Source organism: Perca flavescens, chromosome 11, assembly GCF_004354835.1.
Source record: "Perca flavescens isolate YP-PL-M2 chromosome 11, PFLA_1.0, whole genome shotgun sequence".
Lineage (NCBI taxonomy): Eukaryota > Metazoa > Chordata > Actinopteri > Perciformes > Percidae > Perca > Perca flavescens.
The window spans coordinates 17,418,790-17,489,515 of NC_041341.1; the positions used below are offsets into that span (position 1 = coordinate 17,418,790).

Here is a 70,726-nt window from a genome sequence, read left to right on the forward strand (position 1 = left end):
TGTCAAGTAACGAAGTACAAATACTTCGTTACCTTACTTAAGTAGAAATTTTGGGTATCTATACTTTACTGGAGTAATTATTTTACAGCATACTTTTTACTTCTACTCCTTACATTTTCACGCAATTATCTGTACTTTCTACTCCCTACATTTTAAAAATAGCCTCGTTACTCATATTTCAGTTCGGCTTGTTTTCATTCCAGCTCGTCAGTCATCGTTCAAAAAAACACACACACAAAAACCCTATCCAAATCGCTCCATCCGGAGAGAGTGAATGTGATTGTAGTTGGCTGAGAAGTATAGCTATTCCGACACCCTATTGGTTTGTACGCGATCCATAACACCTGTACAGACCCGGTGCTAATACGCCACCGGTGCCTTGACGACCGTTATCTACCGGACCGAATAGCAACACGGATTTCGGTGCCTTAGGTGCCTGCGCGATGCTCCGAAAACGGACGTTAGAGGGAACTGAACATCGCCGCACGGGACGCTAGTCAACACTACAGTTGGAAGCAGGTTAGCCTAGCGTTAGCTAGAAGATGGAGTAAACATGATAAAATGCTGAGAGCTAAACGGTGTAAAAGTGTGTCTATGCTTCACTGGAGAGGAGTCTAACACCAGCCTGTAGCTGCCGTTGTCTGAAAAACACAGAAGAGATGTAGCCTACGTGTCACCTTTTTCAGCCCTTCTGAGTTTGCAGGTATGATTTTAATATACTGTAACATTATTATAGTCATATGATTTTGTCCCCGCGTTTTAGAGTTAAGCTGTTGTCCTTAATGGCATTTCCCCTTACATCAGGGTCTTGAACGTTTTTAAGCCAAGGACCCTTTAACTTAAAGTGAGATGTAGCAGGGACCCCTACTACATATTGTATGAAATTAAGTTGCATATTAAACTGGGCCTACAATAACTGTTAGGGTAACCTAAAGCCTTCTTACATACCTTTTTTCATAAGCTATTCAAATATTAATTGTTGGCATGATTTTATAAATCATATTTTAATGTTACATATGTGGCACAGTAAATCTAGGATTAACTGTATCTGTGGGCTGATATCTTAGTGACTACCTTACCTATAGGCCAGTAAGCCTATCATCAGTGGGAATTTATATTTGCTAATAATATGTTGGAATTATGTTAAGGCATTTTATCTTAATTTTTTTTTAAAGACTCAAAAATGTACAATAATTTGGAGGGCCCCTGCAATGACTTTGAGGACCCCTGTTGAAGATCTCTGCCTTACATTACTTTTACTTTTATACTTTAAGTAGTTTTGAAACCAGTACTTTTACACTTTTACTTAAGTAAAAAGCTTGAGTTGATACTTCAACTTCTACAAAAGTCTTTTCAAACCCTAGTATCTATACTTCTACTTGAGTAATGAATGTGAATACTTTTGACACCTCTGGAAAGGATCAATTCTGATCCTGGTTAAAAAGAAGACAAACTTGCAAAAAGAAGAGAAAGGTATAATTTGTTTTTATTATTTATAATAATGATTGATTAGCCTGTGGAGATGATTCCTCTGAACCTGCATGCACACTCCACAGCAATGCTATAGTATTATAATTGTTTTATTATAGCAACAATAAGATACTTCACGTGATAGCTTCCATGAACATGCAGCTCATTATTTGACAATTTAAACATTTGTTCCAAAAAAAAATGAGGGGCTCAATTTGTTACCATTACTATAATTACTATCATTAACAATACACGTTTATGTAAATGTTTGTTGCCATACAATTTTGTAATGTTGCTTCAATGTTGTAATTTTTGCAATTATTTCTGTGTATTGTCTTAAATATTCAGGATGTAATTCGGTATAATCAGCCTTGGGCATTCGGTAAAACCGATATAGTAAATATTTGAATTAAATAATATTGTTTAAAAGGAACTAACTTACAACCATCATTCATTACAGCAAGGTGTTCTTTCTGCTGGGCTTTTGGCCTGTCGCACCTCCAACGGTGCCTGTGGTGGACTATGCATGGCAGGGGCGTCCTCTTCCCTGAGGCAGGCCTAAACCTAACCGCATACCGCAAGGTTTTGCTGCAGGGTCTTCAGCTGGGGACCACCGCTCATTGACGTTTCGCCCCTTAGCCCAGAACATCTCCTGGTGGCGTGGCAGTGAACAGGGACGTCTTCCTGACACCCCCTGCAGCAAAACCTAATTAGATGTTACTCCCCAAGTCTTGTCTCGTCGTTTCAGCCGGAGCCATTGGCTTGCTTTCTCCGCTTCCTCCGAGAGCTCTTTGGTGGATCTGCTCAGTGTGGCTCCACGTAGTCCCAGGTCCTTGAGCAGACGTGATGTTGATCTGCCCACAAAGCCTCTGGCTCCCACCTCCACCGGGTACAGCCTCACACTCCATCCACTTTCTCTGCACTCTGCGACCAGATCTGCATACTTTGCCTTCTTTCTCTCGTAGGCTGCTTCCAGACCCTCCGGCCATGGCACTGTCAGCTCGATCAGTATTGCTGACTTCACAGCTGCAGACCACAGCACCACGTCGGGTCTTAAGGTGGTGCTGCATATCTCCTGTGGGAACTGGAGCTGCTTAACCAGATCCACTTCCATCTTCCACACTGCCCCTGATGTTAATAGCTTGGCGGGTGGTCTCTTGCTGGTATGCCTTGCAGGTTCCCCCTGCCTAAGGAAGTGGATCCTGCATCGGCTCTCTGATGGTCTCTGGATGTTTGCTTCCTGCCGTCTTTTCTCCAGCACTTCTGCCAGCTTCCTGAGCACTTAGTCGTGCCGCCATCTAAGCCGACCCTGTGTCATTGCTGTTTTACAGCATGACAGAACATGCTGGAGTGAGGCATTGATGGTTCCGCAGAGGTCACGGGATTGCTCTGTTCCAAGCCACTGATGGAGGTTTTTAGGGCTCGGGAGGGTGTCGTACGTTGCCCTAATAAGGAAACTGAGCCGAGCCTGTGGCAGTTTCCAGAACTCTGCCCAGCTGATTGCTCGGCTCGCGACACCCTCCCAAGTTGTCCACCCCCCCTGCTGCCCCTGTGCCACAGACCTCATTCTGAGCTCTTCCTGCTCAATCCTGGTGACCTCTGCGACAACAAGATCCTTCCTCTCCTTCCTGCTTGCCTTTGACCATAGGATGGGTGGATCGTTCCATCCGTGTCTGTACCATGCCCACAACTTGTTGATGTTTCAGTCTTCCCATCACTTTCTGCACCTCCTCCTTGGCCCTCCACTTCCTTCCAGTCTCAACTCTGGCGTTTGCATCAACCACAGCCCTGTCGGAGGAGTCCCTTAACTCCATCACCAGCCTTTCCTTCTCCTGCTTGTAGCCCAAGGTGATGGATTTCAGGGGTAGCTGGAGTGAATTCCATCCATACAGGCCAGCAGCTGAGAAGCACCGTGGTAGGCCGAGCCATCTGCGGATGAAGGAGTTGGCTTTTGCCATTCGGCTTACGGCTGATGAGGTGACTTCGCACAGCTTCAGAGGCCACATCACCCTTGGGTACAAGGTGAAATGATAACACCACACCTTATACTTTCCAGGTAGCTGGCTTGCGTCGATCTTGGACAGGCCTTCTGAAAGCTGTCGGAGGATGATTTTCCCCATATCCTTGTCGGAGAGACCAGATGTATAAAGTCTTCCCAGGCTTCGGATGGGCTGATCCACGATGCGGGGGATGTCTTCCCCACTGATTGTGAAGGTGTCAGTTCTCTCTCCCTTTCGCAATGAGAGGCTCCTTGACTTTTGTGACTTGAACTTCATCCTGGCCCAGGTGATAAGCTCATCCAGCCTCTTGAGCAGCCTAGATGTGCATGGGGCAGTTCGTAGCAGGCAGGTGATGTCGTCCATATAGCTCCTTAGGGGCGGGAGCCTCTGGCCTGCAGGCAGCCGGACCCCACCCACCACCTGCCTTGCCCCGATCAGGATGACCTGCATTCGGGCATTCGGTAAAACCGATATAGTAAATATTTGAATTAAATAATATTGTTTAAAAGGAACTAACTTACAATAATATAAATATATAAAGCAGATTACATTTTTTTCTACATTTCACCTTTTTTTATTTCCATGTGCAATGCTTTACTTGAATATGTTGGAGGTTTAAGTGTACAATGAAATTATTACATTTATGAGATCAGTATTGTTATTTCATATTTGTTCTGTGTTGCACACTATATACTATCTCAACATCAATGTAAAATCAGGTTTGTTCATGAATAATGAACTGCAAATTAATTTAAAAAAAATTCCAACTTACAGCAGGTGACACAAATAATTTTAAATGTACTAAACCGAATGACTTTTTTGGTGGCCAATTTCTTTCCGTATTGTAAAAAACGACAAAAGCAGTTTTAATTTATTGCATAAACCACATAATCTCATTGTTAACACTTAGAAAAACAAAATGAATCATATAATAAACCATATTCGTCAATGACTGACACACACACACACACGCACACACACTCACACACACACACACACACGCACACACGCACACACACACACACACACACACACACACACACACGCCCCCCCCACTCCCAAACCAAACACATCCAGCCTCTCACAGTCAGGAGCTAAACAGGGAGGGATCACAGGGATTCGGGACACTTCATCCGCTGTTGTCGACACGTATGTCCACCTGCGTTGACATTTTTATTTTTAACGGACAATTCGTGAACATAACAGGGGTGCTTGATACTGGGAGGACGGCATGGGAGAGCTCACGGCGTTTCTGCTGTTACTGGTGGCGACCTTGACGCTTTCATCCGAGGTGAGTAACGTTACAACGGAGAAATTAGGCTGTGTGAGTCGGTGAGCCGCTCATCTGTGGGCCTGTAGCCACAGCTGCCATCAAACCGACCACAGTGCCAACCACCGTGTCTAGCTAAATAAAGACGCAATAAAATAATGGTTAAAATGTAAGTGTAATAGTAACTTAAGGTTAGAACGTTCAACTGATGACATTAAGGCTATGTTACGTTAATAGTTAAAAACCGTTCTGCTACCATAGAAAACATTATAACTGGGCTTTGACGAGGCCCATTCTTCTTTTAAAACAACTAATTCGTTTTCCCTGACAGTTTTGAACATGTATGTGCCCATCAATATTACACGTTCATAGTGTTACGCACATTTATTGCGTAGAATTAGCCAACAAAATCACGTCAGCAGTGCTACCAAGGCCTAACGTTACCGTTAGATGTCAGTGACAGCTTGTCCCTGCCATATTAGACATGTTTTGATTAGTCTGGGGTGTTTCTTTACGCAATTCTGTATATAATAACACTTGTTAGTTGGTTAGTCGCTGTTATCTTTTTATGGATAGTTTGATAGCTAGCTACGTCAAGTCACCTAGCTAACTAGTGAAATGGATAGGGTCTAAAGAGCTAACGCTAGCTTTTTATTAGAAAATGATACGGGATTGGCATGGCAACCGCTAGCGTGGCTAACTTAACATCATATGCAGTCAGTTTAAAACCTTCCTGTCAATACACCAGCTAACGTTATAACGTTACCTGACGTTCCGTTTTGATGTGCATAGCTACTGATACCGACGGATGTTTTTTTTTTTTTAGGAATGCTAATGTGCAGTGTTATTTGGTGCTGCTGCGGCCCACTTGGTCCAGTCCAGCAGCGGTGCAGCTGCAGGATTGTGATATTGCTGAGGAAAATGAAAAAAAAAAGGATGCAGCCTTTTTAGTTTGACACAGGCAAGATGGCGCCTGCAGTTTGCTGCTGTTGCTGGTGCTGTGTAGGACCAGAGATCAATTCACAGCTTAAATTAAGATAGAAACAGGATGAAAGGGTCTACATTGCATTATGCAAATCATTCGATGAATACAGCTGCTTGTTTTATATTCTGTAACACACTTTCTTATAACACTCCCTCCCTGTTATCAACTGGGCGTTGGTTCATGCACCTACTGCTTACTGCTGCAGTTTGTATTTTTCTTTTTTTTTTTAACTGTTTTGGTTCAAGCAGAATGAGCATGATGGAGGTGCAATATGATGCAAGGCACTCAAATAAATAAATGGAATTGCACATGTAAATAAATGATGCATAACAACACATAACATGCCACTGTACTTACTATGCTGTACCGTTTAACTTATTTTATTATTTATTTTACATTTATTTTTATCTTTTATTAATACATTCTTTGTCTGTATGTTTATACTTATATTGTTTATATTCTTTTTTATCCTTCTTATGTTTAGAGAATGTGTGACATGCACCAACAACACCATGACAAATTCCTTGTACGTGTAAAAAACGTGCTTGGCAATAAAGCCCTTTCTGATTCTGATAACAACAATGGCTGATAAGGTGAGAAGAGAGTAGTTTCTAGAGAAAAGAACTCACATGAAGCTATTATTATGCAGATCTTCACAGGAAAACAAAGAATCAAGCCAAAATGAGTCATTTGAAGGCTGGCAACAGATGACTTTGTAGATAGCCAGCTTGCAGCATCAGTCTTTCTGATGTCTGCCAGAAAAATACAAGGCCTAGAAGGCTGCTGGGCATCACCACACAGCTAGCATACGTTGATGTCTTCCATGAGTTCACCTGGTAGATATACGGTAAAGCAAAAGGTTTACTGCAGTTGACAGTAGTCAACAGAGAGGAGGGGGTCATGGGGCTAGTCACAGACAGGTCCAAATGTGCTTCACAGACCAAGAGAGAGGGACAAAGAGGGGCTGAGCAAATCAATGCACTGTGTGCAACTCTATTGACAATGAAATAAGATTTTACCCATTTTAAATAGAAAAAAAAAGAAAATCAACATTTCGCGGTCAATGTTGAAATTGTGGCAAGCTGCCACAAATAAATCAATGTATGGGAAACCTTGCAAAAGAAAAGGTTGTTGGCACCTCATATTCACTCACAGCTGGATTTTAATAGCCTGTGGTTTAATATGTTTCTTTATTCATTGCTATGATAGGCAATATGGTCTTGTCCACACTCCCATTGCACTTTCTTTAATGTGGGAAATGAATAAAACCTCATAAGACAGACTAACAACGGGCACATGTTCTGCCCTGGCTCTCTGGCTTATGGGCTCATAGGGATGAAACAAAGTATCTTGCCTTGCTTAGGCTTAAACCAGTAGTACATTTATTTATTTATATAATAACTTAAATGTGCATTTATGTTATATAGTAATTTAAGAGGCCTTTATCCTTATGATTCAATAATCCCAGTACGGCATGAAGAGACAGATGTATGTGCTGGATTGTATGTGAAAGTATAATAAACTGAGGGGCTGAATATACATAACGTAAGCTGCATCAGAAGATATTAATGGTTAAGTTATACTTTACTAGTTTGGTACCACATTTTCATTGTTGTCCCTTGTCTGTCCAGGTGCCTGCTGATGACTCTGTGGGGTTGCTAACTGAGCCCCAGGTGGCCATGTTCTGCGGGAAGCTCAACATGCATATTAATGTGCAGAGTGGCAAATGGGAGTCGGACCCCTCCGGCACCAAGAGCTGCATCGGCACCAAGGAGGGCATCCTGCAGTACTGCCAAGAGGTATTTAAACATAGTGAGACTGCTATTTAGACAGAGACTGATAGGGACAGTGCGAGAGCAAGCAAGAAGACAGGAAGACTAAGCTAATGTAGTAAGAAAGAACATAAGAATCTCTCACTTTTCTCCAGGTTTACCCAGAGTTGCAAATCACAAATGTTGTGGAGGCCAACCAGCCCGTCAGCATCCAGAACTGGTGCAAGAAAGGCCGCAAGCAGTGCCGCAGTCACACTCACATTGTGGTGCCATACCGCTGCCTGGGTAACCAGTTTTAACGATATGGGTGTATGTTACTGAGCATGTTTCTGTCTAAGGTTGTGAATGGAAATACTGACTACCTGTAATGAGTAAAGGCGTTTATGTTTCAGTTGGGGAGTTTGTGAGTGACGCCCTGCTGGTTCCTGACAAATGTAAGTTCCTGCACCAGGAGCGTATGGACCAGTGTGAGAGCCACCTGCACTGGCACACTGTAGCCAAAGAGGTGAGACAATATCACAGCATTCAATGTTACTGTATGAACTTCATATTGTATGTTATGCTCCCTCTATCATTATATTTGCTAGTGGCTTTTTCTTTCTACTTCTATCTGCTCTTCTGTTGGCTGCTGCTGAATGACTCAGCACTCCCTAATTTCATCCCCCCACCGTTCTACTGTCAACTGTCTCCACCACTTTGTTCCAGTTTGTCGTCGTTCCTTTCTGAGTGTTCATTCGTGTTCAGTCATCCAAGATAATTTTTTTTAAACCTCTATTGTAAAATTAATCTGTGCATTAGAGCTGAATTATGAGTGTGGGGCTGAGTTTCCGTTGTCCGGTAATTACCGGTCATTGACCAAAAAAAAGAAAAAGATAAGGGGCAAAAATTCTAATAGTTTCAGGTCAGAATGATCGGTGGAAATAATTTCCTCTACACAATTTGAATTGTGTTTAAAATAGGCTACAGTGGTTTTCATATCTCTTTTTTCTATTACAACAATGAACAATCATGTTTTCTTTAAAAAATGACTGTAGACTTTAGCGTATGTGATAAAGGGGAAAAAAAACTACATGTTGCATTCTCACTCTGATTGAATGCAGGAATAGACTACTGTAGATTTACAAACTACAAACGGCGACAAGCAAGCGGGAAAGTCAAAGCCCAAGTCATGGCGAAACAGATAAATATTTTGAATTACTTTATAAAACCAAGCGGCGGCCGGTCTAAGGTAAATTATGCCAACAAATTGCCAGCGGGGATGAGTCAGCACCAGCTACAGCCCCTCTCATTAATGTCACAAACGCAAATCGAGATACCATCCCTATGGTGACAGCCCTCCACGGTTACGGAGGCTAGACTTTCTCAACAGCCTGCGTGGTGCTTATTAGGGATTACGGTGAAAGCTATCCAGAGTGGGTCAAACTCGCCTACGTTATTTCCGTCTCCATTGTGTCCGCAGAGAGAGGCTTCTCCCTGCAGAACAGCATCAAAACAGCGCAGCGAAGTCACCTTGGGGAAGGCAGAGGCTTATGCACATCGCGAGTTGCAGAAAGACACTTGTTTATTAACAATTATTTAGATTCAAGTCGGCACCTTTATAATTTTATGAGCCAGTTTGTTTGTACTGTAGTTTGTATTGTTTTATTTCCTCTGCCTAGCAAATGGCCAACATGCCTATTTTAATTCAGATTGGCACAATGTTATGTGCATTGATTTAATTTGTTTGGCCTCTCTGCCTGTAGCGAGTAGCCCACATTTCCTAGCGGAAACACTAGTGTGGGGCTACACTCCTTATCTCTGGTCTTAACCACCTAAGGGATTTTTTTTTTTAAGTGGAAGGCCCAAAGGTCAGAAAATCTGACTCCAATAATCTCTCTAAATTCTAATCCCCAGTGTATTCGTTGATGACCCAAAAGACCAGAAACCTCAAAGAATCACTGAGACGATAGAATAAAGTCAAGTACTTTTACTGAACAGTATTTTAAGTATTTCCAAACGCATGCAGGCCTACATGCGGGCCACACAACTGACACCTCCCCGTGCCTCCCAGTAATGTGCAAATATTCAAAAGTATCAACGCTTTTTATCCACTCCGGCTGTCCTCCTCCGTCCGGCAGGATGTGGGTGTGCGTGTATGGGGGTCTCCATGCCCCCAGTCAGGCCGATGTCTCTTTCCACTCCAGCTAGGGTTAAGACCGACCACTCCTGTCTCATTCTTCCTCTTCCCTTTTTCGTGACCTTTCCTGTGTTCCTGCTTATCTGCGTCTTTAAGCCATGAAGGCGTAAATCAGGGACATTCCTTGAACCACTTCCTCAATGATTAACACAGCTCTTTTGCAATGTGGACAAATATAACTTTAACTACTAATATTCTATAATCATGTCTACAATAATAGAAATATCTCAACAACCACAATAAGCTCTCATATCCTTATGAAATGATTGAATATTGTGTGATTTAGGGCTGGGCAATATATCAATATTATATCGATATCGTGATATGAGACTAGATATCGTCTTATTTATTTTGGATATCGTAATATCGTGATATGACATAAGTGTTGTCTTTTCCTGGTTTTAAAGGCTGCATTACAGTAAAGTGATGTCCTATTCTGAACTTACCAGACTGTTGTAACTATTCTATTATTTGCCTTTTCTCCACTGAGACATTATGTCCACATTACTGATGGTTATTTATCTAAAATATAAGTGTGAAGAGCACCAAGTGTGTCAAAGCACCAATTGTCAACCCTAGAATATCGCCGCAATATCGATATCGAGGTATATGGTCAAGAATATCGTAATATCTGATTTTCTCCCTATCGCCCAGCCCTAGTGTGATTTCATGTTGGTTGTTTATAGCGCTGTAGGAAGTCACCGTTAATGCCTGTTTTTTTATTAAATGTAGTCCTGTGGAGACCGCTCTAAGAATCTCCATGACTACGGGATGCTGCTGCCATGTGGTATTGACCGTTTCCGAGGGGTGGAGTTTGTCTGCTGTCCGGCGGAGGCGGAGCGAGAGTCAGACAGCACAGAGCTAGAAGGGGAGGAGTCAGACGTCTGGTGGGGCGGAGCTGAGACCGAATACTCTGATAACAGGTACCGTCCCTCGCGCACGTTCATCACATATTCATCGAGTCTGATGGACACACACTTGTTGATACATAGACTGAACCGACTGGTCTCTCTGCAGCATGTCGCGCCCGGCAGACACCGAGCCAGTCACCGCTGAGGATGAAGAGGCGGAGACTTTTGAAAGGGATGAAAACGGAGATGGCAATGAAGATGAAGACAACGGCGATGAGGAGGAGGAGGAGGAGGAGGAGGACGACGACGACGAGGAAGACAACGACGTGACCAATGAACGGGATAGCGATGAGCACAACGCTAATATCGCCATGACAACCACCACCACCACCACCACTGAATCAGTTGAGGAAGTCGTTCGAGGTAAGACATTGAGCAAATACAAACCTTTTGTCTACATGTATTCATTTATTGGTTGTTTTTCATTGTGTGTTGTTTTGTTGATTACGTAACAAGCTCCCAGTCTGCATTCTTTTTTATTTGATATTTAATTTGCGTTTGCCTGTGTGTACATGTCTCAGCCGTTTGTTGGGCTCGTGCTGAGTCAGGCCCATGTCATGCCATGCTGGAGCGCTGGTACTTCGTGCCTGAGAAGGGCCGCTGTGTTCCCTTCTTGTTTGGGGGCTGTGGGGGCAACAGGAATAACTTTGGCTCGGAGGAGTACTGCCTAGCTGTCTGCGGCAGCTCGTGTAAGTCCCAGGATCGGAGCCGTCTAAACCCTGAAGTGTCCACACAAGTCTGATTCCTGTCCTCAGACTGCTGCAGATTGTCTTTTTGTGTCATTAACTTCCTCTGCCTCTCCCTGTCCTGAGTGTCTGATGGCTCTTAAACACTTGGAGCACTGACAAGTGGATTAGGTTGCTCGTCTTCTAGTCTTTTGTTGAGTATTATAGGATTATTTTCTCAGCAAGATAAAACATGGTCATGAAAACCTCCGTCTCCCTGGTATAACATATTTTTTTGTGTACTTTTCACAGAAAGCAAAGAAAATATCTTTAAATTTGTTTAATGTGTCACAAATGTATAGTTTCATTGTTTGAAAGTGCTCCGTAATTTCCTAACACATCTGGGCACTATAGTTGTTAGCTTATGTTATTTTAAGAGTAAATAAAGGCATCTCTTGGGGACCACACATTTGGTTCTCTAGTTAGTATTTAGAGCCTGTCAGCCAGTACGATGAATGTAGGATTTAATTAAAAAAACCAAGTTACAGAATCCATGAAACACATCAGCCAGTGCAACAGTGTGGCTCATTGACGTCTTTTTAATAAGGAAGGCCTATGTCAGAGGAATACACAGACTACACAGACAATACTTGCTAGTCGGATGAATTAATTGTTGGCTTTGGTCTTTACATGGGATTTGTTGACAATAAGATAAATATAGAATATCACCTGCTATTTTACATGAAGAGTCAGTAGTTTAGCTGATAACGTTTGAACATGGTAGTGTCCCTTTTGGAAAGCAGCTATGACACTCTAGTAGTTATTCACTTCAAAATCATTTAATTACTTATTTCATTATTTTCTAACCAATAACACTAACTGATACGGCTTGTGGACGAGGCAGCGTAAATACTCAACCCTGAATGTCAGTGTGCGTCTGCATGCATTTCTACACACGTGTGTTTGCATGCATTGCAGTTGTAAGTTCTTGTTTCTGCTGCTGCAGCTCTGTAGTAGTCTGATCTGGCAGTTGTGGGTCTCTAACAATGTAATAAACATGTCCTAACCAGCTGACTGTTGCAGCATGTTGAACGCCTGTGCGTGCGTGTATGTGCGTGTGTGTGAGAGAATGGGGGAGGGTGTTGTTAATGGGTTGATTTGCTGTTTCCACCCATACACCAGTGGTGCAGCGCCTGCCCTCATCCTGACTCTGCACTTTTCATCTTATCTCTAGGCTCCCAGAATAAATAAATATGTACACACAACACTTGTACTGGGAAACTAATCCACCTTTGTCCCTTGATAATCTTTGTGTCTTTAATACCATTATTTGTGTTTGTATTGTAACATATCGTATGTTTTACCTGCTGTATGTTAAATTTCATGGATGTCTATGTGGCTGAAACCCTGTGTAATGTTGCCTCCGTAGACTGCATCGTGTGTTTCAGATGTGTTTAGTGTTTTATTTTCTCCATTTACCTTTTCATGCATCCTCTTTAATTGTTCTCTTATAACCCTCTGAGTGTTTTCCCCCCTGCCCTGTGTTTGATTCCTGCCTCTATGTTCTTCTCCAGTGCCCACCATGGCCCCCAGTCCTCCGGACGCCGTGGATCAGTACCTCGAATCTCCCGGGGACGACCACGAACACTCTGACTTCCAGAAGGCCAAGGAAAGCCTGGAGGCCAAACACCGGGAAAAGATGTCCCAGGTATGTTTGTGTGTCAAGTTTAACATCCAAAACATTTCTGTCTGGAAATATTGCCCTATCAAGGTGTCCAAATGTCTCACGAGACAAAGCTGGAATCTGCTGGTCTGTAATGCTTTTGTCCCTGACGTCACACCCTTTATGTCCAGGTGATGAGGGAGTGGGAAGAGGCAGAGAGGCAGACCAAGAACCTTCCTCGTGCTGACAAGAAGGCTGTCATCCAGGTAGGACACGCATCACAGCTTCTTCTGTATTTCTGTAAATTGTATACCATAGTTTTTATGTACATTTTTGAGTTCCATTATCTTGGATTTTGCCAAAATATACTTATTACTTAATCACTTTTAATTGGCTAAATTTAAAAATACAAAAAAAGAGTGATTTTTGATATATAAACACTTTTTTTCTGCCATATAGTTGACTTGAATTGAACGATGGATACAGGATAATTTTTATTTTATAGTATTTTTAATTTAATCATTTAACTTGATCACCACAAAAACAAGATTCAAATCTAAAAGGAAAAAAAAACTGCCTTTTTAATTTCTGATCACATTTTAAAAGAAAAACTGTAAAAAAAATCTACTTACCATTTATGTAAGAACAACATGTGCAACTTCATAAAGAAAGAAAAGTAAAAAGTAAAACCAAAAAACAAAATGTGCCACTTTTGTATTAAAGTATCAAAATTGTTTTAGTAGCATGATTGCTCATGGTAAATGTGTATTTCTGAAAACGTTTCTATGTGCAGCCCACAGAGTGTGGTAAAGGACTCTAATAAAACTATAACCATACCTGTTGGTATTTATAATCGATATATAGTAAAAATGGGTTATTGCTAAATGTACCATATTTGCAGCACTTCCAGGAGAAGGTGGAGGCTCTGGAGTGGGAGGCAGCAGGAGAGAGGCAGCAGCTGGTGGAAACCCACATGGCTCGGGTGGAAGCTCTGCTCAACAGCCGCAGACGCCTGGCTCTGGAAAATTACCTTAGTTCCCTACAGGCCAACCCTCCACAGGTACACACACACACACACACACACACACACACACACACACACACACACACACACACACACACACACACACACACACACACACACACACACACACACACACACACACACACACAACTTTTCAACAGAAGCAGATCTGTTACAAGAAGTCATGGGTGTGTTCACAGTCAATGGGAGAGTTTCGAGAGTAACAAGAGCTGTTTTGACTAAAAACAACACATCATGTATGTTTTCATAATCGCACTAACCCCTTACAACACTGCCCCCTCCAGGCTCGTCAGGTGTTGAGCCTGCTGAAGAAGTACGTCCGTGCAGAGCAGAAGGACAGGCAGCACACGCTGAAACATTACGAACATGTCCGCACGGTCGATCCCAAAAAGGCTGCACAGATCCGACCTCAGGTACTCCACCTCGTTTACATACAGGCAAAACCCCTTTAGCTGTACCAAACCTGTAATGTGAAAAAAAGGATTTTAAATGCTTGTTTTGTTAAATTCTCAGCATGGCCTAAAATAAAATGATAAGTTCTTGCAGGTTTTAAGAAATTATGATTTCATATTTAAACTGGAACTTCTTTACTTTCTTCTGACCTTTTTAGGTTTTGACCCACCTACGTGTGATCGACGAGAGGATGAATCAGTCTGTCGGTCTGCTCTACAAAGTGCCCAGTGTGGCAATTGAGATCCAAAACCAAGTCTGTAAGTGTCGGCTTTTGTATTTCTTACCAACAGTATGATGTTTTTTTACTGTCTGGGTATGAGGTTTCACTATTTATCAAATGCTATTTAAGATTACAGTGTCATAAAAAATACTATTTAAAAATCAATTTCTCCTTATAAGGGATCACCTTTTAAACAAAATGCACTAAAGGTTGTATTTTTGTGAAATAGTAACTAGAAATCTTCACATCATAAAGCAATTCCCTTTATTATAATTTCTATTTTCTTGAATGCAAATAACTAGATCCCATTCAGTGATAACGCATGTTTGTTTACAATCACTTCCGGGTAGAAAACCCCTGGGGTCCCGTAACTGAACGGCACTGAGCAAATGGGGACGAGGAACAACTGGATATACTCTCATCTTATTCCTTATCTGTTGAGCACGATATGATCAGCAGACTAAGCGAAAATAAATATGAAAATAAATAAACATTAAAATAATGGTTGGTAGCAGCCCTCGTCAGTATGCTGTATGTGTGTTTTATATTTGTTGTGTTCATTTTAAGAATTCTCAGATTAACCAACCTAAATATTACCACCAGCCTTAACATACAGACTTCATTAAGCAGCCCCACCTATGAGCCACACACAACCTCTAGTACTGCTGAGTGAGGATGAAAACCAGTTTAACAGCATGAAGTCCAGTGATGGATGGTATCTCTACTGTTAGTTTGTCTTCAGTAATCAGGACACTGGACACCACCATCTATCATCATGCTGTGTCTCCCTCTCTCACACTCTCTTTCTCCTTTTTCTTTCTAGCTGTGATAATGCAGAGAGTTCAGTCTGAGCTGTCTCAGCAAGTCTCTTCCCTGCAGAGCGATGGGCGGGTGAGTCGAGTAGCACCCACTCACAGATGTATGAAGTCTTTACTGTATAAACTGCACTGTCTCTCTGAATAGAATCACCTCTGCCCTATGTGGAACGAGACAGGGCGGCACACAGAGTGGCTGTGTGCACACAGAAACTTGGGTGTAGTCTTGGTACAGGAATGAAATGCAGAAAGTAACAAAAGGCAGAAAAATACTTTTTTTTAAATAGCTCAGCTGATCACAGATAGTGGCGACTGTAATCGAGTACTGTAAATGAATAGGAATGAAGAAATCAAACATGATCTCCCAGGAGGATACTGTATCTAAAAAATATTTAGACTGTTAGATCACAGTTTTAGGGATGATTAATTTTCCGCTTTGTGTATTGGGCACATTACATCAGCAACTTGAAGTCCTGCGGGGTGTCAGACATTTCACGTTTTAGCAGATAATCATCGGGAGTAGATGACATTGTCAAAGAAAGTTTTCCCCACAGTCCCACACCGTTATGTCCATTTTAATTAATGTTCCTCTGTGTTTGCAGGTGGACGGCAGGGTGAGTTACGGTAACGACGCTCTGATGCCTGATCAGGCCTACAGCTCTGCTCCTATGGACGCTGGGCTGGACGGACTGGGCATCCATCCTGAGAGCTTCAACCAGGCCAACACAGAGAACCACGGTAACACACACACACACACACACACACACACACACACAGAAAGATACTAGTTTGAAATTCATAAAATGAGAATTAAAAATGACAGGAGCTCAATGAAATCACCACTCAATTTCACTTTGCAATTTGGCATTCAAGCCCCCTTTTTATTTGAATAATTTTTCTGCAGTTGAGCCTGTTGATGCTCGTCCAATTCCAGACAGAGGACTCACCACGCGACCTGGTGAGTGTATGTTTGTGTGTATTTCTGAGTCCAGTATGGCTGCGAGGAAGTGCTTCACACATGACTGGAGGATTAATCAATATTACCTTTGATCATGTCTGCATGTAATTGTTTATTAGCATAGTCCTCGCACAAGGATAACACGTTAAAAATGTACCAAAATCTGTCAACATGAGATCTTAAAAGTTGCAAACAAACAAAAGTTGTTTACATTCAGTGTTACTCCCCAAAATGCAGTGTCTTTAAGATCTAATAACCAAGTAAATACCCTATTAATATCATGATAAGGCTGTGATTATTATTGCAGTATTACTTTTGACCATTTAATTTTGTTTAATTTATGTAGGACAAACAAATGCTATTTCACTACTCTTTATACATGTATTTTTATTAAATATCCTGTCTGTGTATTTTGTTTCAGTATCTGCCCTGAAGCCAGAGGAGATGCCCAAAGTGCGGACGGAGACTGAAGAGGGGCAAAGTGCTGGTTATGAAGTTTACCATCAAAAACTGGTATAAAAAAAGACATCATCATGTCATTTCTTTTTGGTGCAGTGGTGTCTGCACTTTGTGCACATAAATAGCTTCTTTTTTATTTTCTTTTTTATGACAGGTGTTTTTTGCTGAGGATGTGGGGTCCAATAAAGGTGCCATTATTGGACTTATGGTTGGAGGGGTTGTCATAGCAACTGTCATCGTCATTACCTTAGTGATGCTGAGGAAGAAACAATATACTTCCATTCATCACGGTGTAATCGAGGTAAAGAAACCCCCTTTTAAATAGATTAGGTTTTGTGTGAAATGCAGCCACTGTGTTAATTTGTTGTCTATTAAATCTTTTTTTTTTTGCTTCACCAACCCCCTTTATGTGTTGGTAGGTGGATGCAGCAGTGACACCAGAGGAGCGTCATCTGGCCAAGATGCAGCAGAACGGTTACGAGAATCCCACCTACAAATTTTTCGAGCAGATGCAGAACTAAAGAACTGCTCGACATTTTCTCCAGACGTACCCCGACACTCTCACTCGTAGGGTCTGTTCCATTCTGGTCCCTTGCCCTCAGCCCCTAACACCGTCACTTTCTTGCCCTGTTAAAGGCAAAGGTGTGAAGAGTACTACAAAGGCTGATTTTTTTTTTTAACTTGTTTTGAAGGTTAGGAAAAGATCAGTGAAATCTTTGTATCAGTTAATGTCTCAGTCAGGGGTTTGGGCCAAAGGAAAATGACATGGAACAAAGCCTTCTTAATCCCTCGATTGTAAAGAGCCACTTGAGCTCATATTTGCCTGCCATTGATCACACAAGGGTACCCTGTTTCACCTGCACATTTCAGCCAATTACAACAAAAACATCAGTGTTTTTACAGAAAAACCCTGTTGAGGATTTATATCAAGTCTCTGAGACCAGAAACGTGTAAATCCAAGCAGTTTAATTCCCAGTCTCTCCCTCATCGCCCCAACTGTTCCATTTTCCTCAAACTGCTCCACTCACCCCCCCTCTCCGATGACAGCTGTGCTGTGTTTGATGACATAACAGCTCTTAGAGCTGGCGATGGCAGGAGAGGCTCTCAGAGCACCTCCTCGCACAATTAAAGCCCAACTGTTTCAGGTTTGTTTTTCAAAAAAGGAGAAAAAAACTCAGAAAAATAATATGTAATCAACATATGTAAAAGTTGAAGATTATTGAACGTTTTGTTTTCTGATTTTTTTTTTTTTTTATGTGTAATATATTAAGATGGAGATTAGCTGTAAGTATATGTAGTGCATGGCAATGTTGATGACAAATACAGTATACTGTATGTTGAGGTCCTCGGGAGCGGTCCTCTTACTAGATATTTTAGCAGGATTGTACATTTCTAGTGTCTTCTTTGTGATCTTGTGATATGAAGAAGAAAAAGAAAAAAAGAGTATTCAGAACACAGTCTGCTTTGTCACACAGACTTGCTTTAACTGAATCTTGGCTCATTACGCTCATCTCCATGCTTCACTGTTGTGTTAGCTGCATGGGCAAAATGCTCTATATGTACAGTAATCTATGAAGTGTAATAGTATCCGAAAGGAAGAAAATTTTGTTACTGTTTGCGTTCTATGCACTCTGTCATATTGGAAGTCTGATTATTATCACCAAATATTATTGCTGTTAAGCCCCTAATGCCAATTCACCCTGTCGCTGCACACTGGGTTTTTGTTAAAACGAGGAGGTCAAACTTTAGAAAGGATGTTTTCTGAAAGTGTATCATTCCAGATTTATCATTCCCCTCTCTTGATTGTAAATATATATTTGGAAGATCAAAATCTGACTCTGTTGCCCAGTTTCATTATCAAGCTCCACTTCTCAGTTTTTTTCCCCCTTGTTCATGTGTTCATCCGTCATTCCTTCTTAGCTCCATTGGTCCCGTTTACCCTCTCTTTTTGGCCGTGTCAGCAATATTGTACAGCGCAGCTTTTGGGAGTATTTATTTTTTTTTTTTTAAAGACGGGACTTGTTTGGCCCACGAAGATCAAAAGTTTTCTCCTCTTCACACACATTCCTTCACAAGATCTCACATGCACATTCTATTTTTCTACATTTCCTGTCTATACATGTGCAGTGCTTCGGTTTGTCCTGTGGCGGATATTTCTTTGCCAAATCAGTTTTCAAGACTTAACGGTCCTCGTGAGGATGACCACAACTTGCATCGGCATAGACACATTTCCCTCTCCCTTAACTGAGTTATTAACGCCACCTCCAGTAAACATGAATGTGACATGCATATTGGGATTTTATACCATAGAAATACAACACATATCACCTCTCTACACATTATGGCCATGTGTGTAGTGTACAGACACACTAATTAAGCTCTTAATCAGGTCAATGTTTAAAGTTTGTATTGATGATCACTCTGGTTGGCTTTGGAGTCTTGTTATAAATAGTTAAAAATAAAAAGATGCTTTTTTCTTTCTTTCATTGATTCAGTGACCCTCTGTGTAGTTACATGAACCATTTGCTTGGAGTAAGAAAAAGCTTTCTACACTCACTATACCATGAATAAAATTTTGAATGTACATAACTTTGACTTGTTTGTAATTTTGAATCTTTTATGATTTATACAGGACTATAAATATTTACTTTTCAAAGCTTGAAGAATAAAAGACTGAATCACAAACATTAAGAAAAATGCTTGCCACTTTATTCCCTCTAGTGGACAAAAAAGGGTCCAGCGATTTAGGGAACAAACACTAAATAAAATACAAAACAGGTCCTGTATAAATGGAAAATATGAAAATACACTTGTCCTTGTGGCTATCAAAAACATTAAGTACCGGTATATACAGTGGAAATGATCCTAAACTACAGACAGGGAACTCCTTACACAAAGCTCAAAACTCAGTCTCACCTTAAAGCATTCAGTCATATGCACACAACAGCATTTCTCATTAATCACACAGACATTCACCTCCTCATCCAGAACACAATTTTCTTGGTTAGAGTTACAGAAAAGATAAACTTGCCTCAGTCTAACTTCAAACTGTAAAGACAATAACAAAGTTGTTAATTCACACTGATCAGCCTTGCATTTCTGTGCCTGATAAACACAGTTGTGTCAAAAAAGAAGAAAGTTGATTTGATTTCCAATCAGCGGTTGAGAGCAAACTTTGGCAGCTGGAGGGCGCTTTAATGCATCCTCCTTCAACTGTCTTTGTCTAGCGTGGTGGTGGCCAGCGTCACTGTAGTGATGGGCTGGCCGATGCCGTGCATCTGCATGCGAGCCAGTTTCTTCTGTTCGCACTCGGTCACCAGGTTGTTGAGCTCAGCAGCACTGTAGCCAATCAGAGTTCTCAGGTCGCACACAAACTTGTAGACAAAGCGCTTGCCCTGCACCTTGCTGATCATGTCCCCGTCGTAGTAATACCTAAATGAGAATATGAAAGTCAGAATCTTGCTGTACAAAGCCCAAATAAAATCCTACAATTTAAGAGTATATTGTCACGTGAAAAATCATGTCATGTTTCCAATACCACCACCTTAGTGCATTTTTTTTTTTTTTCAACAAGCCACCTTGACACCCACACACAGATTAAAAGGGACACTCAGATTGTATACATGAATTCACGTGTGTTAACAGTTGTCTAATGCCTTCTGTGGCCTTGAAGGAGCTTTGTGTTCATCATCATCTTTGTTTCGTTTTTTTTTACAGAAAGCCTGTGTTTACCAAGCAGAGGGGTTGGAAGAAAATATGCTATTGAGTTGCATTGTGGTAAATGTAGGATCCAGTGTTTCTGGAGCTTGACCCTTCCAGGGACTAAAAAGTCAGGATATGTCAAACTCTGCTGCACTGAGTTTGATCATTTTTCTCCCACTTTGTGGAAGTGCATTACTAAGCTACTGGAGTTCCCTTTACAAAAAAGAAACAAACCTGAGGGCTCTGCTGAGTTTCTCATAGTTCATCGTAGGCTTGTTCTTGCGCTGGCCCCATTTCTGCGCCACAAGCTCGGGCTGGTTGAGTTTGAACTCGCCCTCCTCGCCCACCCAGCAGATGCAGTCTCTTGCATCCTTGTCTGTCAGCAGCTCCAGCAGGAACTGCCACAACTGGATCTGACCGTTGTTGCCTAGAACCAGAGAAACATGGTATTCAGTGTAAAATGTTATAGTCATAAAAATGACATCCACATAAAAGAATAGATGCATTTGCATTAAAGAACACTGCACCATAACACTAGGAATGTGGGATCCAACATTTGTGGACTGTTTAATGTAGAGTAGGGCTGATACAAACATGATGAGTCAGTCAGTTATTATTTTCTCAATTAATCAATACTCTTGGTCTATCTATCTATCTATCTATCTATCTATCTATCTATCTATCTATCTATCTAAGTGATAATAAACTTATATATATACTTATATATATATATATATATATATATATATATATATATATATATATATATATATATATATATATATATATATATATATATATATATATATAAAAAATAAATAAAATCAGCAAAATATCACACTTGAGATGCTTTTGGCACACAAAATGACTTAAATTAAATGACTGTCAAAAAAAAATGTGCCATTTAATTTTCTGTTGAATTCCTAATCGATTATTGGATTGAATGGACATCTTGGAGCTCCGCCTATTTTCACATCTGTACACACCTGGCCAAGTGCATCTGAAGAAGCATGTAAGCTGCTTACATACAAACTACATTCGGAGTCCTTATGTGTGGTGAGTAGTACCTGTGCGGTTGCCAGGTGAGCTGCGCTCCTCTCCCCCTGAAATTCGGGGAGTCCTGGGGCCACGGTTCTGCTTCAACACCTTTATGGCAGTGGGTGTGCTCACTTGAGTTGGGATTATGTGCACAGCTGGAGACACAGAAGGAAAAGTTAGCGATGATCAGAACGACTGTTAGTGTTTAGAGTCCACTGTACTGTAAGTAGAGCTAGTCCATCTGCAAGAAAAGGACAATTTCTCCTTTTAAAAGTACCCTTTTTTTCAAGATCACATCGCTGCCCTGTGGGCAAGTAAAAGGGTTCACTGTGTCGTGTTTCATCAGATCAGATAACGTTAGAAACTCATGACTAGCCAAATCTAGTCCATAATTGACAGTGTCTACAAAAGCATTTTTCTTGGAGACCTTTAATTTCCACTTTGGCAGATTTTTCAATAACAAAACTCTTACGCTGATCAATGGTGACAGTAGCATCCCCTCCAGACTGGTCCTGGCTTGCCAACACATCTGAAATACATACAAGGGATTAGGACAAATTCATTAGGCCACGATTACTGTCCCAGGTACAAACAAGATGCAACTTTGGCCTTTATTTTATCTCTGTTGACACACTATCAACAGGGCTCAAAATACTAGGGCTGTGCTCGATTAAAGAAATTCTTAGTCGACTAACACTCATTCAACTGTACCGACTAATGGATTAGTTGATTTAATCGACAGATCTGTAAATCTGAGTTTCTCCGCAAAGAGTCATGCAAAAGCACCACTTTAATTCTTGTGTTTACCAGAGATGTACTCGTACTTTTCTTGGAAATAAGTCATTCAGCATGAAAAAAGCATAAAACGTGACTAATCCACTAAAGAAATCTAAGTTGACTAAGACCAAAACGACCGATTAGTCGACTAATCGACTAAGAGGGAGCAACCCTACAAAATACCACATGCTTATACACGTTAATGCACATAAAATTACCGGATCTACGTGCACTGGTGTAGCTAAAGTGGTACAGAAAATATGTTGTGCAGGGCTGCCAACTCTCACGCGTTGACCAACATTTCTCACACACTCTCACGCGATGCTGACTTGCCAATATTAGTGAAACATACTAAATTGGCCTCACAAGCACACTTAATTGCATTACTGTTGATTCATTTTACCTACATACTTTTAATAGAAAGTTATTACAGGTTTTTCAATAACTTCCAAGTTTTTGACAGCCCTAACGTGTATTGGATTCCTCACTTCCGTTTTTCTTCACGTGAACTAATTCGCTTAAGCTGAACAGCTGACGGTCTCCCTGGTGTGTCAGCACCTTTGAACCTACGACAACTCTATCTGACTTACATTTGCGTAGGAGCTCCAGGTGACTCCAGAGTATCTCTCCATTAGGCACTTTCTGAAGGAACTCTTCCTGGCTGAATGAGCAGAGATCTCGACCTGGGATGTGAATGCTGCCTATTTCCATCTCATCAATGTTAAACTCCTTCATTACCCACACAGCCCAGTGGATCACCTGGTCAGCTGACCAGAGCACAGGATCTGAGGAGAGAGAGAGAGAGAGAGAGAGAGAAACATCATACACTAACAACCACATTTATTTGTCACCACATTAAGGATTGTTTTTTCCCCCCCAGAGTAATGTATTTTATTGAAAGGTTCCTCACCATATGGTATGCCCAGGCGAACCTGCTCTTTGCGGTAGCCTTCAAGTGCTGCGGCCCAGCGCGTGACCTGCTCCGACGTCTCATCAGACAGGCCAGATCGCTCCACGGCAATGAGTTGACCCTCCTCCACCAGACCTCCCTCCTCTCCTGCTGCATCTGGATCAATCACCACCTCTACCGTTTCTACAGGCTTCACAATTTCCAAAATGTTCAACTTCTCCTCACCTGGACGAGGGAAAGAACACAAAAGGTGTGAGGTTGATGTGTGAATGTGCACATTTTAATTTAGACACAAACAGCAATATATAGCTGCAGTTCTTCTGATCTTATCAGTACCTGGCTTGGTTATTATCTGCAGGCTGAGCTGCACTGTGCCATCTGTCTTAACTCCCTGATCGAAGAGGCTGTGGTCAGGGTGAAGCTGAAAATAATAACACAGATAAGCTGAATCTGAGTTGAAGAAAGACAAATAATTTGCTGTTCAAAAGACGGCTATGAGACTGGGTTTTTTTTTTTGGGGTAACAACAACAGATCTTGATGTGCTCTATTTATGAACGTTGTTACCTGAATGTCCTGCAGGCAGATCTCATATGCATCCAGTGACATTTGGATACGAGGCTCCAAGAGCTTCTTCAAATTGCCAATGGGCTCATTGATGTCAATATCTTGTTGAATCAAATCTGATGCAGTGATGGTCTGCTCCTCAACCCTACATGTAATAGAAGACAAGGAAAAAGAACTGTAAATTTACATTTACAAGAGTATGCAATTCAAATTACCATCTGCCTGCTTACCCTTCCTCCAGGCATGTCTGTTTCTCCCGTTCATCGATCTCGATCTCTATCATCTCTTCTGGTTCACTTTTAGACATTCTGTTCTATGCAGAGAGCCAAACTGTAGGAAAGTAATGAATAGGTGTTTAACTGTAATTCATACATATTACGACATAGTAATATAACAATCCAATTGCACACTGAATATTTATTGGGTTTCAGACTGTTGGTAAGAAAAAAACATTTAACTAATCATTATTTGAAGACGTTAATTGGGCTCTGGGAAATTGTGATGGCCAATTTGAACTATTCTCAGACATTTCAGAGCCCAAGTGATTATTGAAAAATTAAAGAAAAGATTGACTGATAATGATACATTTAATATAAAATCTAATAAATCTTAGTTGATGCCCTAAATTGTAGAGCTTTTTAGTTGTAGAGGTGCTCATGTCACTGTGTCCTGCAATATCTGTCAACTAGAGGTTAAGTTAAATCATTTTATTTTATATTTACATACACACACTTTTAAAGGCCTGATGTGACGTCATCAATCGCTGTTTGTTTTATCTAACCAGCAATCAAAAACCTCAACATATTCAATACAATAATGCAAGACCAAGAAATGCAGAAAATTGTCACATTTGAAATGTTTTTTTTTCTTCTTCAAAATGCCATTAACATTTAAAAAATATACATTCAAACTTTAACCTTAACACAATAATGTCACTAAATAGCAGATACATTATCGCTCACTGCAGGAAAATAAATGCCAGTGATCTCTCATTTATTATTTTGTAATTGGAAGGTTTAGGAGCACAAACAACTAAAAAGGCATCAAAAAAGTTTAAATAGTTGATGTCTGATTAACAGAATAGTTGGGCTTCAGTGTGTAACTGGGATAAGGGTCCATTATATATATATATATATATATATATATATATATATATATATATATATATATATATATATATATATATACACACACACACACACAAAACAAACTGCAGTTCGGGGGTTTTCTACTAGAAAGGCCTCTCAGCCTCGACTCCTCATTGGCCGTCTGGAACAGTTCACTGACTGCTAACGTTAGCCAACTCGAGGGCGAGGCTTTGGCGTCTAGAGGCCAAACTGCTAGGCCATTAGATACCAAAAATAGTGTCCAAACAGAACTACACATCATAAACACATAACAAGTAATATTCATACGCTATGCGACACGTGTCAACACACTGAAGCTAGGAAACAGTGAACCAAGTTAGCTACTATTTTGCAAGCGAATGCACAGCTGGGCGAGGCAGTCCATTACACAACCGTCGGTCCCCGCGTGCTAAACAACGGTTAAAATATGCTGGAAACGCACTGCAGTTGATAACTAAAACAAATCTTTGTTAAATCACACTTTAGCTCTGCACGTAGAAAACTTTTAAAACGGAAATAGAATAAACGGAAACAAAACAGCATAGGGCAAATGGAAAGGAGCCGGAAATCCTGGCTAAGGTTTACAGCGTTACAAGACTTCCGAGAGCAGCCGCGATAAATGCGACACAAGCTGCAGAGGAAAACTAACAAACATCACCGAGCGACTGCGATGTCGACACTGAAACAACGCTCGGTTAAACACAACCTGCAACTATACAGAGAAGTATCGACTAAAAGCAGTTTGTATCGTCTCTGGGTATATACGCACTGTGTGTTTGAGGCTGGACGGTGATCGGTAGCAGCAGGCAGCCTCTCCACTCCACTGCTGTTAGCAACCCAGCTAACGCAGTATCGATATAGCTAACTGAGTTTGTCTTGAAAAAAAAGCTAATGTTTCACTTTTCCAGATAGCTAACGAGAAAGCATCGGAAGCAGCGTTAGCTTTAGGGGAAGTTGCCTAATGCTCTGCGAGCTTGAAGGTAGGCGGCCTACTGCCACTAAGCTCAGAAATCAACAACAGCTAACCTTAGTGAGCCACAAAATAGCGGGAAGTGTAAGCTCGACAAACTGACCCCTTACATGACTACGATTTAGTACAATTTCTTTATAACAAGCACGCATGTCTCCGAAATATCCATACCTCTTAAACGTCTGGCCTCGAAAGATGTTGGATTATGTTCAACTATGGTAGATTATCTGCTAAAATTCACACAGTCGGGTCGTATCATGCAAGTTTTTGGTCAACACAACTACACACCACACACTCAGGAGGGGCGGAGACTAACTGGCAAGACGGTTACCCTAAAACTTGTATGGAAAATACAAAAGATTACTTTATTTAGGTCTTTACTTTAACGTGGACTTTTTTGACGTTGGCAAAATCAAAGAATTTCTTTGGCATAATTTTGGATGCTGTTCTCAGTACAAAGTTGTGCCCAGCAGATTGGCCTACATGTTTCCCATAAGCTTTACATGTCATGGTAGTCGTTTGAAATTGATGGCACTCTTAAATTCTAAAACAAAAATATCCCCATCAGTTCCACCAATTAACATGTTTATTCTCCGTCGACTTCAGTCATTTTATTCTTAAATTCCTTTCCTGCAAGTTGTTTAGGCTAAGTGAAAAGTCGAGTCAAATATGAGGAGGATCTGTAAAACTAGATTTGAAATCAAACATTTTTAATACTTTCAGCCGCTAGGGGGCAAAGATGAGCTGTGTGTGTGCCTTTATTCATTATTAAATCAGGTTTGTACTGTTGCATTTCTGTTAATCTGCTATTATATTTGAAGGTCAACCCAATATCTGTATATACTGTATGCTGATTTTGTTGTACCGTCATGTTTCTAACTCTTGATTGAATTTTGTCAAATGAAATGCACAACAGTGTCATTTAAGAATAAATGTATCTTGATAAAAACCAAATTTTTTGTTTGTGACTTTAATAATTTGACAAAAGGCATGATTTTGTTGATGTCTGTCATAATGTTGCTCCCTGGGGATCACTAGGATGTGCCATTTAAAAATAAATATATTTAAAATGGTATGTAAAAATCCAGAACATAAGTAGTTATAGAAAGACCATTTTGATCAATGGCACCATGTGTATAATTCATGCACAAGTGCTAATGTACACTCACTTGCACTGTAGCCCCCCCTAGTACTCTGGATAAGGTTAGCTTTATTTGCATTTATGCTGTATACATTCACACTTAGTGATCCTCTCAATATAACATCCTTGTTTGGTGCCACTCCTTTAAAACCTAAAACAACGGTTATGCTATTAGAACCCTAGTTCTATAAGCACAGGTAGAACCCTCTACTGGACTCTATGGGTAATACTCCTCATTGGAAATGAGTATTACCCTGTGTCCAGTAAAAGGCGGAGCCTGTGTGAGATCGAGCTATTTATTTTTTATTTTTATTCTACACAAGCTGGTCCTTTGGCCTTCCCATCCTCTATTCTTCATTCTCTAGTAAAGTATGGCTTCACTCTCTTATTTTAGTGACACCTGAAGTTATTCGTAATAGAAATTTCAGCACACTCTTAAAGCTGACGGGAATTAAAAGAGAAAACGTTAAATAAAATTTACATTATTCAGTAATTTAAGATATTCACTTTAAGGCACATCTCATTATTCCACTTTTTGAATAAAAGTCAAACGGTCTGCATTGACTGTGTGAGTCTAACTAAAGCTCTACTATAATTTACAAACAAATGTAATATTTTAATAGAAAAGCCTGCACATTTCTTTCACTGTTCTGTCATAATCAAAACAATTGGAGACAGCATACAAGCTGATATAGGGGTCTGATAACATTTTGGAATAAATTGGAATCTGACCTAACAGGATGTGAGTGTTTCTGTGAATTCCTGTACAGACTGAAGGCTGAAATGTCTGGGAACTCTCCGACTTGGCCCCGTCCACTTTACAGGCAAATGTAACATTTTCATTTTTTTAATTTTAAATTTGATCCATGCATATGATGCACTGAAACACTTGGAACATCTAGATGACCATTAAAAAATAATAGGTTTGCAATTTAAATAAACATGTTTCAGTTGATGATGAAATCGTAAGCTTAAAGGGGGCCGTGCCTTTGCTGTGTCACCTCCTAAACTGGGGAGTGATCTGCCTCTGCTCGTTAGACAGGCTGTCTGTTTTTAAATCTCTTCTTAAAACTCACCTCTTCTCCTTGGCCTTTGACACCAGGCACTGACCTTTTGATTTTATTGTTTTATTGTATGGCTGTCTTCTCATGTTTTACGTTTCTTGATTTGTTTTATGTGTATTTCATTTTAATTTTATGCCTGTGTGAGTTACTTTATGTCTTTAATTTATTCTTTTGTACAACACTTTGGTCAACTTTAGTTGTTTTAAAGTGCTCTATAAATAAAGTTTGATTTATTGATGGATAGAACAACAAATAGGGACATTAAGATGGAACACCTTTTGAATTGCACTGACTTAAAATTAAGCACATAGCCTCACTGTTGTCTATTGACCCCTTTTATGTCCCTTAGCTGAAGTAAAACGTAGACTGATATTAACATAACCAACCGATTGCATTATTGGGGTGGAAGTCGCCTGTCTCTAGATCTATCTCTGCTCTAGAATTCAGCATCTGCCTCAGGGCTGCCTGTCTTTGGCTGTTGGCTGGCACACGGACCAACCCCTCCACATGAAGGTTTTTACTCAGGTATTCAATGAGTTGATAGATCTATGCTATTCTTTCTTCAATTAACGATGCACCGAAAAACACTCCTTTGTCTTCCCGTTTCAGGAAGTTGAAGGAGCGTAGAAAGCATGTGGCGAAGGGCAGCTTAGCCTCATTCTCCGGTGAGCTGCATGTGCAAATCTTTCCCTGGAAGGTCTATGAGTCGAGTGATATTGCTTAGTACCCAATCTGCAAAGGCCTGTTGGTGCTCATGCCTTAGCCTCTCCACAAAGAAGTCTACAGGTTTGCTTGTGTTTGGTTTTTCCTGGCTGATAAACACATTGCATTTTGTCCCACTTCTGCTCAGTTTGAGTTTGTTGTTCAGAACATCAGCAACAGATCGCAAGTAGAGCATTTAAACAGGCTAGTCTGTCATAATAACAACTGGAGACTGCGTACAAGCTGATATATAGGCTACGGAGCCCTTCTGGTGACATTGGTGGAAAAAATATTATTGCGTGGCCCCGCGTTATTAATGCGTGGCCTCGGCCACAAGATAATTAAGGCGTGGCCACATGTTATTAAGGCGTGGGAAGGAGATAAATAAGTCTTGACCATGCATTTGAAATTCATCTCCATGGAAAAACTCAATCTAATTCACTGTTTCACATACTGGACTGTGTGCACTGTACGCCGTCCCTGAATCGGACCTAACAGGATGTGGGCATTTCTGTGACTTCCTGTACAGACTAAAGGCTGAAACTGCTGGAAACTGTCTGAAGAAAAATAAAGAGCCCTATCTCTAAGCCCTGAAAAAAAATCCATATGAGTCAACGAGGAAGAGGAAGAATGACCTGGCCTGGAGGGAGCTCTGGGCCACATCTAGAACCAGGCCCAAATGAAGGGCTCGTCAGCGAGCGTCTGGTGGCCGGGTTTGCCACGGTGCCCGGCCGGGCACAGTCCACAAAAACTACGTGGTACCCCTCACTCTATCCCATGGGCCCACGTGTGGGAGGAACTGCTGGGATCAGGTGCGCTGCCCCACACGACCCTGCATAAGATGGATGGAAAGATGCACCCCACTGTGTCAGATAATTGAAATTAAACTGTATTTCCCCTTGTATTATTTATTTTTCTCTTTTTTCCCCCCTTTCTATTAATATTATAATTCTGTTCAGAATGTATTTCTAAAAGCACTTCTTTTGTAATTCATTCTTAATCCTGTTTTATAAAATGTCTATCTTTGATTACAATGCTGTTGTGCCATTTGACAAGTGCTTTGTACCTTTAATGTAATGTATGAATGTAAATGTTGCCATATATCTGTTTTGTACATTTTCAATAATAAAAAAATAATTTAAATAAATAAAGTTCCGAAAGTCCCGGTCGAGACGGAAATGACCAATATTGACAATTATCCGGTTTGGATGTCTTGCCTTCAAAATAAAGGGTAATTTTTAAGTATTGTTTTAAAGTATTGTAAAAACACAGATATTAGGCATGTGAAAAAAGTATTACACTTTACCTTCAGAGTCTGCACATTAAAGATCAACAATGAGCAGTTTTTTCTTAAACCTCCATAATTTCAACGATAGCTTGAGACACAAGACACAAGACTAGTTTCCATAGACAACAAAAACTACAAATTGTATGTTTTAGTACTGTATGCTATGTATGAGTTTACAAAGCAGGGATATATAATTATATTACATTAGAATGACCAGGTGTACCTTATTAACTGTTTAATATAATTTGTGCAGGTTTTGTGCAAAAATGTAATTTGGTCAGTAGCTACATATTTGTGGAGATTACACATTTATTCTGAAAGAGGTAAAACGGAAGACTTGTCGTTGTTGCTGCTGGTTGAGCACACAGGCGGGCCAAGATGGCGGAGTACCTGGCGTCCATTTTTGGGACAGAGAAAGATAAGTAAGTATTTAACGTTGATTAAATGTAATAATAATCAATTTTTGTGAGCCATTTCCGCTAAAGTCCGCTTTAACCAGTAACACTATATCCAGCGGGGTTTGCAGTCTATAGCTGGCAACGTTACACAGGCTTTGGCAACTAACAGCTAAGCTAGTGCTAGTAAGCTAGCTAACGTTTGTAAAATACCGCGCCGCGACTGCTAGCTAGCTCCTGCAACATCTGGATGCTGAGCAGTGCTGGGATGTTCAGAAAAATTATCCTAACGAGTTACTGTTTTCTGAATGAAATATAAGCACTTTACTAAGTGAACACTAGTAAAAGTGTTAAGTTAACTACCACATACCCTTGAGTTAGCTGACGATAGTTAGCTAACGTTACTTTATGAAACCCATAGAAGCCTTTGTTACAGTGGGAAATACACGGATAGTTACCAACTAAGCATGCTTCTCACTCTATATTTAAGCAAGTTAAATGTAACGTTACCCCAACCCTAAGCATTTAACCTCATAGTGTCCCTTATCGTTTTAGGAAGTAAATTCAAAGTAACGTGAATGAATGGGAGCAGGCGTATCTTACCGTCTCAATGCATCCCGTAACATCCTCATCTTCTTACTACTTTTATACCTTATACTGCAACTTCTTTTTATCTCATCACGCGTCTTTATTCTTTCGCTAACCGCAGATGTTGCTAGAACAGTTCATGCCATGTCCCTTTTTAAAATCTAAACTTGATAAACTAAAGACCCAGTCACTAACTTTAACAACTAATTGAAAATATCTTTACTTAAGCTGTCTTTGCCATATTATAGTAGTTTTTTTGGTATTGTTCAACGCCCTATATAAATGATGATAGTCGTGCATATTTTAAAAACACACTTTTATTTGGTTTTCTCTTTCTCCTTATCTCTGTGACACAGAAAAAACATTTTGCTCTAATTCAACCCTGCTCAAATGAAATACAATGTGATAAACACTGAATGACCTGAATGAATTGGCATCTATTTTTATAATCGCTTTATGTTTTAGTCTTTTTTTTTTCAAGCAAAACAATAGACCACCTCTGCAAGCCAGATTGCACTTTTTAAACATAGTGAAAAAGTCTACGTTTTTGCATTTACTTTATCTCCTCTTAATCATTGTTTCTTTTTCCTTAGGGTCAACTGTTCTTTTTATTTTAAAATTGGTGCCTGCCGACATGGCGACCGCTGCTCCAGATTACACAACAAGCCGACCTTCAGCCAGGTAACCTCATACTTTTTTGTTTCAAAATGTCCTAATATAGCCTAGATAAAGTTAAAAGGGAAAACAATATTTTTTCCCATGTCAAATAGTAATTATGGAACTTAGGTCTGAAACGGCAGGACATATGTTTAGTGTTTTACAAATAAACTTTACTAGTTTTAAGTTTTATCTGTGATCCACACATCCTAGTCACATGTCATAGCCTACCCAGCTTTGCATCATAATAATACCAGACAGACAACAGGGCAGGGATTAAACCCTGCATCCCGGTGATAGTTATAAAAATGAAGCACTGAAAATGTAGAGCACTTTCTGGTTATTGATATGTATTCAGTCAGCATAAGATCGCAAAGTAGATTTCCAGTATTTACTTGATAAAGTTTTGTTACATTTTTAATCTAACTTTTTTTTACTTTAATCTGAGATATTTTCTTTTAATTATTGCTATTTGACTGTTCTCCCTGCTACTGACACATTTTTTGGTCGGTACCAAAAAAGCATGAACGTTTATACGTTTATAACGTTTATGCCCTAATCAAAACAAATCATCCAAATAATTAACATTTTTCTGTTTCAGACAATTGCCCTCCTGAACATTTACCGGAACCCTCAGAATAGTGCCCAGTCTGCTGATGGTCTCACTTGTAAGTGTTTCTATACAAGATCTATATAGCATGTGCAGGGTATTCGTTAGGTGGACTGGGGAGAACAAAATGATTATTGAATTCCCCATATGTTAGTAAAAGCCCTCACTGTTAAAAGGTTGACGTGGAATTTGTTTTCAAACCAGTTCTGGAAAAGCAAGGACTTGATTTTATAAAGTATATAACGATTGTTCCAAAATAAATATTTGTGGGGGGGAAAGTTGTTTATAAATCAGTGCAGCAACACTGGCTTAAAGCAACAATTTAATGTGAGCCAGGCATACAACAAGTTGTCATATATTTGATTAGGTTTTAACAACTGTATACTACTATCTCTGTATGAATGTGATATTATTTCTATCTTTGTGAAACATGAACAAACACAAACAATGAACGCCACAGAACTTTCTTTTATTCTCCAGTTTGACAGTCAGTTATAACGGAAAAAGAACATAAATAAACTACTTTAAAGTAGATTTTCTTTAGGGCTTCATTATGTGGTATCGGATCGGTGCATAAACTCCAGTACTTCCCGATACCAGCGTTTTAGGCAGTATCGGAGCTGATACCGGTATCGGAACATCTCTAGAAATGATGAATTATATCCATGTTTTCCTGTTATAATTCTCTTTTATAACCACTAGGTGCCATCAGTGACATGGAGATGCAGGAGCACTATGATGAGTTTTTTGAGGTAAGTTCTGAAAGTTTGATGTAGTGCAGGCCTGCCTCAAACCCTGACTACACCACTTTGCAGCTGGTACATTTTCTTTTACTTCTTTTAAGGAAATAATGAAATCATCCTTTTCTCATAATCTAAAACTATATAAAGTATGTAGCTGTTGATGGCATAATGATAATTGGGCCACTTTTATAAATACTGTTCTTTTAAAACATCAGGAATAACAGGGCGGCAGTGCTATTTCACGTGAATGAACGCACCAAATTTCTCAATCTCTTCATATTTATCCTACAGGCATGGGAATGGTCTCAATCTTACTAGTATGAATGCACATCCAAACCAAAGAGGGCGAGACTGTAACCCAACATTGCAACAAACTCAAAACTCAAATACATAACGTTAACACTTAATGTTTCCCTCTCATCCTCACAGGAGGTCTTCACAGAGATGGAAGAAAAGTACGGAGAGGTGGAGGAGATGAACGTATGTGACAACCTCGGGGACCACTTAGTAGGGAATGTGTATGTGAAGGTAGGTGTCCGGTCTAAAAGCCACATATGCTACCACCACTGTAATGCCATGTTTTTTTTTTGTTTGTTTTAAATTGCTTGGATCTAGAGCCTGAGGTGTTTTATTTTTATTTATTTTTTTCTTCTTCAACTAAACTCTGTCTCTTGGTGGTCCTTTTTGTAGTTCCGTTATGAAGAGGACGCGGAGAAGGCTGTGATAGACCTGAATAATCGGTGGTTTAATGGACAGCCCATCCATGCCGAGCTCTCTCCCGTCACAGACTTCAGAGAAGCCTGCTGTCGCCAATATGAAATGGGGTGAGTGCTACGTGATAGGATAGAGCTTATTTAATAATTAACTAAAAACTGATTGTGAGAGGGCAGAGTTAAGAGACTCAAAGAACCAGAAGAAACCATTTGCTCATTGAAACACTCAAGCATTCATTCTTTAAGATTAATGTTGGACTCTTTGATAATACAAGGAGCAAGTTCTCGACTGGTTTTACTTAGAGGTGTAGGACGTCTCCGTTATGGGTTTGAGTAAGAGTGAACTTTTGCAATAAAGAAGCTGTTTAAAACATAAAATGTCCGTTATAAAATAAAGGACAGGATCAATGCTGTTAGCAGGATTCTCATTTTTAGATTTTATCAACTGCATCAACATTTCTTTTGTGTTAGCCAAACTTCAAAATGAAACTGTAAAATGCTCTAAATTGGTCTGGTTTTCTATGTACAAATGAACTTATATGTTGACTTCAAGTGAAATACTGATAAAATATTTATCTGTGGCACATATAAGGCCTGTTAATATTAAGATTTCACAATTTCTTAAGAATTCAAATTTGTTGTGCAATCAAAAGCAAAATAAATGATGTCTAAATGATTTGTATTGTTTAAATATAATTTTGTAGCTCTCACCGGGTGTACAGTTGATACAGTATTGTTTATTGTCCTCCTTGGATGGAACAGTGACCCCGATCCAGCCTCAAACACTGCCTGTTATTAGGGCTGGGCGATATGGAGAAAATCAGATATCATGATATTTTTGACCAAATACCTTTGTCAATACCGCAACGATATTGTAGTGTTGACTATTGGTGCTTTCACAAAATATTTACACAATGAGATTTTTGATAATCATCAGTAATGTGGATATAATGACTAAGTGGGTTAAAGGCAAATCATAGAACAGTTAACAAAAGTCTGGTAAGTTCAGAAAATGACATCACGTTACTGTAATGCAGCCTTTAAAACCAGAAAAACACTTATGCCATATTACGATATCCAAAATCTAAGATGATATCTAATCTCATATCACGATATCGCTATAAAATCGATATATTGCCCAGCTCATATCTAAAGTGATTTATAGCGTCCAACCTAAAGCTTTTGTTTAAAGTCTACAGTACGTAGCACGCCGTTTTGTTTTTAGGTCAATATCTCTCTAGATCATCATACCTAAGCTTGTTGCTGCCGCTGTGTCAAACTTCGCCATTGACAGTCTTGCATATGTGATTTGCTTATTCCTTTTGGCTCAAACTGCTCCACGTTGCCCTCTCTCCACAGGGAATGCACTCGTGGTGGTTTCTGCAACTTCATGCATCTGAAGCCCATCTCACGTGAACTGAGGAGAGAGCTCTATGGGCGTCGGAGGAAGGGGTAAAAACATATCATTACCATTTACATTCAGTCACTTAGGAACCTGCATGCATAGTTTTTTTTTAAAATAGCAGTTCATAATCGCTCCTCCTTTACTTGCACAGCCGCCATAGGTCCCGGTCTCGCTCGAGAGAGAGGCGATCTCGCTCGAGGGACAGAGGTCGAGGAGGAGGAGGAGGAGGAGGAGGAGGAGGTGGTGGTGGTGGTGGTGGTGGTGGTGGAGGAGGTGGCCGTGACCACGAGAGACGTCGCTCCAGAGACAGAGAGCGTTCGGGACGATTCTGAACCACAAGCCATGACTACTTGTCCTTCCCTCCCTGTATCCATCCCCAGTCTTCTTTTTTTTTTTAAGGTTGTACCCTTTCAGATCTATTCTAGGACTAATTGAAAGGTACCTGATTTTTGAAGCTGTGACAGCATTGATGAACCTGTTTTTTTCTTGATTTCTGAAAATGACTTTCACCTCATTAAATTACCATTTTTACTTAACTTGACTGATTCATGAATCATACTTATTACATAGCATAAATAATGTTATTGTACACTCCTACTTCTGATGCAATACAGTAAAAACTAAAGCTCCCCACTGCTGATTATTAAACCTAACATGTAGTTTATAATTCAACTCATTAGAATTCTGAGTTTAAAGTCAGAATTCTGAGAATAAAGTCAAAATTAAGTCAGAACTCAAATATATTTTTCACCAGTGGCCCTAATCCACTTCCGTAGAACAAGCATGGGTGGTCTCTGCGGCTACAATTTTTACTTTACACATTTCCTGAATTGACTTTGTTTTACTTTTACATTTGGGTTTCATATGGTCTCCTTAAGATGTACAACAGATAATTTTACCCTGGCTAAGGTGATTAATACAAAATAATATACACTGATAAACATAACCCATATAACTTTATTCAAGTGAAACAATATTGCCAAAGCTCAATCTAAGTTAGGTTGACCTAACCGCATGTGGACAGGTAATAAGTGAAGTGATAAAGAAGCCAGATACAATTTTTAGAAAAAAAAAGCCAAGTTATTGTTCTTAAAGTTAAAATTTTCACAAAGTTAATAAACATTACTTTTTAATGCAGGGTGTTCTGCAAGTGTTTTTCAGTATCATACATTTCTTCTGGTCTACTAGTTGCTATAATTACCAGTATTGTGGTTATGCCTAAACTACTGTAGCTGCTGTGCACATACTGTAACAAAGACTTCATAACACGCACATCTACTAACGGGGCATATTCTCCTTATTCCCTTTTAACCATAGGTGTACAGTTTTGTGGTTACAAATTTGCTAATTTTCCTTATTCTCTCTTTATATATAATATACACAAATGTTACCTGAAGGAACTACGGCAATTCCATGACAAACTGCAGGATAACTAAACTACTCCCTAATGTTTATGTAGCAAAGATGTGAATGAAACCCACTTCCTGAGGTGCCTTCAGTGCTGACCAATTCTTGCAAAATAAAACAAAGCACTACGGAAAATACTATCTTAAAGAAAATCAAAATAAATCAAGTACAAAAATAGATAGCTCTCACCCAACCCACCACTTAAAGTAGTAAAATAGCTCAATCTTTACCAGCTATATTAAAAAGCTGCTTACATGTAAATACATAAATAATAATAATAATCCAGTTAATATAGACCACTGAAAGGATCCCGTCTGCATTATCAGTACTTTTAGTTTTGATACTTTAAGTGTATTTTGCTATAAGAAAAATTATGAATGCAGGATTTGTATTTTTGCATTGTATAATTGTTATTTATACTTAGGTAAAGGAGCTTTAAAGGGGTGATAGAATGCAAAACCGATTTTACCCTGTCATAGTTGAATAATGACATACATAGAACCTCTAAATCCCATTTACACCTCTTTTCTCTGCAAATCTCACTATTTGAAACTGCCTCTGAAAACGGGAAAATCTCAACAAACCGCTTAGTTGACGTCAACTCGGCGGCTCCTCCTCATTTGGCTCTAGTCTGTGTTTGTCACGCCCCAACATTTACATAGGCTACACAACTGACCTGAGGTCAGTTAGTCTTCTGAATCTAGGTCGTGCAGATCTCAGAAATTATATACATTGTTCATCTGCTATTTTACCATTCAATTCACTTCTGAGACTTTATTTATGTGAGAAATCAACAATGTAGAGGTCAAATATGGGCCATTTTACAAAAATGTATGTCTAATTGCAAATTTTGTCTGACTGTGTGTCAGGAGTTGGTGCTGCCTGTGTTGCTGCCTCGCCGCCTGGCCTGCCTCCCTTCACAGACCCCGGCCTGCTGTGAGCTCCGTCAAGGCTGGCAGCCCACGGCACTTCATACCCACGCAAAGTCACAGTTTTTTGGGTGAATGACTACCAAACGCCGCTGCCCTGACAGAGCTCCAGGGCCTGCAGTTCCCCTCTTCAGGCCTCCAGACTGCGACCAAATGGTCGCATTTTGCGACCAAAATTGCGACTGAATTTTACATCCAGTCGCACATGTGCGACCAAATTTCAACGTTAAACGTTGAAATTTCGGTACCTGAGAGCGTGTATCTGTCCTCTCTGAAAATTGACAGAGAGCAGAGTCCTGACAAACGCACACATGCAGAGCTGCAGACGATGCAAACTACGTCGGCTCTGCAGTTTTGTTGAAGTCGCAGTGAGTCACGGAAATGCCAATAAAGTGGTTTCAAGTGTGGTTACAGTTTTTCATAACTTCACGCAGACAGCGTTTGCTGTGATATGATATTAACGGCGATCCGAAAGCGGTTGCGGTGCTGTTGACGTTACGAGCAGGAACAAAGGTGCTTTCTGTGCCCTGGTGAATCGGACACCGTTGTTAGCTTTATAAGACATTTAGGTAGATGTTGTATAAGTGGCGTGACATGTGTGTGACGTGGTAAGAGATTGCTGGTGTTTGGTAGTCCATGCTGTGGGCTGCCAGCCGTGACGGAGCTCCAAGTACCTCATAGCAGGCCGGGGTCTGTGAAGGAAGGCAGGCCGGGCGGCTGAACTCTGACACACAGTCTTACCCAAATTTGCAATTAGCCATCAACGGCCCATATTTGAGCTTTATATAGTTGATTTCTTGCTTAAAAAAGTCCGACAAACAATGTATAACTTTGCAGTGAGACCTGCTGTCGAGTCTCCCATGTGTTTCTATGTAGTTTGCTCAAACCAATCAGCGCGTAGCTCATTCTGAATATTCATGAGCATACCATATTTGGAAGAAAAGCTCTTGTTCCAAATAGAGCCATATTCACAGGGTAGTTAAGGGCCTAATAAAATAGCATTCGGGCAATTTTCAGCCCAACCGATATGACATACCCCATTAGGAGACCTTAAGGAACAGTGTAAAATACCCTATATAATCATTCTATCACCCCTTTAAACCTCTTAGTTACTGCAATGATTAGTGTTTTATCTCTGCTGAGGACACACTGCAGACTGGACCAAAGGTTTTTGTTTGAGGTAAGGTGAGGTGGGTGGGGAGAAGAAAGAAGGTTTGTGTAATCAATTTTAAACAGAGATGTGGGTTGGTCCAGTCTGCTGGTGGAATCCAGGCTCAATCAGTATTGTATTCAGCTGCTGGTGTCTCGTCTGGCGGATAGGTGAGTGCGCTGCTCTTTAACCCATTTGTGCACGCAACTGAAATTTTGAATTGCCTTCAGTGGAAAACTTCTTTGGGCTTGTCTAAGCACAAATCTGAAGATTAATTTAATTTAATTTTAATCCCTCAAACCGATTTTTTCTTATAATAGTAGATTTAGTCTTTGGACACATCGGACTACTGTTTCTTTTATATATTTTATTTTGTTTTAGGAAAAAACATGGGCACATGGGATCACTGTTATATATATATATATATATATCATTATATTTTAAGAAAAAACAGCAGTCCCATGTCCCCAAAGACTAAATGTAGTATGAAAAACCAAAGAACTGAAGAGCTTCTTGAAACTAGTCTAATCTCTGTGAAAATAAGGCAGTCCTCTTTGGTAGGGCGGTATAAACAAATCCAGTGAGCATGAAGAAAAAAATCAAAGGCACTCATCTTTAGAAAGAAAAGTCATATTATTCTAGATGTGCCAGATGTAATAAAGGCATTTTAACTTTTTTCTAAAGACAACTGCCTTGGATTTTTTCTTGATGCTCACTAAATATAGTATGATAGAAAATGGCTGTATTTTAAAAACTACCAGGAGCACAATCAAGCCATTGGTGTCTATGAACTCATAACAAGTTGAATATCAAAGATATGCACAAATATACACACAGTAGACGTTCAGGAAACACAATGTTAGCAATTTCCCTAATTTTTCAAAAACCTAGACTTTGATTGTTGATAAGTGTAATGTTTCATGTGATCTAAATTTGTATGTGAACTGTTAGATACTTGCTCAAAGTATGTTCGTACCAGAGTTCAATGCTTTAGACTAATCAGAACAAATGTAGCATTTTCCCTTATCATACTATATATAGTCTTTGGCCACAAGTGGTTAACATTTAAAGCATTGCCTATTTTCTACTTAAATTAACCTAAATGCCTAAACCTAAACACCAACAAGGTTTGTTTAATGTAATTCAGCAGCTCTGTGGCCTCATAATTATGCTTTTATGGCATGAATGAGTCTTTGTTGTGTTATCTAATGAGAGTAAATCCCCTCAGTGGCTTTGAATGATTCACACACAAATCTTTGAGCTTTTCCAATCAGTGCTATAGCTATATTTTATGAGGTGGGGTATCTTTTAACACTTGTCTCTGCAGTGGCTGTAATCCAACACTAGTTGCATCCTTAGCTTTTTTGAAGGGGGTCAGTATTTCTTCATCATTACTTGACAGACAGAGTTGCAGTCTGTTTGCACATATTCATCCCACCAGATTAGAAGCAGCTGCTACAGTTAATGGGCAGTGTAACATGTGAAATACTTTTATTTTGATGGTCTGGCATTTTATGAAGAAAACTCAGTAAGAGACAAAAAAACAGCTCTTTTTATACATAAACAAGACACTACAGAGTCTACAGCCATGCTAGCGGCTCTGTAAGGCTCTACATGCTGATGTTTGGTAAGTGTAATGTTTACCATGTTTACCCCATGTATATAAAGCAACCTCTACAAGCCAAAATTGACTTTTGGTCATAGCGCCCCCCGCTGGCAACAGGAAATCAGCCTTATATGACAAACATCATCCAATTTACATGAAATTTATGATGTGTGGTCTACATGTGATAATGAGCCGCCCCCTATACTTTAACCATGCCCACTTACTCAGACCATGCCTCCTTTCATAACATTTGAACCATTTAAGATAGATTCTTGAGTAGGGTTGGGCATTGTTTGGATATTAACAATTCTGATTCCAATTCCGATTCTGCCTTTTGATTCCGGTTCTTATCGATTCTCGATTCTGATTCTTTGAGGGGCGGCATTGAAATGGGTCACATGCTTATTTCATAAATAAGAGGAAAGTTTTATTTTGATTCAAAGGTGGGTTGCTGTTTGACGGGGCTTTTTCAATGTAAAATAAAGCCACACTAGAGCACCGCTTACTGTGCTCCATGACTGTAACACAACAAGCGTATGGCCGCTACAGAAACCAAAACTTGCGCATGTTAAATTTGGAACCCATGATCAGATTTGAAACCAAATCCTACAAACGATTCCAATAAAGAAACAGTTCCGATGGAATCGTATTTTTTTAAACTATTCCAAGTAGGAATCGGTTCTCGATGCCCAACCCTAGTTAGTAGACAGCATGTAATAACTTTAAAAGACCCTCAAAATAAAACCTGAAAATAACTGTTAAAATATCCTATAGCCTACTTTCCCCAGTGTTTAGTTTGAGTTAACATTATTTTAGACTGAATCAAGCTGTCAGCTAGCGGTTAGGCGAATTAGCTGTTAGCTAAACTAACGTTAGCTTCCCGGCGAAGGCAAACGGCAGAAGCGTGGAACAGATCGGGATTCGTGCAGTGTCATAAATCCTCGTGATGGATCGTGCAGGCAGCTCCCCCTCCTCCCCCTCCTCACCAGCATGAGTTACACCAATCAGAGGCATCACTGTGGGATTGTGGGATTGTTCAGGATTGTGGGTAATGAAGTACTTATCCAAGACATCGCAAATAAAAGATGTTTATCTCAAAACAAGGTAGGTGCTCCATGATTTTTGGCGTCTATATGAGCATATAGAATCGCTTAGTCACGTCGGCATGCTGGTTTTAAGTCTACCATCGACGGTTACCATTTTATGGCTTATACTCCAAATTGTCAATCGAGAAATTGCATTGTATTTTTACTTCCGGAACCCGCTCGGACGGGACTGTTGAGCTCTATAACTAATGACCTCTTTGATGTAGACTATTGTGTGAGGTATCATTGAACTCAGCAGAGTTCCTTTTTAATTGGTGACGGTTTGCCCCGCCCCATATGCTTGAGCCACGCCCCCTTTAATAACTAATAACCAGTTTCTTGTACACTATTGTGTGAGGTATCATTGAACTCAACAGAGAGTTCCGTTTTCATTGGTCATGGTTTGGCCCGCCGCCTATGCTTAAGCCACGCAAATGAAATGTATGACATAGAGTCTTGTGTGAGGTACCATTGAACTCAGCAGGGAGTTCCCTTTTCATTGGTGATGATTTGCGGTGTCTGAGTGCCGCGCAAATGCACGGTCGCAAAGAGCAGCGTCCCCCAGTAACCCCAATCCACGCATCTGGACATAGTTGTCAAATGTTTATGTTTACCTTTGTTCAGCATATTGTCCGTGTTTTAGCAACAACAACAAAACTGTAGCAACTCCTTGTGTACACACTTGGCCATTAAAGCTGATTCTGACTCACCATCTAAGTGTCTAAATGTGCTAACTTGCACTAAACACACATTTGATGAAAAGTAGAGACCTTTTATAAACAATACTTTGGCTTATATGCAGCTACCTGCATGCCTCATAACATTGTGATTATTTATTGAGTACACTAGTAGATGGTGAACACGGTAAACATACATGTTAGACATCAGCATGTTACCTTTTTCATGGTGAACATGCTAGCATGCTGATGTAAACATTTTGCTTAAAGCACAGTTACAGCCTAGTTACAACCTCAACCTTTTAGATTTTTCTCTTTCTTTTTAACCAGCAGGAAAAGTTGTATACAGCTACTACATTAACTGGAAATTTGGATGGTTTCTATTGTGTTTTCCTAAAATCGGCTAAAAAGTCATTGACTTCTTGCTTAGATAAACCCTCAGATGTGTAATGTTTAGCAAGATACAAGCAGAACAAGAGTGCTGTTGTGGTGGCAAATTTTATTTTAACCATTTGTTTAATGATATTGACCATTTATTTAAAGATTGTTTTAAACCTCCACATAATCCTGTTCCTTCCTGTAGACTTAAAGGCACCAGTGAGAGAGCTGGCCTTGTAGACTGTGAGCAATAGCATAAGTTATTTTCGCTAAAGAAATTGCAGCTCCTCATTTGTTTATTTCTCTCAGATAAACTGAAGAAGGCTATAACATTGTCTGAACCGTATCTCTTTCTGTCTCCTGAGATAAGCAGGTGTTTAGTCTAATGTAGGAGACACAGGAGCAGAATGGAAGGTTGTAAAATCATCTGACTGTCTATGGTATTTTTTAGAAAAGTGGCAACATGCTAAAGATATTTGAAGAGGGGTGGCTTAATGGAGTTTCTTCACTATAAGATGTTTTGATTTTTAGGTTTCTAGTGGGGAAAGACATTTTCAGTTGTGCTGCGTGTACCTTTGAAACTGTGTTTTCTCCATTTGCAAATGTGAATAAATACTCAAAGACCAACCTTTGGTTTAATTCTCAAACAGTCGTTATTCGTTTTCATTTGATCATTGATATTTCTAAACGCTGCTGCTTCATAGGAAAACTTCCACGACACTGTTTATTCATTAGAGTTTGAAAGGTTTTATGTTGCATGTGCGATTGTAACACCTGCCTTATCTTCCTGCAGGTAAGCTATGCCTTCTGTTTCTAAAACTACATGTTTGGAAGCTGTTCCTACTCTTTGCCCACATGCAGCTAACCTGATAAATGCAGATATTACTCAGGGTTAAAAGTCTTACAGTGTGGATGGGGGATGCTATACTTGTGACAAGTGCCAACAGGTGTTCTGCAAATGAAGAACAGGAGTGTCTCAAGGTTTAGGTTCAATCATACCACGAGTTTGAGGATAACAGTGAGAGTGAGATGGAGAACGGAGAAGCGACTGCTGATCAGTGGAACTGGATCCGTCCTGATTTGCCCAGCAGATGCACCTGGAGGCTGGGTGCACCTATTTCAGAGTCACCTCATAGCCACCCAGAACGGTGAGACATGTTAATGAAAGCTCGCAAAATAAATCACTGGTTATTGTTGAATTAATGCATTAAAAGTATGGTCAAATTATGAGACAACGGGCCCCTGGGTATGTAAGTGGCCCGCTACCCCTCCTACATGGGAGCAAAATTCTTGAACTGAAATACACACAAAATGACTACAGCTGCAGGTACGCAATATTAAAAGACTCTAAGGACCAGCAGCAAAAAAATAAAAATCTCTACTTTTAACTGACTTTTAACTTTTTTTAATGTTTTTTTAATAAACAGTCACTTTAAACAGGGGCTCTGGTTTAGGGGCCCAATATGTTAGTAGGCCCAAAATGGTAATCATGTTCAGTAATCCTAGTAAAAGGAAAAAAAAATGAAATGCACTTTGCATGCACCCAATAGCTTACGGTACACATGCATGCATCAATTTACAAAAAGAGCCCAGGGTCATATCCCATCATGGTTTTGGGATGTTAATTGTGTTAAATGAGTGTGTGTTTCTTGACATCTTACAACATGTTGATCAGTGAATTGGACAAAACCATTGGCTGGAATGTGACACATTCAAATGTTGCTTACAATAGCCTTGATAGTGGTTAAGATACTCCACAGGCACGTGTGTATTCATCATTGGGTAAATATGACCCCAAATTGTATTTACAGAAAGCTAATGGGGAATTTTTCTTCTTCTCTCCATCACAGCATCAAGCCCCCCAGCATCCTCCCCAACATCCTGGGGAAAATTGGACACACACCTCTGGTCCGTTTGAACAAAATCCCAAAGGAGTTTGGACTCAAGTGTGATATTTGTGAGTAAAAGCTTTCATGTAATCCTTCCAAAGCGAAGTGCTGCAAATGCGGAGGTGCCTTAAACCTGCATTCTATCTGAATTCCAGCAGGGGGCGACACGTGCGGTTGCAAAAGGAGTTTGGTTTCTGTAGAAGTCTATGAGAAAGAGATCCACTTCTCACTTGATTTATTACCTCAGTAAACATTTTCATAATGGGTTTATGGTCTCAATAGCTAGTTTTAAGTCTTTTTAATTATGGTCTCGTTGATTATAAAATTGGCAATAAAGCAGGGGGTGTTTTAGGACGTGGCTATGATGTGATTGCCAGTGAAAGTGTGTAACGTAATGTGGCTCCTCCCTCACTCCTCCCTCTCGTCTAAAATCGTCACTTCCGCAACCAGGATGGCTGCGCCTGTAACGGCAAACTCGATGACTCATAGCAGATCTCCACAAACCAATGGGTGACGTCAGACATGCTCTGTCCATTAATAGTATACAGTCTATGCATCATACTGTATAAGTATATCATATGTTTTTTTTTTTTTTTTTTTTTTAAAAAGTAACCAGTAACTATAAGTGTCAATTAAATGTAGTGAGGTGAAAAGTGCAATATTTCCTCTGACATGTAGTGGGGTAGAAGTATAAAGTAGTATAAAATGTAAATACTCAAGTAAAGTACAAGTATGTCAAAATTGCATTTAGGTACAGTACTTTAGTAAAGGTACTTTCCACCTCATCATATGACACACACACCCACATATCCTATCATAACAGCAAAATGCACTGCTGAGAAAAAACCTCCACATCAGTGCACATTATTTAAACTTTATACTTTTTTAAGTATGCTCTTGAAAAGGTCAGAACCTTAAAAAAAAAATAAAAAAAATGGGAAGGCGGTGCGATACTTGTTAATCAATTGCAAGAAGAAATATTTATAGTGTGAATCTTGTCTGCATACTTATCATGCAGATAGCTGGAGATGAAAATAGCACGGTGAAGATGAACAGGACTGGAGAGTAAAATGTTGTTTTCCCTTTTTCAGAAAAGGAGAGAGACTCCTTCCTCCTAACAACAGCATTATTGTTTTCCTTCCTGGAAAGTGAAGAAGTTTCAGTGTGCAGTTGGCTAGCTGGATGTGATGGTTGCTCAGCAGCAGTAGATTAGAAAGTCAAGTCTTACCTGGTAAACAGTCTTTGGGTACACTGACTTCTTTCAGGGTATAAGGCATGCAGACAAACATATTAAATGAATACGTGCATGCAGAAAACCTGGTGTGCTTTTATCAAGGGGCTGTTTATACGGCTGTGTCCCTGTTGGCTTCCTGCTTAAAATAAAGAAGCTGCTGTTAAGAAGGGAACATTAAGGTATCATGTAGCTTTTGGCCTTTAATGTTGCCAACTGTGTGCTTGTCGGTATTTTGTCTGAGGCAAAAGGAAAGACTTGTTCTTTTGGCCCTCAGAGCAAAGCACAGCAAACTTTTCAGGTATGCTGCTACAGTAGGTATACATTTGATTTCAGTACAGTATCTCCTCATCTGATCCGTCTCGTACTGGCAGCCCGGTGAGGTTATTGGGTTCAGTGAGGACGAAACCTCCCAGAAACATAAGTTTAAGCCTCCTAAGAAAAGCTCTTTCACTCTCCCTTTAACTGATTAAAGTGAAGTTCTAGTTTGTTCCGATGGCTTAATGAGACAAAGGGCCTTGTACTTATTTTCATGTGACAGGGATTACTCTCCACTTCACTTCAGATTTAGTTTTTTTCTGTCTTTGAAATGATAGGCTATTTTCAGGCACACTTGGTAAATGCATTATGAGGAAGTACTGTTGAATCATTTTCTCAAAAGAAAAAAGAAGAACATGAATGCATCAACTTTACCTGAATGTCACAACAGTTTTCCACTTGCTTACTGCTTAGATGAACTAAAGTTACGCACCTGTTTTCACTATGACATACTGAGCAGATGATCTCCACAAACAGAAACAAAACATTACCACTGTAACAGATCATAAAAATAAAACTACACACATGAAACAAACTTGTGTTCTGTTATTTCATGATGCAGAAAATATGTTGGTTGATGTTGGGAAAAAAAGGAAGGAAGCAACATTTTCACACAGTGTTTTAATTTGGTGGATTTCTATCCTAGTTCTATAACAATGATTCAAAATCAAATAAAGCAAAAATACATGTTATGTATTACATGATCCTTTAAGAGTCACAATCAAAATAAAACACACTCAGTGACAGTACTTTGTTTTACGACTGTTTTATTTTAGTGGCCAAGTGCGAGTTCTTCAATGCAGGAGGCAGCGTGAAAGACAGGATTGGCCTGCGGATGGTGGAAGATGCTGAGAGAGCCGGGATCCTCAAACCAGGAGACACAATCATTGAGCCCACCTCTGGGAACACAGGTACCTTGGAAGAAAGATGTAGAAGCAGGTTGTTGTCGAGGCAAGATCGCAGAAAACAAAAACGTAACATAAACATGGCAGGTTGATTAAAACCTTGTCCCCTGGCTGCCTGCAGGTATCGGCCTTGCCCTGGCAGCTGCAGTTAAAGGCTACCGCTGCATTATAACCATGCCTGAGAGGATGAGCAACGAGAAGGTACGCAGCTCTTTTATTTGATCACAAGTAGTTCATTATGGGACATTTGGCCAAATTAAATCTGATCTCACTGTGTTTTTTTTAGGTTGATGTGTTGAGAGCTCTCGGGGCAGAAATAGTGCGCACGCCTTCTTCTGCAGCTTTTGATTCACCAGAGTCTCACATAGTCACGGCTTGGCGTCTAAAGAGCGAGATCCCCAACTCGCACATCCTCGACCAATATCGTAATGCCAGCAACCCTCTGGCTCACTACGATACCACAGCTGAGGAGATACTGGAGCAGTGTGATGGTTTGTTCTTTTTGACAGATAAAAGATTGAGGTCAATACAGTGTATCGTAGCTTAGTGATAGTTTTTATGTATAGTCCTTTAGAAGAATGACAAATGTATTGGACAAATTGAAAGAATTATATTTAAAGGTGCCCTGTGTAGATTTATGGTGAACAAACAAAAGTTGTCCTTGAGGCACTCTCCAATAACTGTTGAATCTCCGTTTGCTGATTCCTTTTCCTTTCAGGTAAATTGGACATGTTGGTGGTGGGAGCCGGCACAGGCGGTACACTTACTGGTGTTGCTCGGAAGTTGAAGGAGAGATGCCCCAATGTCAAGGCAAGATGCACACCTTATTAAGAACCTTTTTTGAACGTGTTTTATTTTGCTAAATCTGTGATTGAAAAGGGATTTGTGTGGAGAACAGATATCACATCTGTACAGATAATGTTACTTATGTGTGTTTCCAGTCTCAACACTGTTGTCATGTTTGTGTCAGATAGTCGCTGTGGACCCTGAGGGCTCCATTCTGGTTGGCTCTAACAAAAATAAGTCTTCCTTTGAAGTGGAGGGCATTGGATATGACTTCATCCCCACAGTGTTGGACAGATCTGTGAGTGTGCATTTGAACGTGCAACATTGTCATTTGTTCTGCACGCAGAGCAAAAATCATATGTCTCTTTCTGTTGCTCTCTCCCTCACAAACCTATGCAGCTTGTTGACATGTGGTATAAATCGACTGACCAGGAGACGTTCACAATGTCACGCAAGCTGGTCAGAGAGGAGGGTCTCCTGTGCGGTATGTTCACTGACCAAGTGATACCGTTGTTTTGTAAATTGTACTGCACTTATTAGTTCCCTGTGTATGTAATGTTTTTCCTGTTTTACTGCAGGCGGCAGCTCTGGCTCAGCCATGGCAGCAGCAGTAAAGATGGCTCGGCAGCTTGAGGCGGGACAGCGCTGTGTGGTCATCCTGGCTGACTCCATCCGCAACTATATGTAAGAGACAAATTTACTGAACTCTTGGATCATAACTTAATAATACTTTACACCTGGAGCGTTCAACAGCCAAGTTACATGGTGCTGATTCTACTGCACTTGATTTACCAAAGCCTCAATGTAATCCTTTTCTTGGTTTATGTGCATGTAACACAGTTATATAAGTATAATTTGTATCTCCCTGTGCAGCACCCATACTTTAGTTATCATCTTCTACGGAAAGTGAGCTGCTTCTCCAATATACACTGAGTGTGATGATCACAGGCTAATATGGTGCTTTATTTTGCTTGTCCACCATGGACAATATTGTCCACCCAAATGATGTAACTAGTGAAATGAAATATTCAGACGACAAGACGTAGAGTCTTCAGCCATGCTATGGGCTCTCTGAGGCTGTACTTTTACAATAGTTTGGCAGTTAACCAAAGGGTCTGGTTGGTAGGGGATGACACACAACCATCGCCCCCTGGACACCAGAGATGATGCAGTTTAACGTCAGCATCTTAAACCCTTTGTTCAGCAGCAAATCACACGTACAAAATCTTTAAACTTATCCCCAATTTATAAATGTCATAAACTTGGCTCTAGGTCATAACAAAAATCTTGAAGGCATACACAATGCCAATAATTTAAAGAATGTATTGTCAAAATATGCTTATAAGGTTTAACTAAATAATACAAATGCAAAAAAAAAAAAAAAACACAAACAAATAAATCAAACAACCGGCTTGTGCTGTCGGCAGGGGCCGTCACATAAAGCACACTCTAAAACTCAAGCCTGACCAAAACTAATGTGTCCAAAACCAGAGCAACTTCTAATTTGTTTAGCTATCAAACGCATTGCTGCCTCCAGGTCAAAATTCCTGAGTGACAAGTGGATGTGTGAGAAGGGGTTCCTCAGCCCGGAGGAGCCGATGGACTTCAAACCCTGGTGAGAAAGTCAACAATGAGGGTTTAACAGGGCTACCGATCCAAGTGTTAGATGACTCATTTGTCTCACTCTCTCTCTTTAAGGTGGTGGAACATGACTGTCCAGTGTCTAAACCTATCTGCCCCCCTCACTGTGTTAGCGTCTGTGTCCTGCCAGAAAACCATCAACATCCTGAAAGAAAAAGCATTCGACCAGGCCCCAGTCGTCGATAATTTAGGGTATATCTCCTCAAGAAATGATATACATTAGTGTACCTTCAGTATCAAACTGATCCAGACTGTTGTTTAATGCAAACAAAAAGGATGAACATATATTTAGACAGTTCATTAGCTGATGTTCCACAGGGGTTATTTTTACCTCAGGGTCAGATATTGAAGCAATTTGACAGAAGACAGGAAACTAAACAGCAGTTAAGCACTAAATTAAGCCAGACTCAGACTACAGAATTCATTAAATGGAGATTGTGCATGCAACAAGAGGAGGTCCAGGTGAATATGAAGTAGATCTGAAAGCTATTAACAAAAATGACCTTTTAGAGGCTCCCTAAAGCCACGCTCAGATTACTAGGGACCAACTCTTAGTAATCTGAGCGAGGCTTTAGGAAGCCTCTCAAAAGGGCATTTTTGTTAATATCTTTCTCATTTTTCAGACCTACTTTATATTCATCTGGCCCTACTCTTGTTCCATGCACTATCTCTATTATGTATTAATCCTTCAATATGACCCATTGAGCAACTATAACCTGTTTTTATAGCTTTTTCATTGTTTTCATAGACAATTCAGACCCATTTCATTTTTATCTGGACCTCCTCTCATTATATACACTACCTCCAGTTTTTGAAGTATGAGAAAAAGCAGACACCATTTCTTGTATGTATGTCATGTCCACTTCTGGTATTAATCAGAATACATCAGCATGTGATGTGGCGTTTGATGTGTGTTTTTCCACAGTGTGATCCAGGGGATGGTCACTCTGGGAACCATCCTGTCCTCTGTGTCGGCAGGGAAGGCCAAACCCTCAGATGCTGTCGGCAAGGTGCTCTGCAAGCATTACAAACAGGTCAGTCAGTAGAAACACATACTCTATGTATACTACACACATTACATGCATTCAAAGTTAACATGTTTACATGACTGTCTAATCTCTCAACACAATGCTCTAAGGTGCAGCTGACAGACAACCTGGGGAAGCTGTCCCAAATCCTCGAAACAGACCACTTCATCCTGGTGGTGCATGATCACACTCAGAGTAATATACTTTATTTATTTTAACAGAATTTTCCTTTTTCATTTAACTGAAGAGAGTAGATAGGTGTAAGGAAATGAGGGTAGAGATGACATGTAGCAAACGTCCCCAGCTGAACAGAAGTTGTTATCAACGTACAGTAGTCAGAGGATGGGACGATTCGGGTGTGAATGTGATAAAATTGTTGCTTCATTTAGATTTTTTTCCACTTTTAAGGTGCTTGTAGGCAGATTTTGTTACTGTTGTAGAGAGCCAGGCTAGCCGTTTACTTGTTTTCAGTCTTTATGCCAAGCTAACCAGCTGCTGGGATGTTACAGTATATTTAACAGACAAATAAAAGAGTGGTACTAACCTTTTCATCTAACTCTCCAGCAGAAGTTGAATAAGTGAATTTGGCAAAATGTTTTACTTTTTTGCTTGAAGCAAAGGGGAATATGTATTTTACTGTGTTGTCCCTGTAAGCTTCCATAACAAATTCCAAAATGCACTGTAGTCAATGTTTATCCTGCTCTGTTTTCAGTTTTCTTTTATGTTTAGCGAGTAATGTCAGTAACCACAGTCTACTGTCTCGTTCCAGATAAAGCTGATGGGTCAACTTGTCAGAAGCAGATGGTGTTTGGCATCGTTACAGCGATTGACCTCCTCAACTACATCACCACAGATGAGAGCCAGGATCACTCGTAGTCTCCGTGATCACTTCCTGTTTAAGACGTGGGCGATACTGCTTGCTTTACCAAGAAGCACCACGTGAGCACCTGCGACTGAATCATATTTTAATTCAGTGGTTTTTGCAGCTACATATGTGGAGGGAATTAATTTGGTTCCACATAAGCAATACACTCTGTGTAGTATTAATATATATATAACATTCTGAAATCAAATTTAATGTTAAAGTTTGGCAATATTCTAAATGTTTCTCTTTGTCAACAAATCTGTGAGCCACATTGTTGCACTGGGAAACATGTTCCTTCGCTACTATGAACATGGACACATGGTATTTTAATCTAACTGGTGTTTGGAAGGGCCCGATTTCAGGTGTTGTGTCAAAGACTGTTCCCCTGTCGATATGTGTTTACCCTGCCTAAATCTAAACCAAACTCCCTAACCCTAACCACGGAGGGGGGCACTACGCATTTTAACAGGGGGGAAACACTATTTGACCTGTGGGAACAGACTCTGGAACTGCTCATCCAAGCATCTTCAATTCAATTCAATTTTATTTATAGTATCAAATCATAACAAGAGTTATCTCAAGACACTTTACAGATAGAGTAGGTCTAGACCACACTCTATAATTTACAAAGAGCAAAGAAGGAAAACTCCCTTTTAGGTAGAAACCTCGAGTGGTGAGGAAAACTTCCTTTTAGGGTGAAACCTCGGACAGACCCAGGCTCCTGGTAGGCGGTGTCTGACGGTGCCGGTAGCGGGTGTGATGAACAGTGCTCAATTGTTGTCACAATAAAGATAATGGAACTATGACTAGAAATAGTAGTTGTAGTAGTTCATAGCAGGGCACTTCAGGGCGTAGCGCGGCATAGCAGGGCGTGGAGCAGGACCACGGCGACAGCTGCAACCATGATTTAGGTGCCACCCTAATCCAAGGAAAACTGCGGCACTCGACACTGCACTTTCTTAGATCCTGAGCCATACCCCTGACATGACTGCGTCCGCTAGCAGTGCTAACGTTTACGCTTCATTTGCTGACAGCTAGCTATTTGGGCTATTTTTATGGAATTTGTTGATAATAAGGACAATATAGAAAAACACCTTACCAGAAAACCAGCCTTACTCTTTAAATACTTAATTTGTCCAGACTTGATTATGCTCACTGAATGTATTTAGATTTTCACAAGTACATGATTTTTACGGTATTAATGATTTAGAAATGCCTTGTAACCATGGAAACAGTAGTTTGACCAAACAAAAAAATCTTAATTGATTCCGGTAAAAGCTAGTAAGTGAACCTTGATTTAAGATTTTTTTTGTCATATCCTTCCTTCAGTTTGGCCTTACTCTAACCATTAGAGCTACAAGGTAAACCAAACCATGACACTTAACTTAAGAATAAACATTCATGCTGAAGGAAGGATAATAGTTAATAATTTGGAGTACAGTAGTAAAGAGAATAAACTGACAAATGTATTGATATTGCGATTAACATAAAATATTGAGCATTACAGCTTTTTATGGCTTTGCCTGAAACCTATTGCTTCATTTTTGTAGGTATGTAGTTAAGCTTGTTGGTTTTCTGCAGCTCAGTAGGCCTACAGGTAGTGCCTACAGGCAGGCAGATGAAGCCCTCCATCTAGTGGCTGAACATTTTAAACCAGACAAACTCATGATTGTGTTTCAAATGACAGCAATCTGTCGCACTTACTGTAGATATGAACATTTGACAGCCTTGTTGCAGAAAAGATGTATGTATTGTTTTAATATCTGGATCTGGATCTATAGTGTGCCTCAAATAACACCTATAAATAATAACTTTGGGTCAGACTTTTTCATTTAAAGTCCCTTTTCACATTTAAAAATGCTTTGGACTTATTGTTACTTTAAAGGGGTTATTGAGCTTCACTGTGCAGAATGATGTGTGTGCAGAGTTTGACACTAGAAAGTTGTTTTCACTTTCAGCTGCTGAAGGGGAAAGTTTATCTGTGCTCACCTTAAATCCAAATTTAAGTGCATGTATAAGAATGATTTGGAAGTCATTTATGGTCCAATATGCAAATTAAACAGAAAAAAAAACATCAGACACAAATTATTATTTAAAGCAAATTATTTGTATATCCTAAAAGAAGTCTGGGGGGGATTTTTAAAGTAAATAATAATAATAATAATAATAATAATAATAATAATAATAATAATAATAATAATAATAATAATAAAAAACTATTTATATAGCACCTTTCATAACATGTAAATGCAGCTCAAAGTGCTCTACAAAAAAAACATATTTATAAAACACAGGTATTAAACACAGAAAACACAAAAAGTGAAAAACAATATAATAATAAAATCCTAAAGAGATAACAAATATAATAATATAATAAAATGAGTTAATAATGATGAAAACAATTGTAAGATACAAAAGCCATAGAACTAGTGCAGTATGACAGAAGAGTAAAAAAAAAAAAAAAAAAAAAGAAGAAAAACCCTGATCAGTTGATCCTTGACTCATGTCCTCATTTGGCCTGTTGTTACCAGACGTAGTGTCTTAATAGACCAGAGGGGGGCAGTACTGACCCACTGCAGGGACACAGGCGGTACATATAGTACATATATATATATATATATAGATGTTTATGTTTAAATATGTTTATGTTGGGGTGGCCTCTGGCTCACCCGGTGGGAGCATTCGTCCCATGTTGGCTGAGTCCTGCAGCGGTGCGGGTTCGAGTCCGACCCGCTTCCCTTTGCTGCGTGTCGTCCCCCATCTCTCTCCACCTTTCTGGTCTGTCCACTGTCAATAAAGGGAAAAGCCCCAAAAAATAATCTTATATTTTATAATCTTATAATCTATATATATATGTTTATGTTTAAACTCACTTTTTGACTCATGTATCTGTCTCATATGTATATATATATATATATATATATATATATATATATATATATATATACAGTATATATATCACATCACTGTATGGCATAATGATATGATTCATTTGATTATGAGGAAGTATCATTAGATAATTAGGTGAACTACATTTTGTTGATTTCATTCCAATTTTTATGTTGTGATTTTATTTTTACATATCTTACTGTTTTTACACAAAAATGTAGCTTTTGAAGATTTTGTGAAAATGTATTTTTATTTTGCTTTCTAAACGAACTAGACATTACATTTAATTTTTTTTCTACAAAGCTTTTTCTTTTCCTTAAATATGCTGTTTTCACATTGAACCCGGTAGAATCTTAATATCCTAACACTCAGCAAGAAACTGATAAACCGTGTTTATAATAGACTTTAAAGTAAGACTTTTTAAAAAACAGAATAGTCCTCTTACCAATATAAAGTTAAATTATTCTTCTAACAACAAGTCTCACTTTTGCTTGATTCAATACACTGCTGCTAGAGCCTTTTATGACCAGTAGCTAATGTGGGACAATTAATTAATGCTAACTTTAGTTGACAAACTTTAGATAGATATTGCTGCTGATGTGTAACTGACAATAAATAAGACCAATTTCCATGTCATAACATATGTGTTAATGTGTTTTTTTTTTTTTTTTTGCATTTGTGTTTTTAATGAAAATTAAACATTAGCAAATAATAGCATCATTGTTATGTTATCTTTTCCATCAATTTAAAGTCTCTTTGTAACTGAGAGTCCATTGGTTTACTCTATTGAGTAATTCCTTTGTGTATTATATCCTTTCAAGTCCCAAAATGCTGTTTCATGAGGACTTTTTGTGACTCTTTCTAAGAAATAATTTTTCATTGCACCATCTATTCTGATAAAGAAAAAATGCAAAGCGTTTCAAATGATTCAACAGCTCCAATGTCACTGAATATTGACTTCACATGGAAGAGACACTCAGTGTGCTGAACTAGAAACTGTAACCATCGACTTAATTATTAAACAGGGCCACTCTAAAGGGGCAAACTAGCCATACAGCACAACCAATATAACAGCAGGTGAAAAACCACTGCCGACACATCATACTGTCCTTGACTGTCCTTCGCACGTGGTCACCTTGACTGTCATCATCGCATGATGACGCAGGTCTCTATCATTCATCAACATAAGACAGCATTCACTAAATAATTCAGCAACTATTTCATTAGGCATAATTGCCATGAATGTTGCCTCCTGAGTGCAATATTCAGTGGTGGGAAAATGCCTTCAAATCCTTTACTTAAAGCAGTGATAATATTTTTAGGCAAGCAATGGATCACAGCAAGCTAATTTATGTTATGTTTGTGTTCACTTCAACCAGCAACAGTGAACACAACAGCTGTGTACTCAGCTCAGGAGACATACAGAAAGTACTGGTCGTTCTGTGTCCTGTTCAGTTACAGTAGTAGTCAATTGTGCCCTTAGCAGCCAAGCCTTTGTTCTTGTGTACCTGCTTATTTCTGTTTTTTTTCCCCCCTGTCTGATGCTCCCTTTTTCTAAATTAGTTTGCCTTCACTGATTGTTTGCCTGTCAATCTTCTTTGATCCAATCATATTTTAACTTGCTCTATCCTCAAGTCCTGCTCTTGCGTCTGAACATCTACTACCAGACTTGTCACAGAGAAGTTTGAGAAAATATTTGTAGATGTAAATGTTAGTCTAAATGTTTAAAATGCAAATGAACATAAACTCTGTGAAACTTCTCTTGAAGCTTTTTCATCCTTGCATCTGTTGACCCGTTTAAGACCTTACAGACCACAGAAAAGCAGAGAGATGCCTGAAGATGGCTTCACCTAATAACATTCTTCTACTTATTAACCCACAGTAATAATGCTCAGTCTGAAGCCTGGAGGCAAACAATTCATCAAACTCAGCAGGCAGCTGTTTCTGAACCAGGGAGCTGCTGCTTCCTTTCTTGTGGAAAGGTCATGTGAACTATGATGTCAGTGTGTCACATTAGTGGTGCTTCTGAACTTGTGGTATTTTCCAATTAAAATCATGAAAAAATACTCTTGGGTTGATTATAGTATAAGTTTAACTAACCAGTTTAACTAAAGAGCACTGTTGTCTTTTAGATTGTTTCATTCAAATAGTTTTAGACGCCTGAAGAGGTGAAACTATATATAACTACTATATGATATAGAAGTTAAACACAATTTTACAGATCCTATCCTATTTCATAAAATCTGCTTGTGCGTGGAACATCACATATTCAGGTAAAACTGAGTCACTCCTGTTCTACCCTCTTGAAAATATTCAGCACACAGTATCTGTGTTTCTCTAGAGTAAATAAATGTGATGTCCTTTGTTTTCGGTTCACTGTATAATCTGCAATGGTGAGTTTCTACCTTTTAAATGTTACGAAAAAGGTACATTTTTTTTGTCATTTAGTCTGTGATCAGGTCTGTTTAGTTTGGATAGACAACTGCTGAGATCTGGCTGCTTCTTGACGCAATAGGAAATTTAAGCCATTTTTAGAATCAACAGGTCAGTCGAAGCACCACAATCGCTGCCAGTGTGTGACTGGCGATTAAAAAAAGTGGGTGCGTTTGGAAATTAAGTGTGACGCACGTCCAGTTCCTTCTCAGCCTTTCAGTGCTTTCTTTGCCTACCCAGAATAATTAGAGGTTAATTATTTGCCTCAGGACTGAGGCTTTGACTATACTAATCAAGGAGGGTGGATTTTAAGTCACTAAAAATCCCTGAGCCTGAAGCAGATCCTGAGTTAGTACAATATTTTCCCCTCAAATGCAGTGGAGTAGAAGTATAAAGTAGCAAGAAATTGATGCTCTCAAGTAAACACATACCTCAAAATGTTGCTGAAGTACAGTACTTAAGTAAAGTTACTTTCCACAACTGGAGAAGATTAATACCACTCATATGTCTGTGTAGTAAATATGATGCTACAACTAGTAGGGGTGGGAATCACCAGAGGCCTCACGATACGATATCATCCCGATACTTATGTCCCGATACGATATTATTGCGATTTTAAAGATATTGCAATATTCTGCGATATATTGCAATATTTTACCTTTTTTACAACTTCAGATTTTTCCCAATTTCAAATGATGTCCCAAAAGGACAATTTTGTCAACATCTGTTGTATCTAAAAATATACATTTCTCTGTTTGTTCATCTCACTTCAATTTTATTGGTGCAAAATGTGATTGTCAAGCAGACAAACTGACCAACACATATATCATAAAAGATCGATACTTGGTGTCTGTGTATCGATACAGTATTGCCACAAAAAATATCGCGATACTATACTGTATCGATTTTTTCCCCCACCCCTAACAACTAGTAGTCAGTTAGCGTAGCTTAGTTTAGCTTAGCACAAAGACTAACAGCAGGGGGAAACAGCTAGCCTAGCTCTGCACAATGGTAACAAAACCTATCAGCACCTCTAAAGCCAACTACTTTTGTTTCTTATGTGCTGCCAGGCTCAGGGATTTTTAATAATAACTAATAAAATTGCTTTATTTCTTCTTTTACATTTTCCATCCTGGTCTTCCTTACTCCTCCCTCTCCTCAGTCCACATAGGCTACTCTGGGAAACCCCTGAGCCTGACCCTCAATGCTGGCTAACCACTTTAAAAGCACATGCAGCCACTGTTCAGACACTGGGACACACAACCCTGTTTGAACCATAGACTGTATGACATACAAAACAAAAAAGGTAGTAAGTACAACAAATATCTATAAAAAGATCTTTAGTCATGCTTGCAACGTGACGTCTAGTACTTAAGTACTCTTAAATATCTCAACAACTATTGGATGATTTAAGATGTCACTTTTTACAAAAATTTGTGGTCCACAGAGAATGAACCTTACTGACTTCTCATCTACATCTAGCACCACCAAATGGATTACAATTTTGCCTTTAAAGCAACACTAGAGAACTTTTTGTAACTTAAAATAATGTTTCCAAAATTGTTTCAGTGGTCCATCAACTCATAACAGGGTGAACGGCATTTCTGCATTCACTTTACGGCCCTCTACCGGCTATAACCGGTTTGCCAGATCGGGTAGCGGATCTGTAGGTCGAAAGAGACATAATGGGACAATTCCGCTTCCAACCTGTAGGGGGACCGAAGGGGGAAAAGTTCTCTAGTGTTGCTTTAAGTGAAATGTCTCAACACCTGTTGGATGGATTGCCATAAAACGTGATACATGTTCATGGATCCAGAGGAGGAATCCCAATTACTTTAGTGATTCTATGAATGTTCCTTTGGCACCACCAGTAGGTCAGTTTTTTCACTTATACTGTGAAATATTTCATCATCTACTCAATGGATTGGCATGAAAAGTTGTACAGATGTTCATGGTTCCCATATGATGAATTCTAGTGACTTTTGTGATCCTCTGACTTTTCTGTAGTGCCATCAACAGGTTGACATTTTAGCTTTTTAGTGTAATGTTGCAACTATTGAATATATCTCAATGAAAATTTAGTACAGATGTTAATTTCCCCCTCAGGATGACTTCTAATCCCCGTCTCGCTCATGCAGTGGCATCAGACTTTTAATATGTCCAATACTTTGGTTTATGAACAAATACCTGTAAAACTAATGACATTTCCATCATCCTCATCTGTAGTTTCCTGTTTATGCTAGTTAGCTAATGTTAGCATGCTAAAACGCTAAATTAAAATGTGTTAGCATTTCGCTCAAAGCCTCACAGAACCACTAGCATGACTGTGGGGTTGTTACAGCTGCATTTGTGCTGAGCTGCTTAAACGTGTGAGGTTATAATTATTTATACAGGATATGACATTTGGTCCCCCAGTTTTGACGAAAAATATCAGTTCCAATGCTTCATGACAAATAGTCTTGTGAAAAGATTGTGCAGTTATTACAGTTCCTAGTTCCTGTTTAGTGTGCATGAAATCAGATGAGATCCACAGGAGAGACGTGATAGATGTGCCTGTCAACGCTCGCTTGACAGTGTGACACACACACACACACACACATGCAAAACACACTGTGGTGTGAATGACATGTCCCTGTCTAAGTGGCACAAATTGAACCCCATCAGTTTCTGAGCCAGTGCACAGCTACTGACAGTGACGGAGGACCCATCGTCACTGGGCTGTTGCCTACGGTTATGTCACTGAGTAAGATTCCGGCCTCTTTTCCCTCGCTTCCACTGCCTGTGTTAGTAACAGCCGTGCTGGTACAGTCCATCACACCTCCTGACCACCATCATCTAACTCACTGGAGTGGAGTCACTGGGTCGTGGCACCTGCTATCACGACCCTTTGCCTAGAAAGTTACACTGGCATCAAGCTTTGTGCTATTAGCATTCCTCTCTGGGAAATCAATAGGGTTGAAACTGGCACAGTTCAGTGTTAAATAATGAAGAATACATCATGTCCAGTGAGCCACTACTGAACAATAAACTGTGTGTTCTGTACTGAAGTCCCCACAGGTTTGTTCATGCTGTATAAAAAAATATTTAAAAAAAAGTTTAAAGCTGCAGAGCAGAAACATATTGTGAGAAATGAAAAAATGAAATATGTTCCAGATGGAGACTTTTTTTTTCCTGTGCTGGATATAGAGATTTATTGGTTCCTCAAAGAACAACATGGTTGTGCCCTGAGGAATCATACATGGATATAAAGAGAACTATTTGAAAACAGGTATTTATTAGTTGAGAGATGAAAATGATGTAACTCAATAAAACTATTGAGTTTTCAACTTTTAATCCTGAGGAATGATTCAGTACAAAGCTCATAACAGGAAACCGTTTATCTTTTTATATGATCAATCACAAAAAATGATCAAAACACACACTCATATCTTACACACACACACACACACACACACACACACACACACACACACACACACACACACACACACAAACAGCACCATAAAGGACACTATGTAGTCTACTGGTATTAAAGCAAAGCCAAAGGCCATAATAATTTGAATATTATAAGTCAACTTAGTCTCGCATCGCATTGCATTCCTGCACAGTATGGGGTTCCATTTGTGCCAAAATTAAGTCGACATACTACCTGTCTATGCTTTGTGTCGTCTTCCATGTCTATGTGTCTATTATCTGTCTATGTCTACGTCTGTCTGTCTATGCTATGTGTCGTCTTCCATGTCTATGTGTCTATTAACTGTCTATGTCTACGTCTGTCTGTCTATGCTATGTGTCGTCTTCCATTTCTATGTGTCTATTAACTGTCTATGTCTATGTCTGTCTGTCTATGCTATGTGTCGTCTTCCATGTCTATGTGTCTATTACCTGTCTATGTCTTTGTGATTGCCCACATGACTCAACTTTTGTCTGTGTCAACTCAACTTACTCCTGTCGTCTGTCCTTGTCGTTTGACCGTGTCGTCTTGCTGTGTCAATGCTGCATGTGTCATGACAATGTGTTGTTTCACTCTGTCGTTGCTATGCGTCGTTGCTATGTGTCGTTGCTATGCGTCGTGTCACTCTGTCGTTGCTTTATGTTGTTTCACTCTGTCGTTAGCAAGAGCTAACGTTAGCTAGCAAGAGTTCCGGCAGTTGATGTCACGCGATCCCAGCATGCACCAGTCAATATCAAAACACTCACTGCCATCGGAGCTGAGCCAGAGTCAGCTAGCTACGTTACTAGCTAGCTAGTTGCACCTATTGTAGATAGCTAGCTAGATAAATGGATCATTTATTGATCCCAAGGGGAAATAATTTGCTGCCTATTTCAATAAACGCCTTGATTCAGCATGGTGGATAGCTGCTGTGCGCCGGGATGCCAGAACCATCGGAAAAAAGATAATGGATAGCATGAGATTCCTAGCTAAAGATCCCGAGAGAAGAAGTAAATGGATTGCTTCCATAAAACGTGCTAGAAGCAGACGGAACCAAACCGAGCCATGGGAGCCCACAAACAATGGATTTCGGTTATGCTGTGACCACTTCATATCAGGTAACTTAACAGAAATATCTTATTTATGTAGCTAGCTAACGTTAGCTAGCAAAAAGGCTAAAACGGTTTCTAACCGTTGGGGCTAGTAGGGATACAGCTAGCTAGCTACGTTACGTTCCTTTCCTTTCTAGCCACAACCGTTCGTTATTACGAAAAGGCAAGTTCTACCTATGCAGTATGGCATGGATTTTGTGTGGATTACAAAGGCTAACGTTGGCTAACCTCAAAGAAGCACTGTATTCATATTTAAATCATAAAATCTCAGACTATACTGACTGATATTGCACATTTCCTTCCCTCGCTTTTGTATATTTTTTGTTAAATGGTAAGTTCTATTGTATTGTTATACTGTACACTTAAGAGTATTTTTTTTTTTATATATATATTTCTTACTGTCCTCTGTTTTTATTCTTTATAAGTTAAGTGAGTGTTGTAGCCTAGCCTACTTTAGAGCAAAGATTAACCAGAGTCAAATTCCTTGTTTGTTTACTCAAACCTGGCCAATAAAGCTGATTTTGATTCTGATGTTGTTTCTATGTATTTATGTTTTAGAGAAAAGAGTGACAACCCTCTGTCACCTGACTACGTTCCTTCAATCTTCAATCATGTTCCATCCCAGGAGAAGAGAAAAAGAAGAATGAGGTTAGATGTATTCAACAGAAGAGCAAACTTCAAAGAATAGAGAATCTGATTGCAAGCTAATAATGCCACTTTCCTTGGCAGATCCATGACTTTGCTACCCAGTAATGATACATTGGATGAGGCTCTCACCATCGAGTAAGTACAAATTAACACCACAAATTTCAGGGTTATTCCATGTGTAATCTGACAGAATTCAGTAAAGCGATAGCAGCAACATCTCAGTTTTTTTTTTTGGGTCTCAAAAGTAAGGGCTCACCCACTGCAGGCCTCCAGTTTTCACTTATTCATTGCACCAAAACTGTTGTGACATTTCGACCACCACTACTCTTCGTTAGTATGGAATAATATACGAAATAGTAATGGCCAAATGTGGTCTTAACAGTGAAAGTCTTTCACGTATGCCTCGGAACCTTTGGAAGAAGTGATGAGCGTAGCTTTGCTAACTGGAGTCAATTGCACACAGGTTGATTGATTTTGCCCTGAGTCAGTGTTCCTTTTAAATAGGGTGAGAAAGCACTGCCCTATTTCTATTCCACCAACCGGTCTTGTGTGCCCTGATGCTGGACACACAAGTACATAAGTGAGTTATTCTTTAATATTTTGTTTTATAATGGCAACTTGTAGTTCCACTTGTGAGTAATCCCCTAGTCTATATCCACGACATACCACTTATAGGGTTGGTCAGGTGCTGATGGAAATTACGCCTGATTACGGTCTTTTCGGCTGGATGTCCGTCCCCTTCCTCTGTCTTTGTTGGCGTTCTAACGTCCGGTGGATTTCTGAGGACTATTGTTAACTGCTCCTCAGATCTCTGCAGGGTAAATTCAGACAGCTAGCTAGACTATCTGTCCAATCTGAGTTTTCTGTTGCACAACTAAAACTACTTTTCAACATGCACATCTCCCACCCAGACAAATTCCTTTCTGAAATTATTTTGCAGAGGCCGCCCATGCTGATTGTGATTGTTTTAAAGAATTGCCAATATACCAGAGCATGTTTTTCCACCATATGGGAATGCTGTGTGGACTCTGCAGCGCTGTGGAGAATTTCCCTTGTTGAACTGATGTAGTGTTTGTTGGAATACTTAACTGTGAACCAATGAGTACTTGAGATGATAATTAACAGGATTAAGACTAAGTACAGTACATGAAACTTTACTTAGGCTGTAGCATTGTTTCTTTTAATAAATGCAGACTTGAATACTAGAAAATATAAATATTGATATGAAAAATAAACTACCTTTTTGTGGAATATGTCGGCCACACTTATATTACCTCATGTCCAATTTGTGATGTCCTTACACTTCTGCCCTCTTCAATTATTTATACCTTTTTAAATCATACTAATTGAAATGATAATGGGCTGGAACCATAGGGGCTTATGGTTTTAACATTCTCTGTATAGAGGTCTTTGTTATAAAGACATGATTTGACCAATCTCAGATGTTGCTGGCATGATGCCAAATTCTTCAAATTGGCATGCACTATGAATGTTGATACTTGCATTGGAGAGCCGTTTTCAGTTTGTCTATGATCACGGTCTGTCCCTATAAAGTAATTGTACCAATGCATTACTACAGAATCCAGTGTGGCTGAGGCATGAACCCACATCAGTAGTGACTGTAATAGGACAATATTGTGAAAGTATCCTATTGAAAGGCTTACCTTTTTAGTAAAGAAATGAAAGTGCATGTATATTGACAGCGTCTTGGAGTTTATGCACATTGTTTTTTGTCTTTTTTTTTTTTTTTCCGCCTGTTTTTTGGGAGTTGGTCTATTTTTTTATTTATATTTTGGATCACAATATGTTATTTCACACGTTTGTTATTGTAGTAGTAGTAATAATAATAATGATAATAATACACTTATATAAAAGTATTTCATTGTTGAAAAAATTTACATTTTATGTTTTGCAGGCCTGATTTGATATCTGTCTTAAAAACATCACCAGCCCGGCTTTGACGGTGTAGTGCCTCCACGGTCCAACAGTGTGAATGTCATGAGGGAGTCTGTACTGGAGAGTGCCTTCAGAGCATTCAGGAGGCCAAGGTTTTCTCCAGATCATCGCCTCAATGTTGTGTTTGTTGACGTTGCTGGCACCACAGAGGGGGCTGTAGATGACAGCGGCCCGAGCAGAGAATTCCTCCGCCTGCTGGTCATGGCAATCAAAGACAGCATGTACTTCACTGGACCAGAGGACAAGAAAAACGTGTCTTTGATATCCCGTGGTATGCAACACTGATAAAGCAATTATGTTTTTTAATATATAACAATTATGTTTTTTTCAATTTATGGTTTTTGCCACTGATGTGATCAGATTAATGTCCCAAGTGTCTGACAACATTATGGAAAGGAATCCTCTGGAGGTTGAGCTTTCTGTTAGAGTAAGATCCATTTTTTTCCTTAAACATTTTCTGAAAAAAAAAACACACCAGACTCCATGTAAGTAAACACATTTTTTGCATCATAAAATACACAAAGTTGACAAACAAAATGAAACTATGAAAAAGCTGTTCGCCTTTCCCATCAATCACTTGTTTTGGTTGAAATTAACAGATACTCTACCGATTGAAAATAAGATGGATCTTTACATGCTAAAATTACTGTTTATTAATTTGGGTTCTGGTGGGTTGAGCCATACCGATCTATGAGGTTTCTTGTTTTAAAAAAAGCTGATTTTACTCTAAAGAAAATCCTCTCTGTAGGGATCCTTTATTTTATGTTGGCAAACACTTAGAAGAATAAGCCTGTCCTTTGAACTGTTGCAGCTCTGAGAGCTGGGGTGTTTGTAGGTCTGTCTGCTTCGCTGCTGCTTGTCCTCTCTGTCAGCATAGCTTACCTTTTGTGAAATGCCACTAATAAGACTTTGCTTTCATTAGTATAAATTGCATTTATAATAAACATTCAGTGTAATTAATTGAGAACATACTGTAGGGCTTTTTATTTTGTAGCACAAGGGAATGTGAGTTAAGAACATGCCGTTGGTCAATACTATGGGAATAATATAAACCAAATATCTTCATATAGTCATAATGGCCAGCGTGTGATTTAAAATTTGTTTTTTCTTTTCTTTCTTTTTTTTAAAGTGACAGCTTAAATACACATTTGCCTAGGTTTGGCACCTGTGAATTTAAGTCCTTGAATTTGTTTAACTTTTTACTGTTGTAACACAAATTTCTGTTTCAGCTTTGGATTCTGGAGAGTACAAATATATTGGAGAAATGCTCGCTTTTGCCATTGTCCACGGAGGCATCAGGCCGTCCTTTTTTTCAGAGCGTCTCTAATGCATGCTTGCCCATTGTCCAACTCCACCAATTAAGATTGAGGAGGTGGATGACATGGAAATTCAGGAGAAGTTGCAAAGGGTAAATGGTAGCACACCTTGTATACCAGGGTGGAATGATTGCAGACATTCATCTGGTTAATTAAAAACAAAGTGAATATTTTATAAGCAATTGATTTGAGAAATTTGTGTATGGCAAATTCAAAAATATAAATAAACATAAGTCTAAAATCTGAATAGTCAAAACTCTATTGTAGGGATGACATATGTGAAAAATCTAGCAAATGAGGACATATGGCCCAAGATCACTCTGCCCATCAATCATGTGTCCAAGATAAGGTGGAATGTGTGCAGGTGGTGGGAATGTTGTTTGGCTGTTAACTTTTGAATAGAAACACTGCATTTTCTGAGTATAATACTTGTGTTTTTACAGGTTGGAAGCGGAACTTCAGCAGTTTGGAATTGCTGAGGCAATAGCAAAGCATCCGGAGGTAATGAAACCTCTTTTTGTTGGAAGCCCCAAAGGTGTTGATATGGAAGACCTTCAGAACCTTTTCATGACATGAGACATGAGAACCAGGCTTTCATGTTCTGGAAAGACTGGCTCCTGGAGGTGGATGGTATGTTTTGTTTTGTATTATGCTATCCTCAAAATTGGTCAAATAAATGCTAATGGTATAGTTTTAAAGTCAATATTACACATTTTACCATTTAAGTTTATTGCTTAACATTTGCGCGGTTTTAAAAGCGATGGCATATTGATAACTTTATTTTTCTGTTTTGCTTCTCCTTTAGAGGAACTAGACCTGTGACCCTGCAACAAATATTAACATTTGTCTCAGGGTAGACACCATTCCACTGCTTGGGTTTCCCTACCCACCACAGCTGGAATTCTTGCATGGCGACAATGACAGTAGGAGAGTGTTCCCAGAGGCCAACACTTGTCAAGTTGTCTTAAGGCTGCCTCTGCACACCTCTTATGACAACTTTATCCATTTCATGGAGTCTGGGATACTGCAGTCCCCGACTTTTGGAGTAATCTAGTCAATATATATACATATACACAACGTACCACTTCCGAGTTTGTGCTGCGGATTTCATTTTTTTTCTTTTCTTTTTCTCCCTTTTCGGATGCCTTCCGTTTTTTTTGTTGTAATTTTAAACTCTGCTCGATTTATGAGGACTATGGTTAACCTTTTCTCAGATCTCTGCAGGGTAAATCAAGACAGCTAGCTAGACTGTCCAATCTGAGTTTTCTGTTGCCCAGCTAAAAATACTTTGGAATGTACGTTTCACCAAAACAAGTTCCTTCCTGAGGATGTTTTGCAGAGGCGCCTTTGCTCTGTATGGCGTTTAGTGCCGCACCACAATGATTGTGATTGGTTTACAGAAGTGCCAGTAAACAAGAGTACTTTTCTATGCTATTAAATATAACTACTGTAATACTTATTTGTTGTCATTAATCGCCCTAGAACAATGAATCCTCTGTGGTTTAGGCATCTTACATTCACCAACACTGCACCAACAGTCCACAGTATTACGCTATACGCATACACAGCAAGTTGCACATCGGCACAAACTGCAATACATTACGTCAATACAGTGTTTGAAAAGCTTTGAAACGGTGGTCAAATCAACGTCAAAATAATAAGCCAAAGAAATTAATTCTCATCTTAATCAAAGCCAGCATGTACTGCTAAAATGTTAGGGTGGACTTGCATTTTAGATGTGGAGCTACTAAATGAACACTGTCATTAGTAGTGAATATGTTTGTAAACCAGTGAGGATATTAACCTTTTTATCATTGTTTTGTAGATTAATCTAATAATACATTTTATTTATATAGCATACCGTAAAACCAGTAAGTAATAAAATCCAACATATAAAACAAGCCTATTAAAAGCAATTAAAAACAATAAAACCAGTAACTATCAGGTGAGAAATATGAGTACTTTTCTTTAGTTGGATGATTTATACAAGCAACGTGATCAAAAACATTGATTTGCCATCTCTATAGTTACGTTTTTGCACCTTTTTTTTTTTTCTGAAATTTAACAATGTTTACAAATATGAGTAATTGGGTTTGCAACATTTATTTTTCTGAAACTCAGTTAATTAGAAACAAGGTGCTTATCTTTTCTCACGAGTTGTAACACTTGATCAAAGTACAACAGCAAAATATTTGTGCTGCTGTGGTTGTATTTTAAGAACTCGTTCTGGTAAATAAACTATCAATACTTCCCATGTTACACTAAAGCAGGTATGCTGAAAAATAAATATTTCAAACGGGGAGATTTGGATTTGTGTCAAATCTCCTGTAAGTGAAGTAAAGATGGATAGCACTGGTTATCATGCTACCTATTATCAGATTTCTGCCTTAAATGGTGCAACATCAATGCAACAAGTTCCAACAAGTAAAACCTAGATGTGTTTAAATGTCACATTATCGACAAATACATTATGACAAAATGCATGCCAAATATATAGGCTTTATCGAAATACACCTCATCTGTAAAGACGTAAAGAAACCAAAAACAGAAGTAAGCACATGTAGCAGTTTGTGAGAGCAGCAGTTTTATTTACTTAACATACTGATGTAGTTTTCCAAAAAGAGCACTAAGGCATGGTACTGAATGGGGGTTTTTTACATTGAGGTTTTGTGGACTGTTTTAATGACTTGTCAGATCAAAAACCTAGTAGAGCTTAAAAAGGTGAAGTAGGGGTGGAGTGTTAGATTGTGGTCAATACACATGTCACTTTATTAGTTAGTGGCAATTTCTTCTTCGTTTAGCAAAGGGTGGGTGACATCTGTTTTTTACAAATTAATTCTCATCTTAATTAAAGCCAGCATGTACTGCTGAAATAATGTTAATGTGGACTTACATTTGAGATAGAGAGCTACAAAATGAACACTGTCATTAGTGGTGAATATGTTTGTAAACCAGTGAGGATATTGACTTATCATTATTTTGTAGACTCATCTAATAATGTTATTTATATAGCATACAGTAAAACCAGCACGTATAGAACATTAAAAAAAAAGATAAGCAATAAAACAAGCATCTTAAAAGCAATTAAAAACAATAAAACCAGTAACTATCAGGTGAGAAATGTAAGACTTTTGTATGTGGAAAGCTAATCTGAAGAGGTGTGTTTTGATAATTGTTTTGAATGTGTCCAGGTCAGTACAGACACGGACGGGTATGGGTAGGTAGTTCCAGAGGGAGGGGGCTGCAATGGTGAAAGCTCTGTCCCACCAGGTACGGTGCGTGGTCCTGAGTGGTGGGGAGAGGAGGTTAGTGTGGTGGTGGAGCAGGTCTGTGAGGAAGGAGCCTGGTTATGGAGGGCTTTGTGGGTGAAGAGGACTTTAAACTGGATGCGTTGGGAAACAGGGAGCCAGTGGAGGCTCTGAAGGACGGGAGTGATGTGATCACGTGAATGGGTGTGGGTGAGGAGACGGCCAGCAGAGTTTTTGGATGTATTCCATTCTCATTCAGTGCAGTTGTATTCATTTTATCTTTTAACAACATATTCATATCAGAGCTTGACATTCCAACTCAAGAGAAGGGATGTGTTTCTTAAAAAAAAAAAAAAAAAACTTTACTCTCTAATGGTGAAGTTGCTGGATTGTCATTTTCATGGGGAAAAGGCAGACTATTTTCATTTTCAAGTTCTTTGTTGATGTTAGATTCCTTCACCTGGTCTGCAGTAGGATGCTTGCTGTTGTCTTGAGGACAATCCGTTAGATCCATTACTGCTGCAGCTGATGGCTTTGCTGCTTTCTCTATTCTTTGAAGTTTGTTCTTCTGTTGACTACATCTAACTCATTCTTCTTTTTTTCTTCTCCGGGATGGAACATGATTGAAGATTGAAGGAACGTAGTCAGGTGACAGAGGGTTGTCACTCTTTTTCTCTAAAACATAAATACATAGAAACAACATCAGAATCAAAATCAGCTTTATTGGCCAGGTTTGAGTAAACAAACAAGGAATTTGACTCTGGTTAATCTTTGCTCTAAAGTAGGCTAGGCTACAACACTCACTTAACTTATAAAGAATAAAAACAGAGGACAGTAAGAAATATATATATAAAAAAAAAAAATACTCTTAAGTGTACAGTATAACAATACAATAGAACTTACCATTTAACAAAAAATATACAAAAGCGAGGGAAGGAAATGTGCAATATCAGTCAGTATAGTCTGAGATTTTATGATTTAAATATGAATACAGTGCTTCTTTGAGGTTAGCCAACGTTAGCCTTTGTAATCCACACAAAATCCATGCCATACTGCATAGGTAGAACTTGCCTTTTCGTAATAACGAACGGTTGTGGCTAGAAAGGAAAGGAACGTAACGTAGCTAGCTAGCTGTATCCCTACTAGCCCCAACGGTTAGAAACCGTTTTAGCCTTTTGCTAGCTAACGTTAGCTAGCTACATAAATAAGATATTTCTGTTAAGTTACCTGATATGAAGTGGTCACAGCATAACCGAAATCCATTGTTTGTGGGCTCCCATGGCTCGGTTTGGTTCCGTCTGCTTCTAGCACGTTTTATGGAAGCAATCCATTTACTTCTTCTCTCGGGATCTTTAGCTAGGAATCTCATGCTATCCATTATCTTTTTTTCCGATGGTTCTGGCATCCCGGCGCACAGCAGCTATCCACCATGCTGAATCAAGGCGTTTATTGAAATAGGCAGCAAATTATTTCCCTTGGGATCAATAAATGATCCATTTATCTAGCTAGCTATCTACAATAGGTGCAACTAGCTAGCTAGTAACGTAGCTAGCTGACTCTGGCTCAGCTCCGATGGCAGTGAGTGTTTTGATATTGACTGGTGCATGCTGGGATCGCGTGACATCAACTGCCGGAACTCTTGCTAGCTAACGTTAGCTCTTGCTAACGACAGAGTGAAACAACATAAAGCAACGACAGAGTGACACGACGCATAGCAACGACACATAGCAACGACGCATAGCAACGACAGAGTGAAACAACACATTGTCATGACACATGCAGCATTGACACAGCAAGACGACACGGTCAAACGACAAGGACAGACGACAGGAGTAAGTTGAGTTGACACAGACAAAAGTTGAGTCATGTGGGCAATCACAAAGACATAGACAGGTAATAGACACATAGACATGGAAGACGACACATAGCATAGACAGACAGACATAGACATAGACAGTTAATAGACACATAGAAATGGAAGACGACACATAGCATAGACAGACAGACGTAGACATAGACAGTTAATAGACACATAGACATGGAAGACGACACATAGCATAGACAGACAGACGTAGACATAGACAGATAATAGACACATAGACATGGAAGACGACACAAAGCATAGACAGGTAGTATGTCGACTTAATTTTGGCACAAATGGAACCCCATAGCACAGTGCTACGGAGAAAGGTCTGGCGAGTCCACACAGCATTCTGGGATGGGAGAAAAACGTGAACGATCAGAATCGTCTTAGGTGGCGCTAAGCTCTGGACGGAGCAACGGTGCCTTTGAAAAATAGCCTCGGGAAGGAATTTGTTCCTTCCTCACGGAAATACAGTCAGCTCATACAAGAAGGGGATGAGCAGACTCTATTTCCTGAGGAAGCTGAGATCCTTCAACGTGTGCAGCAGGATGTTGGAGATGTTGTACCAGTCTGTTGTGGCCAGCGCTCTGTTCTCCTCCGACATCTGCTGGGGCAGCAGCATCGGAACCAGCGACACGAACAGACTGAACAAACTGATCAGGAAGGCAGGCTCCG

General features: G+C 39.5%; 5 protein-coding genes and 1 long non-coding RNA gene across 9 annotated transcripts; 4 read left to right on the forward strand and 2 right to left on the reverse strand.

Annotated features, from left to right (window-relative positions):
• Window positions 1–2,997: 2,997 nt before the first annotated feature.
• On the reverse strand, window positions 2,998–5,552 carry LOC114564703 (uncharacterized). Its single transcript, XM_028592217.1, has 2 exons — window positions 5,507–5,552; window positions 2,998–3,914 (listed from the first exon to the last, which is right to left on the reverse strand). The coding sequence occupies exons 1-2, from the start codon at window positions 5,528–5,530 to the stop codon at window positions 3,054–3,056; spliced, it is 885 nt and encodes a 294-aa protein (XP_028448018.1). The 5' UTR covers window positions 5,531–5,552; the 3' UTR covers window positions 2,998–3,053.
• On the forward strand, window positions 4,505–19,451 carry LOC114564701 (amyloid-beta A4 protein). 2 transcript variants are annotated; one of them, XM_028592211.1, is made up of 18 exons: window positions 4,505–4,761; window positions 7,357–7,524; window positions 7,653–7,782; window positions 7,890–8,002; window positions 10,406–10,596; window positions 10,691–10,947; window positions 11,106–11,273; window positions 12,824–12,957; window positions 13,104–13,178; window positions 13,814–13,972; window positions 14,242–14,370; window positions 14,568–14,667; window positions 15,454–15,521; window positions 16,048–16,183; window positions 16,350–16,403; window positions 16,825–16,916; window positions 17,017–17,163; window positions 17,282–19,451. In XM_028592211.1, the coding sequence occupies exons 1-18, from the start codon at window positions 4,702–4,704 to the stop codon at window positions 17,381–17,383; spliced, it is 2,283 nt and encodes a 760-aa protein (XP_028448012.1). In that variant the 5' UTR covers window positions 4,505–4,701; the 3' UTR covers window positions 17,384–19,451. The 2 variants fall into 2 exon arrangements, with proteins under 2 accessions (XP_028448012.1, XP_028448013.1); XM_028592212.1 differs by lacking the exon at window positions 11,106–11,273 and having other exon boundaries at window positions 4,506–4,761.
• Window positions 19,452–19,549: 98 nt separating this feature from the next.
• Window positions 19,550–26,299, reverse strand: gabpa (GA binding protein transcription factor subunit alpha). Of its 3 annotated transcripts, none has more exons than XM_028592213.1 (10): window positions 26,123–26,299; window positions 24,085–24,184; window positions 23,855–23,999; window positions 23,626–23,710; window positions 23,290–23,514; window positions 22,970–23,164; window positions 22,075–22,131; window positions 21,632–21,757; window positions 20,799–20,991; window positions 19,550–20,294 (listed from the first exon to the last, which is right to left on the reverse strand). In XM_028592213.1, the coding sequence occupies exons 2-10, from the start codon at window positions 24,159–24,161 to the stop codon at window positions 20,072–20,074; spliced, it is 1,326 nt and encodes a 441-aa protein (XP_028448014.1). In that variant the 5' UTR covers window positions 24,162–24,184; window positions 26,123–26,299; the 3' UTR covers window positions 19,550–20,071. The 3 variants fall into 3 exon arrangements, with proteins under 3 accessions (XP_028448014.1, XP_028448015.1, XP_028448016.1); XM_028592214.1 differs by lacking the exon at window positions 26,123–26,299 and adding an exon at window positions 25,751–26,054; XM_028592215.1 differs by lacking the exon at window positions 26,123–26,299 and adding an exon at window positions 25,055–25,603.
• A 4,177-nt stretch (window positions 26,300–30,476) lies between these two features.
• Window positions 30,477–35,793, forward strand: u2af1 (U2 small nuclear RNA auxiliary factor 1). Its single transcript, XM_028591384.1, has 8 exons — window positions 30,477–30,568; window positions 31,723–31,810; window positions 32,388–32,454; window positions 33,099–33,148; window positions 33,569–33,667; window positions 33,830–33,963; window positions 35,212–35,304; window positions 35,409–35,793. Exons 1-8 carry the CDS (start codon window positions 30,525–30,527, stop codon window positions 35,587–35,589), a joined length of 756 nt encoding a protein of 251 aa, XP_028447185.1. The 5' UTR covers window positions 30,477–30,524; the 3' UTR covers window positions 35,590–35,793.
• Window positions 35,794–43,518: 7,725 nt separating this feature from the next.
• Window positions 43,519–51,163, forward strand: cbsb (cystathionine beta-synthase b). The gene is made up of 14 exons (XM_028590433.1): window positions 43,519–43,637; window positions 44,340–44,446; window positions 46,704–46,838; window positions 46,954–47,033; window positions 47,119–47,323; window positions 47,551–47,642; window positions 47,803–47,916; window positions 48,018–48,102; window positions 48,197–48,302; window positions 49,156–49,233; window positions 49,317–49,451; window positions 50,185–50,293; window positions 50,398–50,482; window positions 51,057–51,163. Exons 1-14 carry the CDS (start codon window positions 43,519–43,521, stop codon window positions 51,161–51,163), a joined length of 1,557 nt encoding a protein of 518 aa, XP_028446234.1.
• A 10,416-nt stretch (window positions 51,164–61,579) lies between these two features.
• Window positions 61,580–63,608, forward strand: LOC114564523 (uncharacterized). The gene is made up of 3 exons (XR_003693763.1): window positions 61,580–61,667; window positions 61,749–61,802; window positions 63,583–63,608. It is a non-coding gene; the product is annotated as an uncharacterized LOC114564523 (long non-coding RNA).
• The last annotated feature ends 7,118 nt before the right edge of the window (window positions 63,609–70,726 follow it).

What these genes read in the sequence shown, in the direction of transcription:
- LOC114564701 (XM_028592211.1), top strand. Translation starts at nt 4,702, where the DNA reads ATGGGAGAGCTCACGGCGTTTCTGCTGTTACTGGTGGCGACCTTGACG. An exon ending in GGTGCCATACCGCTGCCTGG is followed by an intron (nt 7,783 to 7,889) that starts GTAACCAGTTTT and finishes TTTATGTTTCAG; the next exon opens with TTGGGGAGTTTGTGAGTGAC. An exon ending in CCCTGCAGAGCGATGGGCGG is followed by an intron (nt 15,522 to 16,047) that starts GTGAGTCGAGTA and finishes CTGTGTTTGCAG; the next exon opens with GTGGACGGCAGGGTGAGTTA.
- LOC114564703 (XM_028592217.1), bottom strand. Translation starts at nt 5,530, where the DNA reads ATGCACATCAAAACGGAACGTCAG. An exon ending in ACATCAAAACGGAACGTCAG is followed by an intron (nt 3,915 to 5,506) that starts GTAACGTTATAA and finishes GCCCGAATGCAG; the next exon opens with GTCATCCTGATCGGGGCAAG.
- gabpa (XM_028592213.1), bottom strand. Translation starts at nt 24,161, where the DNA reads ATGTCTAAAAGTGAACCAGAAGAGATGATAGAGATCGAGATCGATGAA. An exon ending in CCTGGAGCTCCTACGCAAAT is followed by an intron (nt 22,132 to 22,969) that starts GTAAGTCAGATA and finishes TATGTATTTCAG; the next exon opens with ATGTGTTGGCAAGCCAGGAC. An exon ending in TACTGTCACCATTGATCAGC is followed by an intron (nt 21,758 to 22,074) that starts GTAAGAGTTTTG and finishes CTGTGTCTCCAG; the next exon opens with CTGTGCACATAATCCCAACT.
- u2af1 (XM_028591384.1), top strand. Translation starts at nt 30,525, where the DNA reads ATGGCGGAGTACCTGGCGTCCATTTTTGGGACAGAGAAAGATAA. An exon ending in TTTGGGACAGAGAAAGATAA is followed by an intron (nt 30,569 to 31,722) that starts GTAAGTATTTAA and finishes CTTTTTCCTTAG; the next exon opens with GGTCAACTGTTCTTTTTATT. An exon ending in ACTATGATGAGTTTTTTGAG is followed by an intron (nt 33,149 to 33,568) that starts GTAAGTTCTGAA and finishes TCATCCTCACAG; the next exon opens with GAGGTCTTCACAGAGATGGA.
- cbsb (XM_028590433.1), top strand. Translation starts at nt 43,519, where the DNA reads ATGGAGAACGGAGAAGCGACTGCTGATCAGTGGAACTGGATCCGTCCT. An exon ending in AGAGGAGGGTCTCCTGTGCG is followed by an intron (nt 48,103 to 48,196) that starts GTATGTTCACTG and finishes GTTTTACTGCAG; the next exon opens with GCGGCAGCTCTGGCTCAGCC. An exon ending in GACTCCATCCGCAACTATAT is followed by an intron (nt 48,303 to 49,155) that starts GTAAGAGACAAA and finishes TGCTGCCTCCAG; the next exon opens with GTCAAAATTCCTGAGTGACA.